The following is a 72,089-nucleotide window of genomic DNA, read 5'->3' on the forward strand; positions in this document are numbered from 1 at the left end:
CAACATTAATTTAGCTCCAGTCCTTCTTTTAATGTCATTTTGTTGTACAAACACTGAGGCAAACAATGTCTTCTTCTTCTCTTTCGTCAGTCCATCAGCAGGCTTTTCTGAAGCACTGAAGAGGCAATTAGCCTCCCATGAGTGTAGAACAACCAGATAATATCAGCTCAGAGCTTATGCAAGACATGGGACCTTTTCACAAATATGAGTTCATATTTCCGTATAATGCTCAGGTTGCATACCTGCTCACTTGAAGGCCTCTTCCTCCGTGACAATATTTAGCATCAGCTAAAGAGGAGCACTTCATTGTTGGCAGTGGCGTTGTCAAGACCTATATAAATTTACACGTTAATGTGGCCCCTGCGTTTCCTAGGCCATACGATGCGGTCATGTTTACCCCCCCTGGTTCTGGTGTGACACCCTCATGTGTCAGGACCTCCTGCAACAGTTGGTCCAGTCATCCATCACTGAGAGTCACATGCATGGCTCAAGATACTCGACCGGTTAGTTGTTCAATTTTTTACAAGCAACAGGGCAAAATCTTAGCACGATCAACGTGATCAAACAGCACAGTTTTGTTGAAGATGCAAAATTTATGGTACAGGGTTTTAACCTTCTGTGCTCAGACATGTTACCTTTGCTATACGGTCCTCTGCTCCCACTGGCTAAAGCATGAAACAGAAATAGCAAGGGCAGGCATGCACAGGTTGCAGGTATTATGCTGAAAATTATTGTATTTAAAAACACAAACCCTCTACTTTTAAACTAACCCTAAAATAATATTGACTCAAAGCAGTCTGGGATACTTTATTGATGTTTGGGGCAGAGAGCAGAAATCCGTTTCTCTTGGGGAATAAATGGATAAGCGGGGTGTAAGAAGTTGATGATAAACTTTTTTATAAATGAAGCCAGTTGGTGCAAAGACAGAGAAGCTCAAAAAAGAAAGAAAAATAAAGGTGGAATATTTTACTGTATGTACACCTTGTTTTACAGTGGTTTGCAAAATTCATGCCCCTTGAACATTTCTACATTTTGCAGAATTACAAACACATTCTTTCATGTTTTGATTTTATTGGGATTTTATCATCTAGATTCTTGCTTTATTTAGCTAAGTTTATTAAATGGGGGTGCCAACGTCTGCTTTTTAGCAAGTCACTGGATGTTAGTGGTCTAATTTACTACCAAATTAAATTAAAAAGAAGTTTTTCATTTGACTGTATTCCTTTTAAGGGGGTCCACATCAGTGAAATTATACCTTAACATTTGCTTTAAATATGTATCTGCATCACCCAACTGAGCTGACAAACCAGATTTATGCCATTCTTGAATTCTGGTCCAGGGCTACAAACAAAATCCTTCCGAGAGCTGCAAATGGCCCCCAGGCCGAACTTTGGACACCCCTGAGCTGAACCATTGTAGCACTGGATTTATGTTCAGGGTAATTTACTTGCTGGAAGGTTCACCTCAGCCAGTCTCAGATCTTCTGTAACCTCTAATGGGTTCCTGTATTTAGCACCAACCATCTTTCAATCAACTCTGACTTGCTTCCCTGTTCCTGGTGAAGACGAGCATCCCCACAGAATGATGACGCCTCCACCACGTTTTACTGTGAGGATGATATATTCAGGAGTAATGCTAACTTTTTTGGTGTTACATTGATCTTGACTGACCAGAACACCTTCTTCCACATGGTTCCTGTGTCCCCCAAGTGTCTTGTGGCAAACTGCAATCACGATTGTCACTGATTTCCTTTAACAGTGCTTTCTTCTTGCCTCTCTTTCATTAAGGGCATATGTGTGGAATGCGCAACTAACAGTTATGCTACTTTATCTGCTAATAGGTACAGCTCCTCAAGAGTTACCATGTGCCTCTTAGCTGCTTCTATGATTAATGCTGTTGTTTCCCAGCCAGTCAGATTAGATAGATGTCCATGTCTTGGTAGGTTTGCGGTTGATTCATCCTTCATTTTCAGATGATGGATTGGACAGAGCTCTAGGAGATGTTAAGTTTGGGACATTGTCTAAATCTCAACCTGCTTCAAACTTCCTCCCTGACCTGTCTGCTGTGTTCCTTGGTCTTCATGATGCTGCTTGTTCTCTAACAAACCTCTGAGGCCAGAAACAAAACAGCTGGATTAAACTGACCTTACATTACCTGCAGGTGGACTTGCCTGTGACTTCTGAAGGTAGCTGGTTGCACTAGATTTTATTTAGGGGTGTCAGAGTAATATAGGATGAACCCAATTTTATGGCACATTTGTCAGATTTTATTTTGGGAAAAAAAGAAAACAATGTATAATTTTATTTCCGCCACGCATTTATGTACTACTTTTACTACTTTGTGTTGATTTATTGACTAAAATCCTTAAAATCTTAATTTTTTTTCAGACCTGAAATTTAAAACTTTAAGACCTGAAGATATATGTCTGGACTGTGATTGTCTTTTTTTGGAGATTAATGGGAGAACATCACGCTGATCCTCATTTAATTAGCCTCCTCTGGGTGAACTCTTGGTCAAATTTATCATAAACCTGAAGCTGGATTAAATTACACTCTAATTATCAGCCTCTAATTACCTCCCCAAAAACCCTGAGGTGCCCTTGGTCGCTGGGCCTATGCAGCTAGCAGAAATCTCCTAATAGCGAGGCACGGGCTAATTGGGGGACAGGTAAGGTTACATGTGACAGCAATTAAGCCGAGCGCAGGGCCAACTTTATGGCCCCCGGGAAGTAGGCAAGTTCGGCACTCCTGAGTGAGATTTGGTGCCTTTAGCGCTACGCGTCTTTACAGAGAGAAGCAAAACTAGATAGATAGATAGATAGATAGATAGATAGATAGATAGATAGATAGATAGATAGATAGATAGATAGATAGATAGATAGATAGATAGATAGATAGATAGATAGATAGATAGATAGATAGATAGATAGATAGATAGATAGATAGATAGATAGATAGATAGATAGATAGATAGATAGATAGATAGATAGATAGATAGATAGGGAGGCTCTGGGATGGGGATAAGGAAGTCCCAACCCCTTCCCCCTTCCTCAAACCTTCCACCGACATCAAGGCTTGTCGGATTTGCCCTCACATGACAAATAAGGAGCATATCTGGAAAAATAATCAGGCTCCCGCTGCTTTCAGTGTTAAACCCTCAGTTAAAACACAACAGTGTCGCTGTTAATTACCGCAGCGGCCCGTTTTCTGTGAAGCCACTAAACTCGTAGAGCATCAGGCCTACAAAGTCCCCGTTTTCACTAGTAAACGCTTTGTGCCGCACTTTTAACTATCCTCTATTCACCTGTTAATTTATTTTTAAAAGCAGGAACACCTTCGTAGTCTTAGTTGTGGTGTAAAGCAGGCAGCAAAAATTTTAAACTGTGTGCTGCTTGGCAAATAAGTCTAGAAAAATACAAGAACGTACACCCTGAAAAGTCTATCAATAAATAAATATAGAAAAAAACTACCAATGAAATACAAATGTAAAAAAAGTTAAATAAAGTACCAAAAAATACTTTCATACCACCGGAAAAATTCGTCAGTTTAAATTTCCACGGTCAGATGTGACTGTGGCGAAAGAAGTTTATGTCTTACAGCAATTCAGTCTAAAACTGTTAGCTTTAAAATGTTATTAAATTTCTAGTTATTTTACCGCATTTAAACACCCAGACCCGCCCGAGGTTTAAATAGAAGATGCTGAAGTCTGTCCGCGGGGTGTTGTGGCATCTTTGTGGCCCTCAGATACTTCCGTTAAAAAAACGCTTTAACACACTAAACTGGACCCATGTTCATATATGGACAGGTATATACATATATAAATACAGCTCTCTTTACTCTGATACCCCTAAATAAAACATACTATCATTCACATTATTAAGGTTGGCTATTTAAACTTTTATTAAGCCTGGATCAACTGAAGACAGGAGCAAGCTGCTCAGGACTGAAACTTAGATCTAGGAGTTTCAACTAAACACTTATTAGAATAAAGCCGCACAAATAATCTGCAGATTTTCGTCTCAATGAGACATTCTCGGGGTATCCCACTGAAACCACTCTTGTCAGTCAAATCTGACCCAATCGCCCATCACCCAATCAGAGTGCACCTTGCCCTTTTTACAAGACTTATCCGGCCAATCGCGGCTGGCGTGTCATGTTCCTCTCCTCACAGAGAGGGGAGGAGAAGCGGCCTTATTTGGCATTTATTCCCTTATATGGAGCACCGGCAGGGGAGGTCTCCTGCCCCTGACACTGTCCCCGAACTGCAGCTTTGACTCTGGAAGACAGGACACCCAGTCTGAGGGCGAACCGTGCTGGTGTTTGGATCTTTTCTTTGATTTAATTCTCCTTCATGGACCAGCATCCTGAATGCACAGAGGAATCTCTGTCTATCTTGAGCTCACTCTGAAATCGTTTTGCAACTCGCTCCGCTGCGCGCAGAAAGAAGAGGGACCAGGAATCCCCGCTCCTCTGGACTTGCATTCTGTGCCGCTGGGACTAATCAAATCCTCACTGAAAATCATGAACACGTGGTCAGAATTTGTTTAAATTTGCGGTTAAAGAATCGATAGAACCCAAACAGAATCGAGGTGAAGGTTGTGCATTTGCCTTGTGTTTGTGCAGTTTTTTCCAGTTCAGGATAATAAAAAATAAAAAAAACTCGGTAGGATTCCTGACAGTATTTCCGTCTGACAGCCAACCTGCTCAATTGTTGGACTGACTTTCCCGAGAGGTTCCACTTTGAAGAACAACGTGTTTATGGATCACTGCGCAGAGAAAAACTCCGGGAGTTGTAGGCTCTGCAGTTCTACATCGACCATGTTGATTCCGCGCTGTTGCTTTGCCCTATAATAGATGTTTACATAAAATATTAAGTCATATTTTAAAATTTACTTGGTTTAGCTCAGTCCAGCTCACACTGACCTCTAAGGAAAGTGGGAAGCGCCTTTTCACCCTTCCTCCTTATTCCTCTAAGACGTCAGGACGGATCTCTGTCGCGCACTCCGACTTTTTTGTGATTTAAAGGCAAAGTGTTTGGAGATAGCATGGCAATGGTAGTAAACCAGTGGCCAGAGAACATTTCTGCAGATCCGGGCTCCCAGCTCCAGATGTGCGGCCAGGAGCCCGGCGGGGGCCCGGGGACCCCCAACGGTTCCACCCCAGGGAACGACGCGCTTTCCGGTGACAAACTTCCCAACGTGGACTGCATGGTGTGCGGGGACAAGTCCAGCGGGAAGCATTACGGCCAGTTCACCTGCGAGGGCTGCAAGAGCTTCTTTAAGCGCTCGGTGAGGCGAAACCTGACCTACACCTGCCGGGGGAACCGAGACTGTCCCATCGACCAGCACCACCGGAACCAGTGCCAGTACTGCCGGCTGAAGAAGTGTCTCAAAGTCGGCATGAGGAGAGAGGGTAAGCAGGGTATTCTCTTTAAATACTTTTTGAGATAATGGATCGTCTTTCTGTGCGTAAAAATTGTGCTTAGGTTTTATCTCAAACAATTCCAGCAACGCTTTAAGACAGAACTGACATATTTTAGGTCTTAAATGCTAAAATAAGACATTTCTAGCGCAGCACTGATACAGCTGCCCGTGTTGGTCCACTTGAGTCCAAGCGCTCTTCCAGTTTTAGGAAGACACAAGTCATATTGAAAAAGTGCCAGTCAGAACTCCAGTGTGCGCCTTCAAGGTTCTGCGCATCCAAAAGCTTTCTTTCTGCAGATACTGTGGTGGGTAAATAACCAGTCGTCACCTGCGGCACCACACTGCTCATTCCTCATACATGCTCCAAATCCGACGAATGCATTGGTGCTCTGCAAAATCCCCCCTTTGTTTCTGCGCTTAATTATGCTGTTTGTTCAGTGACACCAGAAGCCGCTATAAGAGGATGCCGCTACATTTGTTGCATTGTGTTGGATTAACAACGGGTCAGTTCCTGCCAAAGAGGTTCAGTGGAAACGTGTTGGTGAAGAGGAGCGCTTCGCCCTATTAATTATCATCAAGCTGCGACACTCAGTCCACGAGGCGTGCGCTGGCGCGTATTTAACCAAAATGAAAAAAAAAAAACTGATCTCTGCTTATTGCTGTGCGGCGGTTGGATGAATTTTTGGCGCATGTTTTGGACAGAATCTCGAAATTCTACTCTTTAAATTCATATTTTCTACACTAAATAGGAAGGGGAAGTTGTATGTTAAAGTAATATTTGAACTATCCAGTGGCGAACCAATTTGCGCAGAAATATAAGCAAAACATGCAAGCGTTGCGTATTTTTTCTGCACAGCACTGCTTTTAAGACAACATTTCTGAAATATCTCTATATTTAATGAACAATCTCACACTGCAGTCAAATTCATGTCCCTGTCTGGAGACAGAATAAGGTCAACACCAGTCAACCTTGCTGAAGGACAAGTCCAGTGTCCCCGTCGCCCTTTGTTCTTTACGAAAGCAAAAATGTAATTACAGACAGGTTGGGAACACCCGCCCTGCTCAGGTCTGAGCTGATCCCCCAAGGCTCCCTGCGAGTGAACTCCTGCGCCTCTGTGTGAGTGTGTGTGGACTGTAGGCTGCACTCTGGTATGTAAAGAAACCCGCAAGCCACACCGAGCTGGTCATGCTCCTTTCCGACTGGATGAACTCGAGGAAATCTCCTGATGTGCTGCAGCGTGTTTACAGCTGAAATAAATGCCCATCCTCCTGATCTAGTTTCATAGTGAGGCGTAAAATGCAACATTTAGGCTGTAAGAAGGAATTCTGTCAGAAAAGGAGATGTCTGAGCAAATCCTCCTGAAATAAGCTGCTTGATCATCTTTTAAGCTTTTCATTACATTTTCTGGGACTTAATAGGATTTGGTTTCTTAAATTTCTAGTCAGCTGCTTAATCATTAATTAATTATTTATCTGATTTATCTGATTTGGGTCAGGTATGTGTGTCAAGGTATGCACAAAACGCTTTGGTTCAAAATGTTCTGTGATAAGTTCCTATAATTTAAAGTATTTAAGAAAAATGCCAGAGTGTCTGTAGTTTTCTCAAGCTGTATGAAGATTAGAGTAAGCAGGTACAGCCCGTCCCCAACCTGTTGCTGCCAGTTAGCTGGCTGAAAGAAGGCAACTGCATTTTTACCCTTACAAGAAAGACAAAATGTATATTTATTCAATATTTTTGGTTAAGTCTATGTATCAAAATGAAAATAATAAATAAATGTTATAGATAACATCATATCTACCATAATCAACACATAATAGCAGCAATAGGGACAGTTGTTGTTATTCTGTTTTTGAATAAAAGCATTTAGATCATATTTAGACCTGTGCAACATGTTGAATTCGTCGTCATCACAGCATCAACAGGTTTAAAATCTATTGCAAAAGACTGCTTGGATTGAATATTTTGCAAGCTGTTATATTTCATGAATTAGCATTTGCATGTGAACAATATATTTAGTCTGCTGGATGGATTTTTGCTGCCGCGGACGCTCATATATCTGATATTCTGAATGAAATAGAAAGTGGTGGATTGTAATGATAGAAAGGAAAGAGAAGACTGAAGAATATTTGGGTTCATTGTAACTACTATCATCATAATGTTCAAAAACAAAACAATTTTGGATCTTATTCCGTGTGGCCTGAATCATGTTTTACATTTTTGTGTAAATATAAAACTGAGAATCTCATACTTGTCCATGCATAGTCTGATCTGTGGAAGAGATGCGTGCTTTGTCAGTTCCTCATGACTGAAACACTTCTACACATGGAGCTCTCAGCTAGTTGCTTTTTATGATAACCTTTATTATTATAAATTAATTGGTTTTTAGGGGTAAATTAAGAAGGACGTGAATAAATAAATACCACATTTCTGGAAGGCTGATATGAATATTTAATTAGTGTCTGTTTCCTGGGAATTACAGATAAAATGTTTTAACAGATCTCAGAACTGTTTAGTATATAGCCACCACCACCTCCGCCAGGGTCTGCTATAAGTTACCGAGGTCACCTGAACACATCAATGGGACACTCTCAGTTATGATACGGATTAAACATATTCAACATGTTTGAATCTAGTTTTAACATCCTTCCAAAACTTTCACGATCAGCGAGAGTTTGATGTGGTGGTAAAGTTCAGTTTTTTTCCACAGATGAAGCATGTGTGTACACACAAAGATCATATTTTCAAGTGTTCAGTTTAACTCAACATCTCCTGATTTAAAGAGTTTCCCAAGCAGAAAATCAGTAAGTGAAAATTTGCTCGCTGTCTCTCTTCTGCATGACTCTAGTTCAGGGTAGATTAATATTTAGCTGCATGAGAAGACATTTCAAAGGTTTTACGAGTTGAGGATTTAAAAGTCGCTCTCTCCAGAGGGGACATCTGACCTCTTTTCTGTGTTGAACATAATATCATTTGTTGAAGACTTCAGTGACGCCAAATGTTTCAGCTCCGGTTTTAGTTAGAATCAAATGTCTGAGGCGCTGGCAGCGATAGAGTCATGGTTTTGGTAGGCAGCTACATGGATGCTGCAGTTGTTTCTCTGTCGCTGCAGTTAGCAGGCCGACTGGGAAGCAGAGAGGCAAAAAGAATCAACATGACAGTTCATTTGATCTGCAGGGGGGAGATGTTTTAATTCTGAAAGGACGAGTCACTGAAGACAGAACATGGACTGTAGCTCATTGAATGCGTTTATACACCATGATAAGGTCATACTGTTTGCTGTGTGTGTGTGTGTGTGTGTGCTGAATTAGCTGTGAGCACCCACAGTTTGCAGAATTACTGAAGTGTTCTGATGATAAACAGACCTAACATCTGTTTATAGCACAGAACTCTGTAATTCCCGCACTGAACACACTCTCCTGACCCACATTGCACCCTGACAGAACATTACAGCAGCGGTAAATGTAGGTCAACCAAAACTACAACATTAGCAGCAGACGGGCTGCAGTCAAAGTCCAAATGTGTGAACCTTTTGGGGGGGCTCTCGAGGGGTCAAGTCCAACAGTGTGTATTGACTTGTAAATGTGGCAACTTTCAATCAAAGACTCCTGATTGGTCTGCTTTCCTTCAGAAAACCTGTACTGTCCCAGAAATGTCTTATTTGGCAGTTTTTAATGGTTAAGCCTTGTGCACATTGTTGCAGAGTTAATGATTAAATTCCTCCAACCTGAAAATTTTTCTTGTTAAAGAATGAAAGCAACATGCGAGTGAAAATATGTCTTTATAATGGAAGAAGCCTCATGTTGTAAAGTTCTGACCTTTTTATTTGGTCAAAAGCTGCTAATGTGAAAAAGGTAAATGCAACGTGATCTTCGGGAGCCAAACGTCCCTCTGCAACCTTTCTGGACTCTGTGCTCGGCCTGTATTCACGTGTCAGCTCACTCGCCTGTGATACAAGCCAGCAGCACACAATGTGTTTGTCGTATCAATGAGGAGGATGTTACATAAAAAGGCTTGGTGCGAATATGGTGTAAATTAAAAGGTGTCTAGCTGAGAGTGTTTGTGTAGAATTGGAGTTTTTTTGCAGCTCTAATAGGAATCACGTGTCAAGCAGGTGTTAACAAGCTTCAGGGTGAGATTGTTTGCAGGTTGTTTCAGAAATCTCGGCTCCCAAACGTACTGACGTGATGCCCTCCTCTGTCTCTGTCAGTCTGTGTCACTGCGTTTGTTTCTGCACCGCCCCAGGATCGTCTCTGTTCATGCTCTGTCGCGTCTCTGGCGGCCACTGCTCCATATTTTCTGCTCCTTCATGTCTGACAGATAACTCGGGACAGACCCCTTTTATTGAGCAGGTGCTTCTTTTTTAACAATTCGCCTTCAGAAGACAGAAAAGCGGACAGTGAAGCAGGATAGAAAAAACTTTAGTCACACTCTGAAATATTTATTTGATAAGTTTAAAGACTGCTGATCTTCACAGCACCTGATTTATATGCAAACGACCACAATGTTTAACCATCTTTGGACCTCCTGGTATGACTTGGACTATATATTAGCTGCAAACAAAGTAAATTGTTTGATACACACTGAGCAATATTTGCATGTTTGCACACTCCAAATGTCTTTTCTGATTTTTGCTAACCCCTGAGGGATTACTCCAGTTTAGGAATTGGCCACCAGTAGAATTTCATTGTGCGATAAAACAGAAAATATAAAACGGTTTTACAGGAGCATTAAAAGTTTAAAGCAAAATCAAAATAGTTTTTTTTTTGCCTTTGCTTAAAACAAAAAAGCAACAATTAATCCTTTTGCTGCTAAATAGTATATTATTGTTTATATGATTAAGTGTATGATGATGTATGATATGATTATAACAGTTATATAAATGCAAAAATGTATAATAAATACTGCCTAAATTTAGTAGACTTGTTATGCTTATTTTCTGCAACGATATTCTTGTTATGCTTTTTGCAGAGTAACACTGTCTCTGAGTCTAATAAATTGATTTGATCTGGGTAATTAGTCAAGCTATATGCTGAGGTAGGGAGCCTGCTGTCAGCTGCTTATCAGATATATTGCTCACTGCTTTCTACAGTTAAGCCCAAAATGATTCTTGCTTCTGGCAGGGGTGGGCCCTGGTCAAAGCAGAAAGTTTTGTTGTGTTTCTACTGCTCGTGTACACCGCAACAACATGTGTTTTCTCTGACAATGACACGGTTTAAAAACGGGTTCCAGTTTAAATCATCCCAGTCTCTGTTGTTGTGCACATAGGAAAAACATAATCTTCCTGTATGGGGAAGCCCTGCCACATGCACAGTATGCCTGCAATCAGTAGAATATAGTTTAAAAAACCCATTTACTGGATCCTGCTTCAATCAGAATATATCATATAATGTTTTCTTAACATTTGGTGGTTTTATAATTCAAAATCACTGGAACCTCATCATCTATCATTTACACATTTGAGTCCCTCCCATTCTGAAAATGTATTTAGTGGTGGTCTCCTTTGAAGCAGGAAATGTTTGTTCCCATTGTTTTTGAGTTTTAAAGAATATACCACCTACTAGTGATGTGGCAGGGAAATTACAGTTTTTAAAGTTTCTACTGGTGTGTCATGCACGGAGATAACATTTGATGTAGATCTGTAAACAGAAACAGAAAACAATCACATTGTTGTGTGCACAGGGCCTTAGATTTAAAATGATCTTCATTCAATCAAGAAGTTTGAAACAACCATCTTTCAAAAGATAAAACGTAAATGTTGTATCAAAATGGTACTTGATTGAATATGTTGTTTTAATTTACATTTTATTATAAAATGACAAAAATATTTATGTTTTATTTATTTTTATTAAAGTCTTATTGGCATTACAGCAAACAAACTTTTACGAAAATTGCTTCCCAACCTCTTGCATAATTTCACTGGTGTAATGTTGATTTAAGTGGCAATGAGTTCCAAGTCTTTGAGGTTGGAAGGTCTCCCTGCCATCACCCTAATCTTTAGCTCCCTCCACAGATTCTCTATCAGATTTGAATCAGGACACTAGTTTGGCCACTACAAAACGTTTTAATTAAAACAGCTTACAATATTAAGAGCAATGGGTGCTGCTCTTTAGTTTCCTTGCTGGACATATTTCCAAGCTGACTGGCAATGTGCAGCAACTTGTAGCGGAGGGGACTCTATGCCGTATATAACCAGAGCTCCACTCATTCTGGCATTTCTCTAGCATCTAATAAAAAGTACTTTAAATAGTGAAAACAGCTTTAAAGCCACACCTTCAATATTCAGTCACATAGAACTCCCAATGGGACCAGTTTTTCTTAGAATGCAGGTTTGTATTTTATTTTGAAAGAACTGTGCATCAGGTGGAGGGAAATGTTTTTATAACATATACAGAAAACCACACGTTCTTAGATCCACTTGGTTTAATATGAGGGAGTTTGTGCTCTGGCATGCAGTTGAAACCCACAGACCCGCAGTGTTTCTGATGCAATGTCCATCTTTGATAAAATTAGCACAAATCCTAAAGATAAAGTTTCATAGCCCCAAATGACACAAACGTTTGCCTAAAAAATCATTCAACTCACTCTAAAAAATATCCCTAAGAATACCCAAACAAGGATTATTTGTCCAAACCTTTAATGTTACGTCTGTCAGCCCCTTTGACACACAGGCTCCTTTCTGCTGCGCTCTGACTCTGGTTGCCCTGCTGCACTGACCTGCAGGTCAAAGTTCAGGGCCAAAATAAAACTATGAGAACCGTGGGGATATCACCCCGGTGTCACATCACAAGCTGCCCTCTCAGCTGGATCACACATGTGCATTCACACTCACTCCAAGCAGATAGAGTTACAATTCAGTTTTTTCATAGGGAAGCATTACTTGTTTAGGTCAGGGTGTTAGAGGTTTCTGGGATTCTTTCTCTTTAGATTCATCAGTTACTGCATCTGATCATCCAGCTTTAGTTTTGCTCACAAACGGAAGCTTTAGGGCAGGAAAAAATCCACTTTATTAAACCCAACTCTAAGAATAATCCAAATCCTTAATGCGCCTGTTTTCCCCCATCCGCTCTGACCTTTTAGACCAAATGTTGATAGGCCTTTATTGTGTTTAGCTGCTGTAATTCCACTGACTAACTGACCCAGAGGCTAACCCAGAAGCGCTTTGCCAGCTGCCATTTGCTGAAGTGGCATTTTGAAAGTCACAGCTGAAACGTCCCGTGGTATCTCCATTTTCATGCACTTTTTCTCTTCATCCCTCTCTCATTCCACGTCCCAGGAAGACATGTTTCTGGATTAGATCTGATGGACTGTCAGGCTGCTCACTGTGACTTTTCTTACTTTGAAATGCAACTTTTGTCTAATTGCACAGAATTTAGCTGCAGTTCAGTTACATAAAAGCAGAATAATAGTTTCTGGCATCCCGGTTTTACCTTATGGTCCCATTCCACTGCCTCCCTATATTCTTATCCTCAGACATCTGCTTCTAATCTCGTTTCTGTCTCTTTCTGCCCTCTGCCATGTCAGGATACCACATCGTTCTCTCCTTTCTTTCAAACCGGCTCTCCATCACCCATTTTTCCTGCTTTCTTCCCCCCTTCCTGTCTTTTGGTCTGTCTCTGTAGCTGAGGAATAACAGAGAGTGAAGTGTTTCAGTGGGACGTACTTGAGTGCTCTGCCTCTCAGGCACGAGTGACCTCCACAATGAGGCTTTTGACGAGTCAAGTGGCTCGAGCAGATACGCAGCCGTCCGCAGAATTAACCGCTTATTAATACCAAAGCAGATTAATATCTCTGAATGTTTGAATCAGACTCATGAGAAGCAGGAGGGCCTGAATGTGTATTTCCGAGTCAGCTTCAGGGTTAGTGGTTTAGTTGACAGCAGGATCTAACTTCTAGATGAGCGGTCAGGAAAGAGTCCTTTAAGACTATTGACCTGAGGAAGGAGACTGACAAAGTCCTTTCAGAATCAGTTTACGTTCGTTTGACAGTGCCCTCTAGTGACATAAGGACATACGGCGACTTTCCTATACCGACGTGTTGGAGAGACATTCAAGATGTCCTCTAGAATCACGAGTCACAGGTCCTTCATCAGGCTGCAGCAGGGAAGATTACGGATGGTCAGAAAGGACCTTCTTTAGATTAAAGTAAAATTTTGTGGAAGAATTGTGGTTTTTATACACTGAAGTTTAATAAAATCATGTTAAATTTAACAGCTAAATAACCGTTAAATGAATCAAAATAAATACACTCGTACTTACTTAACAAAGTTATTAAGTATTAAGCTAATTTTCTTAAATTTCTTAATTGAATTACCTAAATCAATTAGATAGTTTTATATATTCTGTTTTATGAATTAGCCTTTATGCACAACAAATGGAATATTTGTCCATTTGTGTTTCAGTAATAAAATGGACATACAATGAGTCACCAACTCATAAACAACATGATAATAGCAAGTTTTATCGATGCAGAGATTCACTCTATCTGAAGAGACACCTCTGCTGCTCCTCCTTAGCGGCAGAATCAAGAACAACAGACACCATCACCGCTTCTTTCTTGAAGCCGTCTGGTATCTCCTCCACGTTAAAAAAGACACAAAGAGGAGGAATTATTTTTTGTGAAGGCATTAAATGTTAATATTTTTCCTCTAAACACTGTCCATGACTACCATAGCTGAGATGTACCATTTATCTGCAACGACTGCCTCTGGGTCCAAGTCCTCAGTAAGGAAAGTTACTATTGGCTGTTCTAAAAGTTGCTAACACCATCATTTGTGTAACTGACTGTATGTTGTAGGAGAGATGAGTAAGATTGTGGGAGTGATACAAAGGAAGTAAAAGACACTTTCAATATGTTTGAACAAGAAATTAACCTTCTGATGATTTTTATTTATTTAACTTTACAATTCCAACCTTCCTCCTTAAGCTGGGCTTGGTACCAGCAAAAGTGACCCAAAAGAGACTCTTGGACAAAGTTATTTATAATCTGCAAAATCTCGCCCTTATGTTTTTAGTTTAACTCTTTAAAGCCTGGTTTGGTTCGTAATCTTATATTTAATTTACAAAGCTACAACTCATAGTTATTTGTGACCAAGAGCAATTAGGATTTCAACTCCATTAGCCACTTTGTTGGTGATTCATTCACCATCTGAACATGAAGAGGGCCACCTCTTGGATTCAGTGCTGCTCAGAGGGAATGGTGGGCGAGGATGTGCCCGACTGTGAGTGTTTGGGCAGTGAGAAGGGCATTGTCATCACCAAAAGGCTACAGTATCACCAGAGAGAGCTGCTAGATTTGTGTCTAGATGCTTATTTGCAAGAAAGAATTGTTAGAAGGGTCTGAATACTTGCTAAATATAGTGAGTTGTATTTTATTTTAATCCCTCACCACATCTTTTATGTTTTTCTTTATCTATCCAAGTTTGAGCAGTTTTTAATAGTGCATCTAACAAAAACTTTAAGATAATGGTTAAAAACCCGGAAAGTAATACCTTTAATTAGCTTTACTTCATGAGATTTAAATATTGATATCACTTACAATAAAATAAGATTTTAAAACATGTTTAAGTTTTTTTTTTTTGGGAAACATTTTTGAACTTCTAATTCTCATAAGTTGTAAGAAAACCCCTGCTGGTGCGGACCAGCCAGTCTTGGGCCGGTTCTGTCTACAGATAGATGTACATGTAGGTAGTTAGAAACTGGGCAGTTTTTAGGGACTAAAACTAGATGATTTTCTTTGGCGTTGCATTTTTTTGGTTATTAGGGTGACATATTAAGTCTGATCTACCAAGTTTTGCAAAAATGTGCAATTTATCACTGACAACCAAGTTTTACCATCATCTTATGCAACCTGTATAACAATGGTTCCTTCAAGTTTCTTCGACTTCTTTGTATGTTAACAACGTTTTCTTGCATTAGACATCTTCCAGATTCCACAGACATTAGTTCTGCAAAAACGTTCAGTAAACAACACGTCTTTTAAAGTGTTTGGATATTTGATTTTATGTGTTAAGTTATATTCTGTTTATTTCATAGTGTGCCAATTCACAACAAATGTTATTTTAAGGTGTTTTACAAGACCAACAGACCTAAATTTATATCCAGTTGCGTAGATTCCAAATAAATCTTACATAGTTGTAGCTTTCAGTCAGTCTGAAGTGACTGAAAACATCTTATCAGGGAATCTTTCTAAAATAAATGCCCTATCTTGGATCATTTTAACAGCTGCAGCTCAGAGTCATTTCGTTTTTTTCTAAAAGTCAGAAATCCAGAAGGCTAATCAGATAGCTGTCCTCTGGAGCTGTTGGAGAGAGAGCAAGTGGAAATTGTGCTACATTTCTTTGTGACAAACAGTTTCCTTTAGCTTATCTACTGTATGCAGTTTGCAGAAGGAGAGTGCATTTTCTCTGGGATCCCAGGTTAACCAGCTCACAGAAAAATTAGTACTTTGTGGTCCACACCTTTTGTGCAGAGGTATTTTTCTTCAGTGGACGGACTCAAATTAAAGGCATTTTTAGCGTGCTCCGGAGTGAGTTGACCTCCAGTTTTTCCAGACGTGTCACGGTGCTTTCGATTGCCACAGCAGCTGTGGGTGAGGCTACAGGTGATATTTAAAAAGCATTTTCCAAACCCTGCCTTCTGTCTGTTCTTTCACCCCCACCTTTCGACCTTCTGCCTTCACCTGTCCCTCTATGTCCACTCCTTATTCAGAGCCCCGTCTCAGACATATATCACCTTTTCTCTCCTTTCCTCCAGCCCTCACTGTGCCCTCAATCTCCCTTTCTCGACTTATCACCTTTCCCTCTCACCCTTTCTACCTTATCTCTCTATTTCAGTCTTTTACGTCATTTTTCACCCCACTCACACATGGCCCCTCTTTGCATTTTCATTGCTTTTCTCCCCTCTCACACTTGCTCTGTGTAACAGTAGATGGAGTTATTAGTCAGACAGTGGGGATGGCTGAACAGGTGTTTTCCAAATGGGCCTTTGAGCATTCACCGCATCATCATCACTCCTCACCCACGGGGGGTTGGAACGTGTGTTTGTTGGAGAGTTTGGCCTCTGTGTGCCCTTTTCGCTTCAGGCTCAGCCATTTGCCTATACGGGGACTGTGTGTGTGTGTTACATGTATTCATGTGCGAGTGCATAACATATGTAGGTGCGAAAAAGTGTTATATCTTTACCAGCTGCTGCTTGTCATTACACACTGATGCACACCAGCAGTGGGGAATGCCCTTGGTCTGGCCGCTGAAAAGACAAGCACTGACACATTTAAGAGTTGGAGAAATGTTTTTTGCCCCCTTGACCTCTTTCAGCAACCCAACACATTTTTTATGCCCAATTTGCTTCCTTTTTCCTTCCCTTTACCTTTAGTTAGGCTTTTAGGACTCTCTTCGTTTTCCAGATACACTTCACATGTACTAAAAGTTTGATAAAACCACTAAAACATACTATAAACACTAGGAAATGATTGCAAAACTCATGCTGTGGCATTTGTCTCTGTGTTTTCTGACAGCTGTACAGAGAGGACGGACATCAAACTCCCAGAGCAGCCCTGGACAGTACCTAACCAATGGCACCGACCCGTACAACAGCCAGCCTTACCTGTCGGGCTTCATCTCCCTGCTGCTGCGCGCCGAGCCCTACCCCACATCCCGTTATGGGGCCCAATGCATGCAGGGAAACAACTTGATGGGCATTGAGAACATCTGTGAGCTGGCGGCTCGGCTGCTGTTCAGTGCTGTGGAGTGGGCCAAGAACATCCCCTTCTTCCCTGACCTGCAGCTCATGGATCAGGTGAGTTTAATGACTCACAAGAAGAAAAACGAGCAGACAAAGGCCGTTCTCATTGCTGACCTGCTTCTAGTTTTTATGCTAGTCAAACAGAAAGAATCCAGGAAACAGCACCTGAAATCATTAGATATTTAACATAAGTTACAGATTTTTGGAGCATTTTTCTGTCTTCCCAGTTTATTAGAAATGTCCATCATATTTCCTGGGTAACTGGTTAGGAGCTAGCTTATTTTGTGAATGTTTGCTGACATTTTCATAAACTAAAATGCAGCTGCTCTGTTTCCTTTCTTTCACCACCTCCCATTTAAGTTTTCATCATGTTCAATCCTGGACGAGCTCTTTATCTACTCCTTGCATCTTATGTTCTAGGTAGCGCTGTTGCGCATGTCATGGAGTGAGCTCTTTGTCCTGAACGCTGCCCAGTGCTCCATGCCGCTCCATGTGGCACCTCTGCTGGCAGCAGCCGGCCTGCACGCCTCGCCCATGTCCGCTGAGCGCGTCGTGGCCTTCATGGACCACATCCGAGTCTTCCAGGAGCAGGTGGAGAAGCTGAAGGCCCTGCAGGTCGACACGGCCGAATATTCCTGCCTCAAATCCATTGTGCTCTTCACGTCAGGTGAGTCTTGAAGAGGTTCCCAATTACAAAACTGCTGGTGGCAGATCTTTGATTAGTTGGTTATGAAAAGTTTGAAAATTATTTTTTCCTCTATATTTGGCTGTTGGCTCTGTATGGATTGGTGTTTTCCTCCCTTCTTCAGTAATTTCATGATATTTTACTTTTACAGACTAGTTTTAGATGAAGGTAGTGTTTCTACTTAATGTATGATATATGATGAAAATGATATACTATATTTCTTATTCATTTATATAACATTATTTCATATGAAATGCAAAAAAGATGTCATGGATACACATTTGTAGCCTAGGCTAATTTGCAATTCCAACCCTGGTTAGGCCCTTCTTGTGAAAGCTATTACTATCAATACGCTTATTAAAAATAAATAAAGTACAAAATGTAGAAATGCTAAACATGTAAAAGACAAAAATAAAAACAGAACCAGTAGGGCAGGAAACTAGGATAGTACAGATGTTTTAAAAGTAAATGTTCACATGTTCAGTTTCAGCCATTGTTTGATGTTTAAAAACCTGGAGCTCTGTTCATGTTTTATTTTGTTGTCATTGTTTCTTCTAAGCATCAGGATACATTAAGTTATCCTGGTGTTAAGTAATGTATTACAGTCTGACTAGCAGAGCCAGACCTTAGAAAGGGTTCGCCCAGGGCCAAGAGTTATGGGTGCCCAAAAAGATTTAGTTTTTTTAATTTTTGAAAACATTGTACTTTATATGAAACTCATATCAGGTGAGGTGTTTTAATTGCTTGGGTTTTTCATTGTTATAAGCAAGACTGAAGTATTATAAAATTCTAACTTTGTAGCCGAGCCTTTGACCACACCCCTGGCAGGTCTGATGTAATAACAGCAAGATGTAAATGCTCATTCCCCACCTTTAAGAAAGGGTGCTGGATAGTTTGTTGTCTTCTGGTGAACAGCATGGAGCCGTCTGCCAGGGGACTTTTTAAACTAATCATTCATTGGTTCCTATGAGCTGATTTGTAGGTCTGCCTAACTATCTTCTGTAATTTGTAAATAAATATGTATTGGAAGGACACCAAAACGGTCTCTAGCCCAGGGGCTTACCTCCTCCTATATCTGGCCCTGCAGGCATGTATATTAAAATCCACCTAGTCTATGTGAAATATTAACCATCCTATTCAACACCATTAAGCAACATAAATAAAAATTAGGTCCAGTCTAAATTAATACACTTAGTCCTAATTTGTACAAGATTTGTTAATGTAAGAATTTAATATTATGGCATTGAGTTGATGACTGTAAAAATTTTGTTTTCTGTAATAGAAAAGATTCATCTTCAGGAAATTTATTTTTTTCAGTTTTACCTAAGAAATGAGCTCAGTATGTATATATAAAAATCCCATTGAATAGGTAATTTCATGTAACGTGATTAGATGCTGTTTCTAATGATGAGGTTTTATCTGGTTTTAAGAGAATCATTTGAAATGTAGTAAAATATTGTAAATATTTGAATGTTCTGCTGAGCTGGGAGTTAAAAATTCACATCCATGACATTTGGTTGTGATTAGACGTCCAGATGGTGTCCTCTGAAAATGTGATGATAACCATATTAATAACATCCATCATCTAAATAAAATGCCATGTGTCAGTTTTATAAGTTTAGATTTTTCTTTCATACTAAAAACAGTGCTTGATTTGTAATGTCAAAATGCTTACATTTGTCAATTTAATAAAATGTCTAATTTACACAGATTTTAAGTATTATGTTTGATAAATGCAGCAAACATCCTGACCAAAAAAAAAATTACCCCAGGTCAAAAGGTGATCCCTGCTTTATTTGAATTAAATTACATTTATTTCATGCTCTGTACCATGCAGCTTTCATGGTTATGAACATATGACCCGGATCTGCATCTGGCTTCCAGACTCACTGAGGGTTATAGGTCGATTCTGACGTCAACAAAAACACAGCCTTTCTACAGTGAGTAGGTTTAACGTGGCCCGGTTGGAAAAGAAGGAATTAGCGGGTGGTTAATTGGAATTCTGTGGCAGAGGTTCATTTTGTTGATTTATTTGTTTTGTCTTAATCGCAAAAACGTTGCCTGAGTTTAAGTAACGGCCAGTCTGGAGCATTTATCATGTAGTAAAAATAGCAAAGAGAAAAGTCCTTGTTTATAATAAAAGGACTCATTTGACATTTTGAACCTACAGTGCCTTGTTATAGTATTCTTCATGGCTGAACGTTTCCACATTCTGTCATGTTACTATCACAGACCGCATGGTGTTTTACTGGGATTTTATGGAATAGACTAATAAAAGTGGTGATGTGGGTGGAATACAACCCCCAAAAGATGTTTTACAAATCCAGTAGAAACAATTGCTTTGAAAACTCACATAATCGTTAGTTACAGTTTACTTGTGTATAATTTATAAGCCGCTGTTCTTTTTTTGGCCTCAGAGGTTTGATGTGGAGAGGTTTAAAGCAGGGTTAGGTTCTAGAACAATATCCCAAGCTTTGAACATCTCACAGAGCTCTGTTATATCCACCATCTGAACATGGAGAGTGGATCGACCAACTGAAGATTTACCAAGACATGGACATCCACCTAAAATGACAGGCTGGACAACAAGAGCATTAATCAGGGAAGCACCCAAGAGGTCCATAGTAACTCAATATTTAAGTCCATAGTTATGACAAAGTAGCTGAGAGCTGACCCAAATGACTTGCAGCTGTATCATACAAAACTCCAGTATAATAATACATTGAAGTTTGTAATTCTAAAGTGACAAAACGTGCCAAAGATTAAGTGGTATGAATGCCTTTGCAAGCCTCGTAAAAGTAAGATTAAAACACTTCAAACTGATTATTTATATACCATGATCTTTTGAATATAAAGCACATAATCGAAAAACTTGCTAAAATAGCCTAATTACATGTTTCTCAAGCTAGGGTCTTTGGCATGCTGGAAACCTTACTCATTATTTTTCCAACTAAAACAACTTTGTAAAAATGAAACATAATTAAGCTACAAAGTTCTTTAAATCAAGGAATCTCCAGGGATTAATTATTTGTTTTCTTTGATTGTGTAGTTTTTATTGCCATAGGACAACACGTTGAAAAGGACCACGTTCTATTGTTATATTGATTCAACTTGTCTTTTAGTATTTTTACTTGGAGAACTTACTGAGATGTTACTGGTTATAAAAAGGCTGAGAAACACTGGTTTCATTTTAAAGAGTGTTGAGCAAGAGCACTGGTAGAAAACCAATGCTTAAATTTACCCATCAACTTAAATCTTTCTTTATCATTACATTATTTCCCAGAAATATGGGCACTTAAAAATTGCAACCTGTCAATGTGTTTCAATGTTTTCCTGTTTGTTCAAAAGTTATTTCTTACCTAATGAACAGATGTGCATTTAAGAGCCACAAAAAAAACAAACCATCAAACCTTCTCTTGAACTACATTGAACAGCAGAAACTGCTGTAACAAAGGGAGAGAAATACAATTAGAAAACAGACTTACAATAAAGGCAGCAGTGTTAAAACGGTGGAAAAAAAGCTGCACTTAATCCACAACCTTTTCACCTCCACAGAGGCTGACCGGGAGGTGACCTTGAACGCTGCAGAACATATCGTCTTATTGGCTCCATATGTAAATGCAGCTGGTATAGTCATGGTCTCTGCCCCTATTGAATTTGGCTGTAATTTGATCATGATGTTTAATAGTAAAGCTGTATCTATGGACCATTTTCAGCCCGTATTTCCAACAGTGTTTTACTTTCTTCCCATACAAGATCCTATTTTAAAGAAGTGTAAAATTCTATTTTAATTTGCATAAAATATCTATGATTTTAAAACATTCCCCTTTTCATTGTAAAATTGGAAGCATCCAGTATAATTTTTCCAGATTACACCATTTCTTTGCTGGCTCTTATACTGACTTCCTCACTGAGATACTGACACAAAAATAGCTTTATGTCTTGACAAAGCACTTGAGATGTTCGTTGTTCTGATGGTGCTTATATACAAGCCCTGTTGATGTTTATCCCTACAGTCACAGAGATCCAGTGCTAGCCCAAATACTGTCACATCTGGGATTCTTCACTGGGGGATCACGCTTTGTGACCCAGGAGGAAACGGATGGTGAAAGAGCCAACACGAGATGTTTCTTCTTTCTGGTTTTAATTGCATTTTCTCTCGTTTCTCTCTTGAATGGCTTATAAATCCATCCTTACATTTGTGGAGTCTTCTCCGAACCTGAAACCCACCCCCTCACATACCTCATGTATGTTGGTGGCTACAGATCCACCTCTTCGATATCTTCCCTGCTTTCATCAGTTCTGTATCCTTTACGATCTCATCTATTAATGAAAACAGCCGTACCCCTCCCAGTGCTTCCCAGACTCCAAGCTGAGTCCAAGCCCCAAGACCCCTACCCCCACCGCAGGCCTTGAATTATGCATAGCGCGTTTCAGTTAGAAGGCGGATTCTTTGTGACCTACATAACCCCTATAGCCCTGAGCATCTCGTGTGACTTTCTTGCATTGGCAGATGCAAGTGAACACATTTTTGATAAAAAAAAAACAGTCAAAGGATCCCTTACATTGATCAAATATGTGCAAAACATAAATGGAACTGCTGCATATATTTCCATTTTATGGCTACCTGCTAATAAACCTGATTCCTAGCATAGCCTAACCAGCTCAGACAAAAAAACAATTGCCTGTTTGTGTCCTCTGAAACGACTCCCTCCAGTCCCCCTGTGGTGCCCTGGCCCATCAAGCCACATCAGTGAGCAGACATTTTATTCTTACAACCCTGATCCCTTGCCCCCTCCGATCCACTGCGTGCCCAAGGATGATACAAAAGAACAAGGTGGTGCTTGGCGTGAAAGGGTGCCCACAGAGCTGTCGCTTTGGCACGCGAAGTGGTCTCGGTTGCACAGACAGCTCTGCTAATCATGAACAGGCAGTGACCGTTTGGTCACGCAGGACCCCAAATAAAAAACCTGACTACAACACGTCCAGCAGCCTCCCATGTGGAGGGAAATATAGCCAAAGAGGGAGCAATTATTCTCACAGAATGATAAGAATAGCGTCTGCTGGGGGTAGGGAAGGAATGACACGCTTGATTAAAATGTGGAGTAAATTAAATACTTTCCAGAGTGGAACTGGGGCCCAGCAGGATGGGGTTTACACAGGGGACAGATCAAAGACTGTGATGACGAAGCGGACCTGTGATACAAGGTGATGGGTTAAAGCTTACAGGCCAATGCTTTCACATAGAAAGCTTGAGAATAAATTGTCCTCATCAAGTACCTGTCTACTGAATGTGGGTTCACTCAGGGGCCAGAGCTCACCAAATGTACAGTATGCAGCAGAGTACAGTAAAATGTGTCTTTGTGTAGACTTCACACTTTTCTGACCTTCTTTGCTTTAATCCCTTTGCTCTCCGCTCCACACTGAGGGAGCAAAAAATATCACACGGTGTTACTCATTCTCAGTTTGTGTGAGATTCTGGTGAAGGCGGGGGGGAATAAGAGGGAAGGTATAATGATATTGAGAGCAGAACATGTCCCCAATCAGAGAAGAAAGTGAATTCAGACCAGAAGGCTGAGGGAGATGGGAATCTCTGAGATAAAAACTTGATTTCTGTAGTTTGAGGGACTGACAAAGGGATTTTAAGGATAACTTTGATGATTAATTTATATTTACGTCAATCAGATTAGCTCTTATAGCTGAATTTAAATAGCATGCAAAAAATTTAAAAATATATATGAGCGCAATTTAATTTTATTAAACATTCTAAGATCCCATACACCAAAGGCAAAACATGTCTTTTACAGTTTTACATCCAAACAGACCATTCAATTTAAATAAAAAGCCTTGGAAAGCCACGTATGAGTGGAAAGCCGCAAGTCAGAACTCAATGAGAGAAACCTGCAAGCCATGTTTACTTGTGTATGGGAACAAAACAGAAACACTTCATTTTGGTCAAACCACTTAAGCCACTATAATGGACTTTTGTTAGATAATTTAGGAAATGGTACTGAGTAACTTCTTAATTAACCTGCGTATCACTATCATCTGTCTCACTCCCATGATAAGTCTCTCTCTAACCAAAACACTTTATTCCTGTAGATGCCATGGGGTTGTCAGATGTGGCCCATGTCGAGAGCATCCAGGAGAAGTCCCAGTGCGCCCTGGAGGAATATGTGAGGAACCAGTATCCCAGCCAGCCGAACAGATTCGGACGCCTCCTCCTCCGCCTGCCTTCGCTGCGTATCGTCTCCTCGCCGGTCATTGAGCAGCTGTTTTTCGTACGCCTGGTTGGCAAGACGCCCATCGAGACATTGCTTCGTGACATGCTGCTCTCGGGCTCCAGCTACAACTGGCCGTACATGCCCGCCGTGCAGCGGGACCGGCCCCTCTCGCTTCACTACAACGAGAATGGACCCTAAGGCTGTGCAACAAGAGTAAAGCTCCAAGAGGAACATCTTTCTCTTCTTCCCTTCATTGTCTGCAGTCCACTTTTCAGCTTTCCCTGGGGAAGCATCTTCCTCACCATTCCACCCTTGAGCCTCTTGAAATGTTACCATCCCAGCTACACAAGCCAGACAGTTTTTCTTCAGTGCCCATACAGAGACTCGATGGCCTCTCAAAGTCCCCGAACTGATAGTGTGCAGTCTTCTTTTGAGATGTGGCATAAGCTGGACAAGTTGCTGCATGGTTCACCAGCAGGTCTGTTGGACTCACTTCAGATGTCACTCTCTTAACTGTGCAAACACTTATCTAATTCTTGGTGCTATGCCAGCACTTACAGAGCATAGCTGAATCTGAGCAGGGACTTTGCCATTTGAACTCTGCAGCCAAGATCATGAGGCCAGAGTATATATTTACAAAAGTTTGAAAAGCAAACCAGAAGCCATTAAAAGAAGACACATGCCAAAATGTCTTGAACTTTTGCAGAGGACATGTTTTATTGTGTGTTGTTTTAGCACTGTTTATATGGAGAGATAACTCATGATTGTGTCCATATGTATAGTATATCATTGATTCTTTGGCATCTAAGGCATCTTTGGGTTCACTGAATTAAAAAGCTCAGGTTTTTGTGGGGTAAAGGGGGTGGGTGGGGGGGCAGACTAACAGACATGTCAGTATTGGGTGTTGGTTAAGCTGCTCCTTTGTCACTTTGATAATTTGCAGTTTTGGTCACCCAGATTTTCATGGAGAAGAAAGGAAACCATCTGCCATAGGCCTCTTCATACATGCCTTTAGGTCTTTTTGTGCACGCTTTGACAGTCACTGATTCAAAGTAATCTTTTATATATTTTACCCATAGTCTTTATGATATTTATTGGCGTTATGTGACGCCTATAAATATTTTCCATTAAAAGGTGTTTTTTTTTTGTTTGGTTAGTTTATAGTTTATTTGGTTTGGTTGGACGTCATATCCTTTCATATGTTTTTCACAAAGGAAATTTTCAAAAAATGATTAAATTCTCAAAACATTTAGGGGTATTATGAGATCTTGTAACAAGAGATCTCATAATATTAAAACAGGACTATAATGTTTTTCATATTTCCATCATGACATCCAATCAACTTGCAGTCAGGATGAGCTTATTTGGTCAAATAAGCTTTGAAGAAGCTCTGACCACTTATTAGTTATATGTGTGATAGGATTCCTGGTACCTGGTTAAAAACTATAAATGGAGACAGATGAAACACGACTGATCTGTAAGTGCTGTAATGAAATATTGAGAAACTATTGTTGACATTGGATTCCGCAGCTTGCAGTATATTCACTTTTTCTTAAGTACTAAAGACTGCATTTAAACATCTCTAGATCAAAATCTCAAATACTTAGACTGGTCAAACGTGACCCGGATGATTCTATATATGTATAGTATAGTTTGAGGTTTGTAAAGCCTTTATTCGGTTTGTGTTGGCAAAACAGAACAGGATTAAATAGTTTTTTGGCTTCAAACCAACTTAGTCACTGAATTATTTGACACTAAACTTTGACTATATTCTTAACACTCAAAAAAGAGCAATTTCACTGCTATTTATGCTTGACCACCTTCAGTAGGTTCCTGCTTGAAAACTGCAATTACATAGAGATGATAGCATATTCAGTTTGATCTCCGCCTGTCCTAGACTGCCATGGATTTTTGGGACATGACAAAAAAATGATACACCATGAGGATCGCATTTCTGAGGCAGCCACATGTATTGCACATATGCACAACTGGTACAGACTTTACTAATCTAATTTTGCAGCAATCAATAGATTCTCAATCAATGGATGAATTATTTCAAAAACTTTAATCTCATTTTACTCTATGCAGATTCTGTCTGCACCGATGATTCTTTCATCTGGCATGGTGAATGCTTGGAGGGACTCTAACTGATTTCAGCTTGACCTATTTTTTGATTAATTCACCTGATAAATATTTTCACACAAACTTCAAAGAAATATATTTTTGCTAATTTAAACTCATGTTTAATATACGTTGATACATATATAGTAAGATAGAAATGAGCACGACAGGAGCTTTAAATTTACGTATTCTAATTCTAAACTACCACCAGCAACAGGAAGATATGCAAAAGTTGCATGAGTAAGAAGTGGCCGTGGATAAAAAAGAGAGGACTTGGCAGCAGGAAGTGGCAAAGGAGCAAACCAGAGCCCCCAACAATAGCACAGGAACAAAAATACAAACCCAACAAATTTTACACTTATGTGCAACCCATGCCAAAGCTCACATTTATATAGTTTTTAATATTTTCATGGCAGTGTTGAAAATAAAAAATTACTTTTTAGTTTGTTTTTGATTTGACTGCATTTGTTTGGAGTCTCAGGTTAAGCAAATTCATTTGTAAAATAATAAAATAAAGAACACAAATGAAAGCTTTGGCACTTGCATTGTGATCTCGTCAGACCTGACACTTATTCACACTTGTCAAATGTCAGCACTGGTGGAATATTTCTACCCTTACCCCATTTGATGAAAATACATATTTACTTATTCGAAAGGCTCACTAGAATTCCCTTAATGATGCTGTCAAAGAAGGCAGCCACACCACTGATCATCTTGTTGTGTTTTTTTGTAATGATTGTCAGTATTGGACCTTTTAGACTTTAGGCAGGAAGGAAATATCTGGATGGCAATTTACAGAATTAGCTGTACTTGCCTTAGAATAAAGATTTGTCACTGAGCTTTTATCTTATGACTGTGCCATAATCTCTCGTTACCTGTTATAACAGGCATTATGTTCTGTCAGGAGTGGAAAGAAGCTCACATGATGCTGAAATGGAACGTGCATATTCAAAAGACATGTAAATGTGGATTATCTTAATGCAATAATTAGACATTAAAAAAAAACAGCTCAGAATAGGAATTGTGTGCTTTAACATCAACAGCACTTTTAGTTTTTAGACATCATGCAAGTTATTTTTCCACTTCTGGGTGATGTTGTTGTGTAGGGAAAAAACCCTAAACTCATGTCATTTGAGCTTATCATGTGGAGTAATGTATCACTAACCCCTGAAACCTCAGTCTGTGTTGCAACAATATTCCTGTTGGACTTAGGACTGTGTTTTAATGTAGAAATATTTTACTTTTTTTTTTCCTTTGTCCTCTTGTTGGAAAAACTTTGTTTATGTCACATTTCCAGCACGGCACCGTAGTATTGAAGTCAAGTATCAGTATTGAAAACCCATCTGGGACCTGAGAAAGTTGTGTGTTGGTAAATAAATTCACACAAAGTTTCTAAGAGTTTGTTTTTAGCCCTTTTGCTTTTGTTTATAAATATTGATTATCCATTAATTAAAATAAAGTTTTGTTCACACTAAGTGTTCTGTGCTCTCTTTTTGTCACTTTTGTCATTTCAAGTCTAAAAAAGAAAGTACACCCCATTTCAGTTCTAAGGTTTTTATCTATCAGAACATAATAAAATGAACAGAAAACTGAGAAAACCCACAACAGATTCCACACTGTCCCAGGAAAAGCAAGGTGAAACAAATATGCTGCTTCCATGTGATTTATTGTTCAGCAGCAATCAGACCTATGAAGTCAGGAGTTTTGTAGGTTTGCTGCTCTTGGGTGTAAAGGTCTGTGTTAGCATAATGTCAAGACAGAAAGACAGCAGCAATGACTTTAGCAAAGCTACTGTTGCGACCCATTAACTGGGAAGGATTATTGGGCCATTTCTAAACAATTTAAAGACCATCATTCTACTGAGAGAAAGATTATTCATAAGTGAACTTTTAAAATACCTGCCAATCCTCTCAGGGGGCTCATGCCTATCTTTAGCAGTCATTGGGTGAGAGGCGAGGTACACCATGGACAGTTTGCCAGTCCATCACAGGATTGCACAAAGACACATGGGACAAACAACCATGCACGCACACACTCACACATCAGGTCATTTTAGGGAGACAAATTAACCTAACATACATGCTTTTTGACTATGGGTGGAAGCTGAAATACCTGGAGAGAACACATGTATGACCCCCTAGGGAACATGCAAACTCCATGCAGAAAGACCCCAGGTCAGGATTTGAAGCCATGGCCTTGTTGCTGCCTGCAACAAAACATAACTAACAATTGCACAACTATGCAGGCAGGATCTGACAATGAAAAATGAAAATGAAGGAGTTTAAAGTGCCTTGCAAAGCATTTATAACCCTTCTTTTAATATTTTTCCATGTAACAAATATAAAGATCAATTCATTTCACAATTGTTTTGGTGTTTGTTTGACTAAAACAAAGAAGTGCTTGACTGTGAAGTGTAACTGTTGGTCTCTGCAGCTCTTCCAGAGTTATCAGATGCCTGAAATAGTACCCAGAAACAAACAATTAAATATTAAATCTTCAGTGTTTTCTACTTGCCCAGAACACAGCATCTGCTTCTCTGCATTTACATTTGGTTCTTCTGCCGTGGACACATCTGACCAATAAACAGACTGAACGTTTTCACAAGGTTTGTAGTGATAAGTTTTGTTTTAGTTTTCTCTGTGTTGAAAGAAACCAAACCAGTGGAAACGTTTACAAGTAACAAACTCATTAACTGATTCAGAACAAACTAAATGAACTATAGGCCCTAAAAGGCCCAAACAAACCTCTGAGGCCTTCACAGAACATGTGAGTTTAAAGTTCCACACATGTAGACTCTACTTACAAATAAGGAAGCCAACTGACTGCACTGTATTTTATTTAGGAGTATAGGATAAACGGGGTCTGAATGAGTGTCAGAGGTGCTAATGATTGGGCATGAAGCAGATAACCTGGATAACTAAGAACATTTACTTAGAGTAAATGAGGTAAAAGAACAAGTTGACAATTTGTAACTTATAACAACAGAGCGTTTTATCACCATTTGTTGACCAAAGATGACTACTTGTCCAGGGTGAATGTTTCATTTCAACTCTGTGTAAAACATTATCTGGTCTGCTAGTACATCTCATAAAAAAACAAATTAAGAAGAATAATCAAGTGAATCAAAAGATACAAACTGGCTGACTGATGTCTTAGAATCTGCTGAAGATGTGCAACAGTATATTTCTGCTGATATACAGTCCTTTGCTGCAGCCGTTACATTTCTGTATATAAACCTGAAAAAGAAAATGTTGAAGATATGTGTGCCTCTGTTTTTTTGCAAATATATGCAAGGTGTGTCTGTAATTTATTGTTCTTATAACATAACTGCTGTTAAAAACCTGGTAAATAATGTTTATATCCTTGGTTAACTGTTAACTTATGTTACTGGGTGCTCTCTGCCCGCAGCTGCTTCTCTTGAAGTGCAAAGGAGCTTACAGATTCTAACCACTTTGTATACCTTTCAGAATAAATAATTTAATGGCACCTTAGAGACTGAAAAACGCATTAATCAAAAAGGGAAAGAAAAATAATCAATACCACTGATCAATCAATTCTATTAAATCAAAAATAGGGTTTTCCCCGCTCTTGTTGGGATGCCACCCAAATGTTGATTCAGCCTCTACAGAAAGTAAAGTATGACATGTCATTGTTTTAAAGGGGAGACATGAGAGAGGAACAACACACATGATCTTTAACCTCTGGGTCCAAGGGGGGTCAGTACATGTGAGAGTTGCGACTCCAGCCAGACCCCGGGATACAACATGTATGACCATGAACTCTGAACTGTACACACAAAGGTCGGTATGAACTTTTCTACACTTTCAGTGTCACACTAACTTATGCCAAATCCAGCCTAGGAAGAGAAGGAGTCATAGCTGACTCCCCGTGGCGTCATCGTTGGAACAAAAACGCCGTGTTCCAACATGGCGGCCTCTACCACACAGGTCTCCAGCAGAACCAGACGGAGAGACACAATGTGTGTGAGTTGTCTCTTGCTGGCAAGAAGGCACTCTTCACCTTGGATCCAAAAGTGACTATGATCACATGGCTCATGCGCAACAAAGCTAAGTAATGATTTGCTGTACCCAGCATTCATTCAAGCTTGGCTCACCCTTTCACTATTGTCTGAATACCACTGCCTTATTGGGCTGGTATTCACTGGAAAACAGACGGGAAAACAGGCCCAGTTATTCTTTAACAAAATATTGTAAATATTGATACTAAATAATATAATCCTAATAATAATCACAACATGAGCAAGTTTGGGTAAATGTAGCTGCTGATAGCTGATGCTGTTGATAGTCAGAGAAAAACTCAAGATGACAGAAAAAGCAGAGATAAGTTACAGTACCTCACACACGTAGAGTCCACAGAGACATCACATTTGACCATAAACCTTATTTAACTGTTTTTCCCGGGGTCACTTAGAAGTGTCTTTGTCAGATCTTTTAGATCTAGTCACAGTTTTGCATCTGGTGCTCCCAAATCTTAAAATTAGTTTGTCTGGATTTCTGTCGGTACAGGTTAAAGCATAATCTACACTTTATGAACCTTAAATTTGATTAATATGTTAAACTCTGAAGGCTGTTTTTATGCAATTGAGTTGGCATGTCTTAGGTACCTTGAATGTAAAACTAGTCCCGGTCAAGATATGGGTATGTGACATTTCTTGTCTTACCCTAGTCTAATGAACATGTTTGAGAATAAAATAATAGAATCCAGTTTTGCTCAGCTGTTGCATGTGAAATAGGCTTTAGATTATCCAAAGTCTGACTGGCTGGTCCCTCCTGAAGCTCCAGTGATTGAGAAGGTATACAGAGAAGCACAGAACCAGACAACCCATTGAGAAGTCTTGCCCAACTGCGATTCGATTGCCATAAATGTTTTTGTTTGCATCGTAAGCTTGGATGGCTTAGAGGTGCATCCTTGTCACTTAATATCTTTCTCAGAGTAGTTGATCCAGTTCCAGTGTGGAACCATCAAGACATTCAAAGTTCTGATCCAGAAATGGAAAATTTTCCATTCTGACTAAACTTCCAGTTGGAAACCACAGCTAGATGTGTCAAGATTTTCCCTTGAATCAAGGTGAAAGATGGGACTGTGGGAACAACACCTAGAGGGATTGAAATTGGTTCCATCGCAAACAGCCCAATCTGCGACCATAGTTAACATTTCTTTATTGTTCTAGCGGATGGATCAAAGGTGGTTCCAAGATTTTTAATTCTTACCGCTTTTCCCCTTCTTTTTAAAAATTATTTCTGTTGTAATTGAAATGTAGCCATTTTAGCATTCATCCTAAATAAATCTTAACACTGAGAAATATTCAAAGCTCTCCTAATTCCTCCTTAAATCTGTGGTAGATTGTGAGACTAATTTATTTCTGAACATTAATACAGTTTAATGTTGCGTACCCACGCTGCACACTCATGCAAGAACAAACAAAAGCCACTTTCCCCCTCCTGGTAACCTTGCACCCTTTCAACTCAGTCTCCACCCCCCACCATCTATCCTAGCCACCCACTGCCGTCTCGCCCCCTCCACTACACACCACACGTGTGCGTATGAAGAGTAGCCGACTGACTTACACCTTCATTTCAGAGCTGTCACTCCTGGCCAAACACCATGACCCCTCAACCTCCATTTTGGAGGCGCACATTTTTTTTTCTTTCCCTCACCATATGAATATAAAAAACACATGTGGCCCAAAGGGGCTTATGTGTGTGTGCCTGTGTGTGTGTGTGAATGTTTATGTGCGCAGGTAAATCAAACTGACACAGCTCCTTTGAATGGCAGCAGCTGAATTACTTTTGCACTTCAATTTTGCACACCTGCCATTTACGGCTAACGCTGGGCTCAGCATAAACTATAAAAGCAAAATACGCGGCGTCAAGATACAAATCAGCACCTGTAAATATCCTAACCTACAAAGCCACATGAAGCAATGGCAAGTTTTCCCTTTGAAGGTAAATTACTTGCCTTCTTAATGATAGACAGTCCACATTTTAACTAATATGGTAGATATTACTTTGCTTTGTTTTGCAGCTTTATCAGATAGACATCATCTCCTTCAATGGAAACCCAGTAATTACACATGAAGGAGTAATTTCATTATTTTATCTAAATGGACACATATCTGTGTTCACACTTAAAATTCCAAAACAATGCATCTGAACCATTTTGCAGGTAGGCAGTCATGCCAATCAGGTCCCAGCCAAAGGTCGAAATGACAAACACAATAAGGCTGCAGATTCATCAACCCAAGAGCTCTGACAGTAATTGTCCTGGGTCCATGTCACAGCCGCCGCCTGCACTGTTAAAAATACAAGGGATGCTCCTTTGACAGACATGACATGGGCGTTAGTCACATGCATTTAAGCCAGACACCTGCACTATTTGTTATGACACACTTTCAATTTACTGTAGAAGAGAGCAGTGATGAACAGTGCCCTACGTTAGAGGAGAAGGGCTTATAAAAGTGGAGCACAGTGTTTGTAATTTGGCCTTGGGCAGAGAAGGTAGCACATGAGAGGGATTTTTGTTTAATAAAAGGGTGCTTTTTATCTTGTTGGTAAATGTGAGCGGTGGCAGCACAAGGGCAAGCCATGGACGTCCATCTCATGGGGGAAGCGAGATCGATAGGTGGGATGTTAGACTGAATTGAGGTCACTCTTTGTCTCCCCAAAGAGGTCCCACTTACGAGTCGCCATCAAAATAAAGAGCAGTATTAAGTGAAGGGTTGGGGGGTGGGTAGCTGACTTGTATCCGTGACCCTCCTCTTGTCAGAGCAGCGAGTCTGGTTGCTTTGCAATGTGTTCATTCTCAGTGACAGTGACAGAGTAGTTCAGATAAAAAATGTTTCAAATAAAGGTGTTTACAATAAAGCTGGATAAATCAATTTTGTTTTCTACAGTCCTCCATACAGTTTAGTATGGAATACAGTAGTCCCACATTAAGAAGACAGCTTTAAGACCCATACCACTGCATGCCACTTTTAATACTCGTACTCGTCGTCTTCCGCTTATCCGGGACCGGGTCGCGGGGGCAGCAAACTCAGCAGAGACGCCCAGACACCTCTTCCAGCTCCTCCGGGGGGAGCCCAAGGTGTTCCCATGCCAGCCGAGACATAGTCCCTCCAGAGTGTCCTTGGTCGTCCCCGGGGCCTCCTCCCGGTGGGACGTGCCTGGAACACCTCCCGAGGAAGGCGTCCAGGAGGCATCCGGTATTGATGCCCAAGCCACCTCAACTGGCTCCTCTCGATGTGGAGGAGCAGCGGTTCTACTCCGAGCCCCTCCCGGATGGCCGAGCTCCTCACCCTATCTCTAAGGGAGTGCCCGGCCACCCTACGGAGGAAGCTCATTTCAGCCGCTTGTATCCGAGATCTTGTTCTTTCGGTCATGACCCAAAGTTCATGGCCATAGGTGAGGGTAGGAACGTAGACTGACTGGTAAATCGAGAGCTTCGCTTTTGGGCTCAGCTCTCACTTCACCACAATGGACCGGCACAGCGCCCCCATTACTGTGGCAGCCGCACCGATCCGTCTGTCGATCTCCTGCTCCATTCTTCCCTCACTCGTGAACAAGACCCCGAGATGCTTAAACTCCTCCACTTGAGGCAGGAACTCCCCTCCAACCTGAAGAGGACAAGCCACCCTTTTCCGGTCGAGAACCATGGCCTCGGACTTGGAGGAGCTGATCTTCATCCCAGCCTCTTCACACTCGGCTGCGAACCGCCCCAGTGCATGCTGTAGGTCTTGGCTAGAGGGGGCCAGCAGGACCACGTCATCTGCAAAAAGAAGAGATGAAATCCTCTGGTCCCCAAACCAGCCCTTGGCTGCGCCTAGAAATCCTGTCCATAAAAATTATGAACAAGACCGGTGACAAAGGGCAGCCCTGCCGGAGTCCAACATGCACCGGGAACAGGTCCGACTTAGTGCCGGCAATGCGAACCAAACTCCTGCTCCGCTTGTACAGAGACCGGATGGCCCCTAGTAAAGAGCCACCTATTCCATACTCCTGGAGCAATTTCTAGTCGATATCTCTCGACCTCCCGCACCAGCTCAAGGTCCTTCCCCCCCAGCGAGGTGACATTCCACATCCCTAGAGCCAGCCTAAGCATCCGGGGATCGGGCCGCCGAGGTCTCCACCTTCGTCCACCGCCCAATCCTCTTTGCACCGGTCCCTCACGGTTCCCCCTGCAGGTGGTGGGCACACTGGGGGATGGTCTCGCGTCTCTCGTTCGGGCTTGGCCCGGCCGGGTCCCGCGAGGAGCAACTTGGCCACCAGGTGCTCTCTGACGAGTCCCGACCCCAGGCCTGGCTCCAGGGTGGGACCCCGGCTCCGCCGTACCGGGCGACGTCACGTGCCTCGATACTGTAGGCGTCATGAGGGATCCTCGAACCGCTCTTTGTCTGACCCGTCACCTAGAGCCTGTTTGCCATGGGAGACCCTATCAGGGGCATTTAAGCCCCAGATAACATAGCCTCTAGGATCATTCGAGCACTCAAACCCCTCCACCACGTTAAGTTGGCGGTAAATACTTCCTATGAAATAAAATAAACTGAAGCATTTTTAAATTCAAAATTAACTTTTTTTTAGTTGATGAGTTTCTAGGATTTTTAATTTCTATGATTTTTAAAATATTAGCAGCTGGGGCGCCAAAGGGGAGACATTAATTACTTCCTGTTTCTGTGGGATATACATATAAATGTGGCGAAGAGGCCCTTTTCTCTCAGATACTCTAAAAATGGGGAAAAACATGTGAACACACCTAGGATCATGGAGGACCTGTGATATTGGGGACCTGGTTCTCTTTCAAAGGCCACAGGGACCTTGTGGGAGTACATGGTCTGAAGAACGTTTTGAAATATCAGGATACTTTAAATAACAATCTGGTTAACTGGAACTAGGTCCTTACTGGGTTGATAAGTGCAATAATGACGCCAACATATAGGCAAATCACAGAAAGAAATCCTTCTTCTATAGGCATCCTGGTCCAGCACCTACAGGGGTTGGACAATGAAACTGAAACACCTGTCATTTTAGTGTGGGAGGTTTTATGGCTAAATTGGACCAGCCTGGTAGTCAGTCTTCATTGATTGTACATTGCACCAGTAAGAGCAGAGTGTGAAGGTTCAATTAGGAGGGTAAGAGCACAGTTTTGCTCAAAATATTGAAATGCACACAACATTATGAGTGACATACCAGAGTTCAAAAGAGGACAAATTGTTAGTGCACGTCTTGCTGGCGCATCTGTGACCAAGACAGCAAGTCTTTGTGATGTATCAAGAGCCACGGTATCCAGGGTAATGTTAGCATACCACCAAGAAGGACGAACCACATCCAACAGGATTTACTGTGGACGCAAGAGGAAGCTGTCTGAAAGGGATGTTCGGGTGCTAACCCGGATTGTATCCAAAAAACGTAAAACCACGGCTGCCCAAATCCTGTCAGAATTAAATGTGCACCTCAACTCTCCTGTTTTCACCAGAACTGTCCGTCAGGAGCTTCACAGGGTCAATATACACGGCCGGGCTGCTATAGCCAAACCTTTGGTCACTCATGCCAATGCCAAATGTCGGTTTCAATGGTGCAAGGAGCGCAAATCTTGGACTGTGGACAATGTGAAACATGTATTGTTCTCTGATGAGTCCACCTTTACTGTTTTCCCCACATCCGGGAGAGTTGCGGTGTGGAGAAGCCCCAAAGAATCGTACCACCCAGACTGTTGCATGCCCAGAGTGAAGCATGGGGGTGGATCAGTGATGGTTTGGGCTGCCATAATGAGCGCGTCACTGCCAAGGACTACTGAACCATTCTTGAGGACCATGTGCATCCAATGGTTCAAACATTGTATCCTGAAGGCAGTGCCATGTATCAGGATGACAATGCACCAATACACACAGCAAGACTGGTGAAAGATTGGTTTGATGAACATGAAAGTGAAGTTGAACATCTCCCATGGCCTGCACAGTCACCAGATCTAAATATTATTGAGCCACTTTGGGGTGTTTTGGAGGAGCAAGTCAGGAAACGTTTTCCTCCACCAGTATCACGTAGTGACCTGGCCACTATCCTGCAAGAAGAATGGCTTAAAATCCCTCTGACCACTGTGCAGGACTTGTATATGTCATTCCCAAGACGAATTGATGCTGTATTGGCCGCAAAAGGAGGCCCTACACCATACTAATAAATTATTGTGGTCTAAAACCAGGTGTTTCAGTTTCATTGTCCAACCCCTGTATATCCTATCTGAAATCTAATATGTGAGGTAACTGTAAGAGGAGATCCTGGGGTCTTTACAATCTGGACAGATTGTGCAAGGAGGGTGAACAAAGTATTAGTACCCAGGGTGCCAAAAGGGGCAACATAAACATATGCTGCGCCTTCATTTCAAAAGCAGTCAGCTGACATGGTTCAGGGATCTAATCAGGACACCTCCCCTTGGACGTTTTCTGGGTACTTTCAACTGGGAGCAGACCCAGTTCTTCCTGGGGGGACCATATATTCCTTCTGTTCTGGGAACGCTCTGGGATCCCCCAAAATGAGCTGGAAAGTGTAGCCAGGGAGAGGGATGTCTGAGATTTGAATTCCTACTCCCATGACTCAACCATGGATAAGCAGAAAACGGATGAATAAAAAACATGTAACTTCATGCCATGTGAAGTATGTTTAGTACAAATTAAACTACAAAGAACCTGAAACATTGTAATTTCCACCCTAAACTGGCTGTGGGACATCAAGCAAAGCTTGATCAATCTCAGGTTTCGGGATAATGACTGAAACATCTCCCTTTATCCTAGGGTTTACTGCTGATGATATATATTAAAGCTTTCCAACTAAAATGAATTAGAAAGTTTACAGTGAACCATTCCTTCCATTAACATAATCTGCACTGGGACTGCAGTAGCTAGATGAGGCAGCATATGGTTCAATTAAATGGTTCGATGGTTATTTGGCCACTTTTTGATTTTTGTTGGCTAGTCACCATTCATCTGTATCCTCAGATGAATGGTGACTATCATCAGACTGCTCTGTGGTTTTTTTTAAACCAGACTCTTTAATATAGCTTGACAAAAGGAGCAGAGAAATCTCCATCACCAGAGGTGGTTGTGCAAATGGTTTATGAGAAGCAGACAAAGTCAAAGTTGATTCTAAGATTCATTTATTTCCCTTTGCTTTTCTTTTCCTTTCTATGATTTATGTTTAATTGAACCGGACCTAAAACTTCAGAAAGCACACCCGCTTGACACTTGATATCTGTAGTAATTAATCTCCAAAACTAATATAATGAATTGGATCTGTCTGGTCTGTGTGTGTGGTCCTGCAGTAGACTATTTGTGGAGATGTCTTAAAAGCAATACCCCCATCGTCACTATCAACAGGCTCCCATTTAACATTCCCAGATCCCCTGAAATGAAACATTCTTTTTCTCCCCCTCAGAACTATCATCTTTGGCAAAGCATTTCAGGGGAATTGGATATGTCTCTGATCTCATCAAGCGTGGGTAGGAGTCACCCCTTTCCAACGGAAATTGGTCTGGACAGCAGCAAAATGTACATCATTGAGGCACCAACCAAAAATGGCTTTGGCCCCTTCGTATAAAGACACCACCCCCCACCAGCGTTCCTCTTATAAATCCTTAAAAAGGGCTCCCAACCACAATGTATGGCAACACCATCAATATTGATGTGGGAGAAAGTTCTTTCAAAGCCTCCTCAGTCACAGAACATTAATATTGATAGTGTTGTGCAGCAGCCGGGACGCTTGGTGTGTCTCTAAAATGGTAATTGCATCTGGACTGAGGGTTAGAGGGCAATATCATTGCTGAATATGGACACAGCTGTTTAGCTGCAATAAAGACTCAGGACCAATTCATTTATCTGGGCCTCTTTGCCAATTTGACCAACTGAAGAAGGGCATGTCTGGAGTTGTTGAGGAACTTTAATGTTTGTTCATTTGGTTTCATTCTTCCAGTCAACTTTTACTAGAATAAAGCAGCTGTTAGCTGTATTATAGCTGAATTAATGGACCATAGAGTTATCACCTAAAACATTAAATCCTATTTGCAAACAAGTTTTCTCCTGATTTCTCTTAGGTTGAATCCCATTTCCTAGGACAACGGGATGAACCTGCCTCTTTGTCCTCTCTCTTAGCACTTAATTCGAGTAGCCGGTAAAACATTCCACTGTAAAAGTCAGTCATTTGATGGAATCTGCAACTTTTTAACCAATTAGAAAAATAAACTCAGCAAGTGAGACAACATTGGAAGTAACTGTAGAACCTGATCTGTGTTTGGACTGTTTTGATCCTGTGGAGCTTCCTGAGTTATCAGAAATATTAGCTTCATCTAAACCTTCAACTTGTATGTTAAACCCAATTCGAACCAAATTATTTAAGGAAGTGTTCCCTCTGATTACCAGCCTCATTTTAGATATGATTAATCTATCTTTAGTTAATGGATATGTACTACAAGCTTTTAAGGTGGCTGTAATTAAACCTTTGCTTAAGAAACCTTTGCTTGATCGAGATGACTTAATAAATTAGAGACCTATATCCAATTTACCATTCTTATCTAAAATTCTTGAGAAAATAGTTGCTAATCAATTGTGTGAGCATTTATACAGCATTTGAAGAGTTTCAGTCAGGTTTCAGAGCTCATCATAGCACTGAAACAGCTCTGCTGAAAGTCACTAATGATATTCTTATGGCCTCAGATAATGGACTTGTGTCTGTTCTGGTTCTGTTAGATCTCAGTGCTGCATTTGATACAGTCGATCACAAAATTCTCTTAGAAAGGCTGGAATATGCTGTAGGGATCAGAGGAACAGCGCTAGGCTGGTTTAAATCTTATTTGTCTGAAAGATTCCAGTTTGTTCATGTAATACATTTTCACTGTTAATACTCAGCTTTACTTATCCATAAATCCTGATGAACCCAACCAGTTAGATAGACTACAAGCATGTCTTGAAGACATAAAAACTTGGATGACTTTAAATTTTCTGCTTCTAAATTCAGACAAGACAGAAGTTGTCGTCTTTGGACCGAAGTCTTTAAAAAAGAAACTGCTTAGTCAATCACTTAACTTGGATGGCATTAAATTGACCTCCGATAATAAAGTAAAAAACCTTGGTGTTACTTTTGACCAGGACATGTCATTTAAATCCCATATTAAACAGGTTTCTAGGATTTCCTTCTTTCACCTCCGGAACATTGCCAAAATTAGAAATATCCTGTCCAGGAGTGACACTGAAAAACTAGTCCATGCATTGGTTACTTCAAAGCTGGACTATTGTAATTCTTTACTATCAGGATGTCCACAAATTGCAGTTAAAAGCCTTCAGCTGATTCAAAATGCTGCAGCAAGAGTTCTGATGAAAATTATAAAGAGAGATCATATTTCTCCTATTTTAGCTTCCCTTCATTGGCTCCCTGTTAAATCCAGAATAGAATTTAAGATTCTCCTCCTCACATATAAAGCCCTTAACGATCTAGCTCCATCATACATCAGAGATCTGATTGGTCCATATGTTCCTAACAGAGCACTTCGTTCTCAGACTGCAGGTTTACTGGTGGTTCCTAGAGTCTCTAGAAGTAGAATGGGAGGCAGATCCTTTAGTTATCAGGCACCTCTCCTGTGGAACCAGCTCCCAGTTTTAGTCCGTGAGGCAGACACCCTGTCTACTTTTAAGGCTAGGCTTAAAACTTTACTTTTTGATAAAGCTTATAGTTAGAGTGGCTTAGGTTATCCTGAGCTATCTTCCTTATTTTTTACCTCCGTCTTCTTCCCTCCCTGTTGGTTGGAGTAAGGGGGAGTCAGGTTTAGCCTAAACCGGCTCAGTTATGGTTGAGGTGCAAACACACCCTCCATTTCTGTTACCTGTATGACCCCCTCTCTTTTCCCATGGTTATGGTCAATCTGACAGAGAGAGGTATCCCAATCGTTGTGGTTTTTAGTATAACAATGGCCATCAGTGGGCTCTAGATGGACAAACTGTCTACTTTTAAGGCTAGGCTTAAAACGTTCCTTTTTGATAAAGCTTATAGTTAGAGTGGCTTAGGTTATCCTGATCTCTGTAGTTATGCTGCTATAGGCTTAGGCTGCTGTAGGACATAATGACCACTTTCACTCTCTTCGCTACATTCTCATACTACTCTCCAATTTTGCATTATTTGCTGTTATTTCAGCTTTTAACTTTGTTCTCTCTCTTTTCTCTTCCTAGAAGCTACAACTGGCCTGACTCTGTGTCTACCTGTGACACCTTTCTGGAGAGGGGCATCGTCCGAGCTTCTGCTGGCAACAACTTAATGCTCACCCTCTACCGATGATCCACGTGGCCCTGTCTTTCAGTGTTTAACCCTTTCTCTCTCCTAGACATGGCTACTGAGTAAAAATACTGTTGTCTGGGCACATGGGCAGCCGCAGCTGGGTATGTACGCGACACAAAGCTAGGAAGATTTAGCTGACCGAGCAGCTGACCTGCATACTGGTTTTTTGTGTCATTAGTTATTTTGGTTGTTAGCACAGATATACATTTTCTGTGGTATCTCTAGGTTTTGGGAGTTGTTATTATTGTAATTAATACATTTCATCGACACATTCTAATGTTAGCAAACAGAATGTTGTCTCACAGAGCAGTGGTCATTGTTACTGCAAGCTCCTAGACTCTGTCCTCTTTGACAACAAATCTAACAAAAATCGGTTGAGAATGGTTTTTGTACTTTGTCGTTTATTATAATAATGAATGGAGTGATGATAATAATAATCATAAAACTACCAGTCAAATGTCTGGACACTTTCTCATTTAAATACGAAAAGAGCGATCTTACTCAAAACATGATCAGAAATGTGTTTTTGACAAATTTGGTGAGTTTAGTGCTGCCAACCCGACCCCCTCCTCTGCAAATAAAATTATTTTTAAATGTATAGGAACTGAGTTAAAATGACTCTTGCTTACACGAGCAGTGGAACGTATACAGGTCCTTCTCAAAAAATTGGCATATAGTGATAAAGTTCATTATTTTCCATAATGTCATGATGAAAATTTAACATTCATATATTTTAGATTCATTGCACACTAACTGAAATATTTCAGGTCTTTCATTGTCTTAATATGGATGATTTTGGCATACAGCTCATGAAAACCCAAAATTCCTATCTCACAAAATTAGCATATCATTAAAAGGCTCTCTAAACGAGCTATGAACCTAATCATCTGAATCAACGAGTTAACTCTAAACACCTGCAAAAGATTCCTGAGGCCTTTAAAACTCCCAGCCTGGTTCATCACTCCAAACCCCAATCATGGGTAAGACTGCCGACCTGACTGCTGTCCAGAAGGCCACTATTGACACCTTCAAGCAAGAGGGTAAGACACAGAAAGACATTTCTGAACAAATAGGCTGTTCCCAGAGTGCTGTATCAAGGCACCTCAGTGGGAAGTCTGTGGGAAGGAAAAAGTGTGGCAGAAAACGCTGCACAATGAGAAGAGGTGACCGGACCCTGAGGAAGATTGTGGAGAAGGGCCGATTCTAGACCTTGGGGGACCTGCAGAAGCAGTGGACTGAGTCTGGAGTAGAAACATCCAAAGTCACCGTGCACAGGCGTGAGCAGGAAATGGGCTACAGGTACCGCATTCCCCAGGTCAAGCCACTTTTGAACCAGAAACAGCGGCAGAAGCGCCTGACCCGGGCTACAGAGAAGCAGCACTGGACTGTTGCTCAGTGGTCCAAAGTACTGTTTTCGGATGAAAGCAAATTCTGCATGTCATTCAGAAATCAAGGTGCCAGAGTCTGGAGGAAGACTGGGGAGAAGGAAATGCCAAAATGCCAGAAGTCCAGTGTCAAGTACCCACAGTCAGTGATGGTCTGGGGTGCCGTGTCAGCTGCTGGTGTTGGTCCACTGTGTTTTATCAAGGGCAGGGTCAATGCAGCTAGCTATCAGGAGATTTTGGAGCACTTCATGCTTCCATCTGCTGAAAAGCTTTATGGAGATGAAGATTTCATTTTTCAGCACGACCTGGCACCTGCTCACAGTGCCAAAACCACTGGTAAATGGTTTACTGACCATGGTATCACTGTGCTCAATTGGCCTGCCAACTCTCCTGACCTGAACCCCATAGAGAATCTGTGGGATATTGTGAAGAGAACGTTGAGAGACTCAAGACCCAACACTCTGGATGAGCTAAAGGCCGCTATCGAAGCATCCTGGGTCTCCATAAGACCTCAGCAGTGTCACAGGCTGATTGCCTCCATGCCACGCCGCATTGAAGCAGTCATTTCTGCAAAAGGATTCCCGACCAAGTATTGAGTGCATAACTGTACATGATTATTTGAAGGTTGACGTTTTTTTTGTATTAAAAACACTTTTATTTTATTGGTCGGATGAAATATGCTAATTTTGTGAGATAGGAATTTTGGGTTTTCATGAGCTGTATGCCAAAATCATCCGTATTAAGACAATAAAAGACCTGAAATATTTCAGTTAGTGTGCAATGAATCTAAAATATATGAATGTTAAATTTTTATCATTACATTATAGAAAATAATGAACTTTATTACAATATGCTAATTTTTTGAGAAGGACCTGTAGTTCCTGCAGGTTCTTAGGTGTTTCATGAGTAGTTCTAGCTTTCCAGTACATTTTACTCAAACCTTTTGAGGTCTTACTCCAAGAGTCATTTCAAATAAATGTATTGAGGTAAGTAGCCACTGCAGGAGGCTGCTTACAAGCTAAGGCTGCTGGATGGAGATAGTGCTTTGTAACCCGCTTTAGGTGGATCATACATTTCAAAGTAATATCATGATTAATGGCAACAAGAATGCATTGCATTCAACAAGATGATGAATGCAACAATTTTTTTTTGGGATTTGTTCAATTAAGCTTTTAATGAGCTACATTAGTCCAAACTACTATAACCTAAATGATTGCTTCCAGATCAACATGTTCAGTCTTTCCTTACTCTAGCACAACTGAATGAAAAACATGAACCACTTTCAGACATAAGCAGAACATAATGAAGAGTTGATGACTCATTTTTTGTATGATAGGAGAAAATTACACGTTTCGGACCTATGCATTCTGCTAACATTGATTAATGTGACCTTTAATATAAAAATGCTACTCTTTAGTTTTCTATCGTTTTATGACAGGACACAGAATCAAATGTATTGTGTTTTATACCAAGCAGAAAAGGGATATCCAGAGAAACAGGTTTTCCAGGGTAAACACCACATCGAGTAAAGGAGCAGAGTAAAATAATACAAAATCCCTTCAGTGTCCTTTCGAGAATGACCTGCTTTAATTTGCATCATATTTTCCATACTACATAACAACAATAAACATGCACTCTGTTTCCCTATAAGCGCTACGCATGCATCAACCTGTGACACTACACAGAATGCTTCTTATTAACTGTAACAGCCCATTGACTGGAATGACATTATTGCTTCATCGCAATGGTGTCCTCAGCTTGTTCAAACATTAGATGATGCCGAGGTTGTTTTCTGGGTCAGTTGGTTAAATATTTCAGATGGTTTTTATTTTTAGCTCCGTCTGTTTCCACTGTGTGGATGCTCTGCATGTGTGTGTGGGGAGTGTGTCCACATTAGTGGATCTCATTCCCTGTCTGGAGGCAGCATTTGACCCACTAAGTCATCATTATGTGCCCCATGGGATTATCAAATTGAATGTAGCTTGCAGAAGGGACCATAACAAATGGTTGCCAAATAATGTCCACAAAAAACATACAGGACTGTGGTCTATGATCTAAACATAGTTTTTATAATAGATATGAAGTTAAGTAAAATCCTTTTTACCTTGCTTTAGTATGCAGCCTTTGAAGCCCCCTAAACACCATGTAAATTCCTTGAAAACTAATCAAAATTTCAGTTGCCTTTTGCACTTCTCAGTTAACATTAGTTTACCTAATAATACAACAAAAACAGAATATCCATAGGGCTTAAAGCACTGTGTAATTCAAATAGCATTAGATCAGTTGTCCACATTATCGAACTGTCACAGAGAAAAGAGGACATTCTAATCACTGCAGAGATGAGTGGTCAGTGAGCTGGAAAAAGCAGACAAGTTTTCCACAGATTATGAGAAACAAAACAATTGGAAACTGCCCGGGGCCAAAGCTCCCATGATAGTTTCTGACCTTGTAACGTATGTGGAATCAATGCAGGGTTCTGTTTTTGACCTTAGCTGTTCTCTCCAACATATACAACTGTGCTCTGCACATCTCTTGGTTTGCTGCTCTTTAATCGTTCCCACATTTTCTCCTTCCAAGTTTTAGCAACATTTTAGCTGATCTGAAGAGAAGCCTTGAGGAAAACTTTCCAGGGCATAAAAATGATGTCTATTTTATCTGTTTTAAGTCTCTCATTTTTTTATTTATTTACAGTTGTGTACTATTTTATTTATTTCATAAGGAAAAGTGTATAGTTTTCACACTATAGATTTTTGTAGTTTTATTGTCATTGTAATCCAATCTGTAATGATTTAAATATAGCATAACTGTGCAAGGAATTTCACTGTATGTTGAATATGAGAGATGGATGCAATAATTCACTGTCAAAATAGGAAGTCAAATGTGCTTTTTTCTCCTGCCACCTCTCTGTCGCTGAATGCCACTACAATGCTGGTGACAGAGAGCTCCTCGCCATCAAACTGGCCTTCGAAGACATTGGTTGGAGGGCTATGAATTTCCGGTGCTGGTTTGGACTGATAAAAAAAAATTAAACTTATTCCCAAACCACCAAAAGACTTATTCTCCAACAGTCCCGGCAGTCCCAGTATACTCTTACTTCTATTTCTCCATCACATACCATCCCTGCTCAAAAAACACTAAGCCAGATGGCTAATCCAGCCAAATCTCCCCTGATGAGGAAGCATCCCGAGAATCAGTCCTTACCCTCAGCTGCATTATCGGAAGCCTCACTTGGGAGATTGGAAACATAATTTATCAAGCCCTGCAGAATGATCCTGACCCAGGAAGACGGTTCACCTAATCGTACTTATTGTCCCTCTTCGGCCAGGTCTAAACTTATTCATTGGATCCATACTGCTAAATTCACCCCGGAATCAGCAGAACCTTTTGCCTCATTAACTGTAAGCTTTGGTGGTCCTCAATTCATAAAGATTCCAAGAGTATGTCCTTGCTCTTCCTGTCCGTGCTCGTAGGCTACCACTCAACCCCCTGCTGGTCTGCTCCAAACTCTCTAAACCTTATCTAAACGTCCCTGGTCCCACATCGCTGGACTCCACCCTTCTAAAAGAATGACCACCATCCTAACCATCATGGACCGGTTTTCCATGGCCTGTTATCTAATTCCTTGCAGAAGGCTCCCTACCTCAGCTATGGGGAATTCTGAAGAGACAAGTTGAGCATCACTCTCCATCCAGCATCCAGGCTCTAAAAGAGGTTGTTTTTGAAGAACGGAAAAAGATAGACGTTGCAGTATGTTGCCAACTGGTTCATTCCATGCCTAGAAGACTTGGTGCTGTCCTTACAAATCACAGTGGTCATATAAAACACTAGATGTAGTAGTTTCTTGTTTTTTTTTTTGTACAGGGTGCATTAATTTTTGCTTCAACTAATTTAAGTAAAACTGCAGATTTTGTGATCCAAGTTATATCATTAACATTGATTTTAATGTAGAAATATATAGTTGTATATATGGAATTAAATAAGTGTTCTATGAAACTCAGCATTGTGAAAATTTTGAAAATTGTTCTTGTGTTTATTGAGACATATATATATATATATATATATATATATATATATATATATATATATATATTTATATATATATATATGTAGTAAAGAGAATTGGTCTAAGCACCAAATCCTGTGGTTCTCTTGGTCTGTCATTGAATAAACTGGAATCTGTCAGACATATGTGATTTAAACCAGCCTAGTGCTGCTCCCTTGATTCCTACAGCACATTACACCCTTTATAAGATAATATTGTGGTTGACTGTATAAGGTAGCAACACTGAGAACACCACAAGTATAGACACAAGTCCATTGTCTGAGACCGTGACAAAATCATTGGTGACTTTCACCATTGCTTTTTACTGCCAGAATGAGTTCTGAAACCTGACTGCAACTCTTGAAGCTGTTCAAATACCCACCTGTCACTAAGTAACATATTGCTTGTGCACTCTTCAGTCCTCCTTAATAGATGGAACACTCACCCACTTTAATATTTATATATCTTTCTGTCTCTTTGGATGGAGGAAAAGTCTTTGAAACTATCTAAAAATCTAAATCCACTGATGTTTTGCTCTTGTTCCAGCTAAATCTGCACGAAATAGTTCACCGAGTGTTATGATTTGGGGTTGTTTGGTTTTTGGTTTCAGGTTTTTTCTTTATATGTTTTTCACAGTTAAGGTTTTGAATTGTTCTTCTGTTTATTATTATTATTATTATTATTATATTTTGAAACATGCTTCTGGTCATGCTTTAGTTTTGTCATCTTGTTCATGTTTTGTCAAGTTTGGTTTTTGGATCTGGTTATGCTTTAGTTTAATGTTTTTCTAGTTATGTTTCTATTAGTTTGTTTCCTTGGATTTTCATTCTGCTCAAGCCATGTTTTGTCCTGTCAATTAACTTTATCCGGTTCACCTGCTCCAAGCTAATCTGTCTCCTTGGTTCACCTGGTTTAGACTCCATGTATACACACCTGTTCAGTTGTTCGTCGCGGAATCATTTTCTAATCATGCTCAAGTCTTGTTTACTGGATCATGCTCATGTCTAGTTCTTTTTGGATCATGCCATGCCTGTCTTGCCTGCCTGTTTATTGTTTTGTTCCTGCCTCTTCTATGAGTGAGTTTTTTGTTAATTAAATCCTTTTGCACTTACCGTCATGCTGCCTGCTAGTCTGCATTTTGGGTTCCTCCGTTGCTCAAGTCCTGACACTGAGAGATCGACACTTTTTCCTACAGAAAAAGTAATCCTCTTTATGTTGTGGGACCAGGGTTTAACAGGAGATTTTAAACAGGCTCAGACCCATGTTGGGGCTAATTGATACTGAGCAGTCAACAAATGTTCAGACCAGCATAAATGTCCCAGGCAGACAAGTCTGATCTGGAAATGGAAGTTAAACAATCACCAGGTGGTTAAAAACATCATGACATATATAGAGTATGTATTTAGAAGGAGAGGCTATACAATACCATGTTCACAAAAAAGTTACCTTTGTTCCAGAGATTTTTTTATATATTAGTGGAAAATAGAAACATCAGATTTTTGCACAAAGTGAATATTGCCACTGTGATACAATCCTGTAATCATATGATGGTTGTCTGCTTGGAAGCAAACTTGGAATTTGGCCTTTGCTGTTTTTTTGAGCTTGGACAAGAATGTCTGACTTAAAATGTCACATGGCAAAACTACCTCACTTCAATTAGATTAATTAAGGACTTTGTTACATAGCAACTCATAGCTTTGAATAAAGACTTGCAAGCATGAAGCATAAACCAGTTTACAATAAAACATTCTGTTTTTTTATCTTTTATGCACAATAGTCCCACCTACTGAGATACATACACGTAAATTATATTTTCATTTTAAAGCACAGATCCCAACATCAAACACATCAAAGATTGACAGGAAAAAACTACGGTAAGCTAAAAGCCTCCATTAAGCAATTCGAGCCCAACTAAACATAATTCAAAGTTGTGGCCATGTAACAAAAACACGAAGACAGCAAACATTCACTTTTCTGCTTCCTAACATCAACACTTCAAGCAAAACCCTCAAGCATGATATCAGTTGAAAGCAGAGAGACTGCTCTTTAAAAAGATGTCTTCATCTATCCCTCAGCTAGATAGCAACATGTGAAAAGGTATCTTCCTGCCAAAACAACACAGCTTATGTGCTGACTTTGCATTGGGTTGGAATCAGGAAGGTCTTGGTTGCTTACAAAGTGACAAAGGAGGTTATAAAAGGAGGGGTATGCTTCTTGATAGTCTTCTTGCTTCTGGATAATAATTTATTTTTTTCTCTCACTGGTTGATAGAGGTGACCAGTGGGGGGCTGATATTTACACATGCAGTGCTGTCCTTCATTTTGTTTTATGGTCCTATTTGAATAAAAAAAATGGTTGTAGGTCTAGGTGAATTATGAAAATGAACCAACATTAATTTTATTTAAATGTAATGAACAACCCTAGTCATATAAAAATTTAATAAAATTCATTTCTCCTTTAGTGGTGGGTGAGAAAGGTGAGTTGATACATTTGATGCCAAAATTTGTCCAAATGGCAGATTTGTATGGAGGTAAATCTTGGTCAAATTTATTTATGCATTGTAGCTGTGTATCTGAAGAGAGAGAATCACAGAGAGAAATGCTATAGGAGTTTTGAAATTGTAGAATATTTTCTTTCTCTCACAATTACAAATCAACAGTTACACCTCTTCAGATGTACAAGTACACAAATTGCATTTTGTCACATCAAGAAAACTTCTTATGTTCATGGTTTTGCTCAAATTGACCCAAAACAAATGCTGCAAATCAAATCCACACACCTATATTAACATCTTCCCACAAACAAATTTTACTATCATGTTTTTTTCCTTGACACAAACACAAATCAGTGAATACAACTGCGCAAATCTGCTGCTGTGAGTCACAAATGCCGTTTTACAAGTCACACATTCTTTCTGCTGCACTTTCACTTTTGACCAAAACATATCACAGATAGTGAAGCAAAACCATCTGTGACATGAAGGTCATTCGTATGGTTACACAGCATAGGGAGTCTGCAGCTAAACGTCAGCCATTCAGCGCTTCATATTAATAGAGGAAGATTAGAGGTGTAGAAATTCTCACATAGGTCTCAAAATGTGTAAAAGTGTCAAATAGGACATTTGTTCTTTTTAATGATAGGGCTTCTTGTAAATAACCCTGAAATTATTTGCTTGTTTCCTGTGTTGCTGGGTATGCTGACTTCAATTGCAGACACCAGTAACAGACCCACTGAAATAAAAATATAATGTACAATTAAAAGTTATTATTTTTCCTTGTGTTAAGGTTCGCTGGCTGAGGAGAAACACACAATACAGCAGGTAGAGGAAATTGTGGGAATTTGTAATTACTTCTGCCTCAGCTTCGGATACTTTCCTATTCACTACATTGTTGGATTTTTAGAGGTGAGTATGTTCCATTGCATTTTAGGAAATCAAGAGCAAGTTGTCATGAATAACTGTTCACCTGTTATGTAAAGGTCACGGTTTGCTATAGGTATCTAATGAAAAAAAAACAAAACAACTCTTATCCTAAGTCTTATTCAAAGTCTGTGTTGTGGAATTTTCTTATCAAAGTGGGTAGAAGTTGACTCATAACAAGAGAAAATCCGGACTTTGTCTTATAAGTTTTATTCAAAGGCATTCAGCGTTTGAAGACCCTGACACTGAGGTTAGTCAGTGAAACAGAGCCCCGATCAACATTTACACACAGTATTTATACCAGAACATGACAGTGTTATCTCAACTTCAAAGAGTCTGTGTTTTACGACCCCAGACCCTTCCCGGGTTCAGAGGTGACTAGGTTACCTAGGAACAACCATCTACTCTCCAAGAGGCATCACCCTAACAAATGCCCTTAACCATTAAACTTCTGATAATGGCTTTTACAGCTTCCTCCTCTAACACAGATGTTCACTGGAGTGAGGTAAACCAAAGGTCATACACTGTGGAATGCTTACTGCAAGAATTTCCATCACATTCCTTTCTTCTGATTACAAGATAATCACAACTAAAGGAAAATTCTTCAAAACCATCACCCCTCTCAGCTAACAGATAATCCAAAGCCATTCTAGTTTGCAAACTCATCGTTCTAATAGCTTAGGCTGATTGAAGTATAAGTTGTGACCGTATGTAGTAAGTGAGCTAGATAACATACTCCAGACCAAGTAGCAGGCAGATACAGATATGATCTATTTCCACACATCCAAACCATGTTCTTAGGACACGAGAACCCATCTCTACTAGGAAAAGTAACAAGAACCCTGGTTAATTTACCTGCCATGCCATACAATTGACTTCCATTCGGTAAGGCTGTAAGATTAAGAGTTAACACAAAAGGATCTGGAGCCAAAGATTCTGAAATAGTATACGGATCAGACCTGACAGGACAAGGTCCAGATGTATTACTGTGGATCAAGGCACATGAAACTGGTATAATAGTTTTACAACCCACCGTCTTTCCAAGGAAATAAGGTGTGCTTTCCTCCTGAGCAATACAAATATCTGGATCTTTAATTGGATTTCTATTACCCCGAAATCTATAAAGAGTTCCTGTAGACGCACACGTTAAATTAGTCTCACTAGAAAATTTACTAACATTTCTGCTTGTCTGTACAGCATAATTCCTCACCCAAGGAAAAATGACCTCCACCAACCGGTTATCTGGAAAGAAAGTAGCTAGAGTATAAGCAGTATCAATAGGAACTGGTACCAAAAATGGTCGATCATTAATAGCATGTGGAATCAAACAACAAACATAGCAACTGTCCTTTCTTATCTTCCTCACGGTTTGATGCATCAGTTGCCACCAGACATTATCAGTATGATCATAGTAGTCAGAAAAGTGATGGATCTCTCTTCAAATCAGCTGATGAGCATTATTAACACAATTCCTCAAATTAGCCTTACATTGTCTTTGCTGCACCTTTTCCCAAATGAACACAAGAGTTATAAAAATACTTGAAATACCAATCATTAGCATCAGAACAGACCATCTTCCATTTAACTGCATCGTGACCTTGAAGTGGAATGTCCTTTCTTCTGGTACTGAAAGCAAACAGTTTCTTTTTTTAAAGAAAACAAATTATAAACACAACTTAAAAAACAAAAAATCCTGCCGACTCTCCTGAGTGGCTTCAAGCTGCCCTGTTACCAGTCTGGTACAGGTGGGCGGTCGTAGGAAGCTCCTCTAGAAATATATTTAGAAACAGGAACTCTAACCTGCTTAAGAAATTAAGGAGAATAAGCATCGTGGCGCATATTTGACTGTCTCTCTGTTGCAGGCGTCACCAGTTCATCCAGAGAAAGGTTATGTGCAAATGTGTAGAGGTCTTCCCTGTATGTTTCCTATGTGTCTCTCACTGTGGTGTGTGTGCAGTGAGGCAAATGACCTTATGACTTCTAACTTTCAGGCAATGCGATGGCCTTAAGTAGATTCTGAAATAACGTTGCACTGCCCAAGGGATTATTGTGCCCTTGTAAGAACAGTGTTCTTCAACCACCTGTTCAATCACTCGCCAGTGATCAGCTTACAGTTCTTTATCTTGTGGTGGTCCGCTGTCCTCACACCTTTCAGGCCGTGGATGATCCAGTTGGAAGATGACTTGCGTCCTGGAAGCCAGATGAAACTGGAGGAGCTGGAGCTTTCCTGCAGCTTTCCTGCAGCTTTTCTGGCTGTCTAGTAGGATCTGATATGGGCCATTCCAGCACCTGGACTTCCAGTGTTTTCTCCTAAATTCTCTGACCAGAATCCAGTCGCCAGGAATAAAGGACTGGAGGGTGGAAGTGGCTGTTTCTGGTAATGCAGCCTTCACTGTCTGTGAAACTTGAGAAAACACAGTGGACAGGTTTTGACAGTAAAACAACATCCTATCTCCACACAAAGATGTGGAAGAAAATTATCTTGGCAATATCCCCATGTCCAAATTAGGAGACCTGCCACACAGCACTTCAAAAGGACTGAGATTTGCCTGTGTCCTTTGTCTCAATCTCATATAAGTGAGAACAGGGCCTTCACAACACTTGGCTAATTTTCAATTCAAAGTCCCCTTCTCAAACATAAGTGCTTAACTACATGAACTTCATCAAAACATCCAACAAAATCCAAATAATTGATCTTCTGACTTCACCTGATATACTAGCAATGACCATCAGCTAAATATTCTGAATATCAAAAATGTGACATGATGTTTGTGGAAGGTCTGATTACAGGTCAACATTTCATAGTTTCAGAATACCCACAAAGAATTTCAAAAATGGTCTAATCTGTGGAGATATAAAATTTCACAAAAAATCAACACCATAATTTCAGAGAGGTTTTCAGAATGTGGTCTTAGGGAGCTATGCACCATTTATATAAACAAAGTACAACGTCTCTCTCGCATTGTCACTAAGTCCTCACTGGAGGTATGAGCTACCCTTTTTCCCATGAGTGCTAAAACTTTTGGAACCCCATGTTACTTTATTCTGACATTCCCCTCTTCTGGCGCAGGGTCCAACCCATGCGACAATCCAGCAAAAAGTTTGTACAAAAATGTTTTAGTAACCAAGATCACATAACCTAGAACCAAAGAAATGAATTCTGACATAACTATGTGTCACTATGAATTTAACGAAAGCAACATAAAGAAAATCCAGATGTTTTTAACTGCAATTCAGTTCCATTAACAACTAAACACAAACTTTAGTTATTCAGTTCATCAATGTTTCACTTAGAAATTAGTCACATATCATCCTAATTTGTCTTGTACAAAGATGAGTATTAGATTAATGGACATCCAATGTAATTTGGATGAATAAACCCTACAAATTGAATCTAATAAATAATTCCCACCAAGTATAAAGGCATGACTCTGATTCTTTATCAAAAATATATTCCTTACTTTTGGCATATCTTGAATTGTCAGCTAGCTTAATGGTACCAGGGAAACTTTCAATCTAATAAATCACCAATGATTCTGCATGCAAAACTAATTCTTCAAACTAGTTTAAACTATTTCATTAACCTTTTAATAATAAAACACATAAATCTAAAAGTCATGCTACATCCTTAATCATTATACAAAAAAAAACATGTTTTTAAGGCAACAATCACTACAAGCATTTTGACTCTATTGTCTCTTAAACAGTGTTAAAACTCAGGAAGGGAGGTGCTGAGCGTTACCATGACAGCAAAGGCATGAACCAATCTAGTAGGTGGGCGGAGTCAGGCAGAACTAACCTTTGATTGACAGCCTATGGGCGGACCCACAGTTTCTTCATCCCATCCCACATTAGTGTAACTTAAACTGCAAAACTGTTAACATGCACCTACCTCAGAAACAAGCTGCTTCTTAACTCTCCTGAAAACTCAAAGTTTAATCAATCTGGGATTTAGAAACATTATTCTAAACATGGATTATTGTCATGCAACATATAAACAAACATTCATTCCAACAAAACAAAGACAAAACATCAAAGACAGACAAATGGCCAAATTTGAAGCTTCAAGAATTCAAAGAAATTTTTAACAATCTCTTTTCAGAATATGTTTTCTCAACCATATCTTTTAATGCTATAATTGATCAATGTTGTTATGACAATCTTCAGGATTGTTTTTTTTAAAAATGAGTGCACATAGTCCAAAGAGATCTCAAAGTATTTAGAAGCACAGCAACAGTTTTCTCTTATATGAATCCAAATTTACTGATGCTGAAACCTTTTGCTAATTCTTTGTACTGTAACTCTGTAATAATAACTACAATCCTGAGAGTTATTGTTATAATTCTCTTTTTGTTTGGCTTAATTTGATCGCAGCTGTATTGCAGAATTTCAAGTTAAATGCAAAGAAGTATTTTTAATTTAATTCAATTCAAATTCAAAGATACTTTATTGATCCCCGAGGGGAAATTAGAAAAGTCAGCGTTGACATTTTCATGTTATACCCAAACTAAACAAAACTGCAGTGTTTGACTTAATCATAAATTAAGATAAGAAGCTTGTCTCCAAACTGGACTTTTCCCCACATAATGTTTCAAAAAAGAACAAACATCATTTTCTTTAATTTGGCTATTTAAATTTTGAGAGTTGGGGAGAACTTATCACTAGAACCCCTCTTTAATAATCCAATGGTGATAAATGTTCCAATATTTTATCTCTTAGTAATCTGAAATCACCTTGTGTACCTTTGTACTCCTATGTATTCCTGTAATCTTTAAACCCTAAGAAATCAAACAAGGAGACTTGAGTTTGAGCCGACCATCCTCTTACTGTTAAGAGAGCCTTTATTTCTTTTCTTTTCCTAAAATAAAGGATTTTACTTGTCTTTATTCCGTTATACAAGTCCTAACCTTGGTTCCAAAACTAAACTCTTCAACCCCAATCTGTGTTCCCCAGAGTAGAAATTTTGAGTATTATTGCATTTCAAAGTCACCAAAATGACTGGAACTCATCATTGGCTTAGATCTATTTTAATAAGTAATCAGCCTACCTTTAATTAAGTATTATAATTTCATGGACCCAAAATCTATGGCTTACAGGCTTCAGGAGTCCAGGAACCACAAGTTGAATACTACTGCATTGAACAATGGTGTTAACTTTCTGCAGAGATTGAAGGATTGGCTAAATATATTATTTCTGCTTGGACAATAATCAGATTTAAAATTATTAGTTCACAGCTCCTAATTTACCTCAGATCATATTTGCTCCTATCCCAGTTCATAAGAAGCTTCAGACAACATTATGCTAAAAAGCCAAAAACAAAACAAAAACCAGATCTGTTTTAAAATAAAGAAAAAGCATGCTTAAAAACTTGGTACTGTGGTGGAAAATAACTCCACGGTTCTGAAGGCCTTTTCATGCAGAGTCTTTTAGGAAGCAGTTTAATTTTTGTGTGGTACCACTGTCCAATCAGATTCTTTCTAAATAACCCAATTTTTTCATACTCATTTTAAAGGTTTGTTTTACCAAGGGAAATATGTTTAACAAAACCAATTACTCTCAAAAGTTTTAAAAGTTTTTAGCTGGTGATATCTTAGAAAACAACAAGTGTTTTAATATTTCTATGCAACACAGAACTGATCAGGTGTCCTTTCCTTCTCCAAAGGGAGAAAAAAGAACCTGCAGAACCAAATCTTTCATAGTTTTTTGTCAGGACCTGATATAAGGTACAGTGTAAATCAACACGCTGCATGAATCAGAAGAGGGAAGAAAAACCTAATATAACCTCTTCCCAGCAGCTGCTGTGAAAAACAATGAATTTGTACTTTCCATAAGCGTCAGTTAACACTTGCGGACAAAAACTGCACCAAACTGTAAATACTGTGTCAGAAACTGTATGAAGACCATCTGCAGTAGAACTAAGCCTGTTTTAATGAGGTCTCTACCCATTAGATTTATGGGATACAAACTCTGACAACAGAAAATTATACCTGAAGGAGAAACCCATCAGGTGTTACGCATGCGCTGGGTTTTAAAAATACTCCTTCATGAGATCTGTCCTGAGAATAACATAGAAACACTTGGTTACTGCTGAGTTTTGGAGATGTTGTAACTTCCTCTGCTTTTTAATAACTTTTAATAACTAGAATAATTGACCCTGAATATTCCACGACGAAAGAGAACTTGCTTCTCTGAAAGAATTAACCAGAAAGTATCAAATGAGTTAAGTTATCACCCTTTTAAAGATTCTTTTCTAACCCTAAAATAATATTTTAACCCGCTATATCTGTCCACGTCAAGCAAGCGTAACATGAGCAGCGGTTAATAAGCGTTCTTCATTGCAGAAAATAGGAAAAGATTTATGCAAATGTGTGTGTTTGTACGTTACCCCCATCAGTTTCTTAATCGCTCCAGAGTCAGACTATCAGGCACACGGTCCTCTATCAGTCCAAAAAACAACCAGGCCCTTCCCTGGTCTGTTGGTGAGACATTCAATCATTCTTTGTCCACTTTAACTTCTCCAGGAGGGAGAAAGAAGAAACTTTGCTCCGGTTTCTCTTCTGCCCGCATAAGATGCTTTCAATATAAATCCAGTGTATCGCTCTTCTGGCTCTTGCAAACAGCATGGATCTTTGTCCATCTCAGAGAATCCGGATTTTCTTCTGAGTTTCGTTTTTTTTTTTCTTGTAGAAAGTCACACTGCGATTTTCAACATGCAGGAAGGCAGATCTCTCTCTTTCAGGCCGTGCTGGAGAAGCGTCTCTGGCGGAGTAGCCATGGAGAAGGGCAGGTTTCTAAAATCCAGACTCAAAAACGCAGATGTTGAACTTAAATCCCATATATGTGTGTATTTGTGTGTGAGAGAGGCAGAAGAAAAGTTTAGTATAGGTTCAAATTTTTGTACAAATACATATTATCAGTCAGTCAGTCAGTTGTCCCCCTGCCTGTCACTTCCTTCCACAACATGAACTATACTCCTTTCTAAAACAACTTTCTTTTCGCATCTCTAATGTCCTTTTTCAATTTTACCTTCTTTACCGACTGATCGCAATATTTAAGACAAACGAAACTTCCTTCAGGAAAGTTTTAACTCTTTAACCCCTTAATTGATGCACTCTGTGCTTTTTAATCTTTTCTTGTTTTTTTTTATTTTTCCATCAACTGTTTTACTTGAAACTTTTTAAACTATTTAACTTATTTACACTCAAACTTCCACGCTGTGAAAAACCAAACTTATCTTCCAAATTAAAGCACATTTAACACAATCATCCCCACTTTTTCCTTTCATTATTTTATAAATCAGAGTCTGAAGAAGGAGACACCCCTGATGCCTCAAGGTTCCGGAACCATTTTTTTTTTTTTACCCGTTCAGCGGCACGTCTGCCCACTGGCTTTTCTCCTTTATGAGGTGTAGAAAATTGCCAAAAACCACCCGCAAAACCCTGTGTTTTGCTTTATCTTATTGTTACCAATAAGAACCTCCCTGCAATTCCTTTTGCAGGGTAACCGGGCCCTCAGCTGATGTCCTCCCTCTCGCAACTCTGGAACCTAATTAATTAGTTAGGAGATGATGGTTAATGTGTAATAAAAATAATAATATACATTATATCATACAGAGCAACTTCTCACCCAGATATATTTGAAGACAAATTGTTCGGATCTAATCAGCCAGACGCCGCAGGCGGGCATGAGGACTCCACTACCGTAATATGGAGGTGGACTGAGGACAACTCTCAGGCTGGCCAGGCGTCCGTGTCCCATCCTGCGGTCTCCTCTGGCACGTTAGATCCTGTTCGTGACGCTAAAATTGTTGTGGAATTTTCTTATCAAAGTGGGTAGAAGTTGACTCATAACAAGAGAAAATCCGGACTTTGTCTTATAAGTTTTATTCAAAGGCATTCAGCGTTTGAAGACCCTGACACTGAGGTTAGTCAGTGAAACAGAGCCCCGATCAACATTTACACACAGTATTTATACCAGAACATGACAGTGTTATCTCAACTTCAAAGAGTCTGTGTTTTACGACCCCAGACCCTTCCCGGGTTCAGAGGTGACTAGGTTACCTAGGAACAACCATCTACTCTCCAAGAGGCATCACCCTAACAAATGCCCTTAACCATTAAACTTCTGATAATGGCTTTTACAGCTTCCTCCTCTAACACAGATGTTCACTGGAGTGAGGTAAACCAAAGGTCATACACTGTGGAATGCTTACTGCAAGAATTTCCATCACATCTGTTTCAGAATCAGTTCAACAGTACAACTAACAGTTTTTGTGTCTGTTCTGGTAAGGACTGATTACAACTACTGTATGATGAAAACAGGAGTTTATTGTGCAGCTCTCATTCCTCCGCCAAACAGCTCTCAGTATGTAAGTCTTTCTTCATTTTATCAATCAGCTATGCTTTTTCTAGAATTATGTATCCTCTCTGTGACCCTTTACCACCATAAATAAAATATAAAAGTATTTTAGGGGCAGCTAAATCTTAAATTTTGTAAAGAGGTGTCCAGAGGTCATTGGCCAACCGCACCCTGGTAGCTTTCATTGACCTCTGGATGAAAACCAATGCATTTCCACACTAATTGTAGCACAGGTTTGCTATTCAACCTGTCACTCAATGTCCCTTTGTCCATCCTTCTAGTTTTTTTTAGACATGTTTAACAAGAGATACAACAATCTAATTTTAGGTCATTTATTATATTTCTCTTATGTTGTTGATGTACAGTTAAAACTATTGGTGTTTGTGTTTATGTTTGCATTTTGCAAGAGAAAAAGTTTCAGACCTCAGTCAGAGTTGGCAAAATAATTTTCTTCCAGATCCTGTTCTCCAAAAGGAGAAGTCACTGACAAATTTGATGGTGCAAGTTTCCGCCTTCTTTCGCCAAATGTAATGGTAATAATGATTTGTCTTATTTTTTGTTCTTTTTTTCACTTATTACACATCTTACAGAAGTTCTTCATCACTTCAAACCCTCATTAGAGTTAAATAATTTCTTTCTTAAGTGTCTTTGCATCACACATAAGACAGTAATGATCAACCGACCCTATATTTGTTGTTTGTTGTTTTTTTCCTTTGCTTCCTTCAGGCCCACTACTATTCCAACTAGACTGGCACCTAGAGTGGAGGATCTGTGTGGATGATTACAACACCAAGAGAACAACAACACCTCAGCACTAAAACCACTTCTGTTTGTTGTTTTGTACCATCCACCAGGTCCTTTCTCTCAATTTTTAGATCAGTTTTCAGACCTTTTATCTGATTTAGTGTTAAATACAGATAAAGTTATTATAGTGGGGGATTTTAACATTCATGTTGACACTGAAATTGATAGCCTAAATATAGCGTTAAATGCTATCTTAGACTCAATTGGCTTTGCTCAAAATATTAACAAACCTACCCACCTTTGTCTTCATTCTCTTGACCTTATGCTGACATATGGCATTGAGTGTAAAGACATAACAATATTTTCTCATAACCCTGTCCTGTCTGACCATTTTTTAATAACCTTTGAGTTTAATTTAACCGAGTACTCCACACCTGAAAGAAAATTTCATTATAGTAGATCATTATCAGACAATGCTGTAACAACCTTTAAAGAATCTGTTCCACTTTTAATTTCCTCATTATCACAGAAAAGCACAGTGGAGGGCAATAATTTAGTTCCTGCCCCTTCACAAATTGATTCTCTTGTTCATAGTGTTACTTCATCATTGCGTGGTGCATTAGACAATGCAGCCCCTTTGAAAAAGAAGGTAATGATTCACAGGAGGCAGGATCCTTGGTTTAATTTAGAGCTGCGTACTTTAAAGCACAATGTTAGAAAATTGGAGAGAAAATGGAGCTCTACACACTTTCTTTGCTTCTAAATTCAGACAAGACAGAAGTAGTTGTCTTTGGACCGGAGTCTTTAAAAAAGAAACTGCTTAGTCAATCACTTAACCTGGATGGCATTAAATTGACCTCCGGTAATAAAGTAAAAAACCTTGGTGTCATTTTTAACCAGGACATGTCATTTAAATCCCATATTAAACAAGTTTCTAGGATTTCCTTCTAGCTCCATCATACATCAGAGATCTGATTGTTCCATACGTTCCTAACAAAGCACTTCGCTCTCAGACTGCAGGTTTACTGGTGGTTCCTAGAGTCTCTAGAAGTAGAATGGGAGGCAGATCCTTTAGTTTATCAGGCTCCTCTCCTGTGGAACCAGCTCCCAGTTTTAGTCCATGAGGCAGACACCCTGTCTACTTTTAAGGCTAGGCATAAAACTTTCCTTTTTGATAAAGCTTATAGTTAGAGTGGCTTAGGTTATCATGAGCTATCTCTGTAGTTATGCTGCTATAGGCTTAGGCTGCTGGAGGACATAATGACCACTTTCACTCTCTTCGCTACATTCTCACACTCTCCAATTTTGCATTATTTGCTGTTATTTCAGTTTTTAACTTTGTTCTCTCTCTTTTCTCTTCCTAGAAGCTACACCTGGCCTGACTCTGTGTCTACCTGTGACACCTTTCTGGAGAGGGGCATCGTCCAAGCTTCTGCTGGCAACAACTTAATGCTCACCCTCTACCGATGATCCACATAGCCCTGTCTTTCATTGTTTAACCCTTTCTCTCTCCTAGACATAGCTACTGACTGAACTTCTACTGTGACTAACTCTATGTGCTCTCTTTCAGACTCTAACCTTGAAAACTGGCTCAGAGTTTATCTGTTCTTTCTTTCTAGGTGCAACGACTAAAGGAGCTACATCCATTAACATTTACTTTTTCTTCCCATAGAAAGTACTCCTGGATCAGTGCTTCTTTGTTCTCTTTGTGTCTCTGCTCTGTTCTCTCAAACCCCCAGTCGGTCGTGGCAGATGGCCGCTCACACTGAGCCTGGTTCTGGTTCTGCTGGAGGTTTGTTCCTGTTAAAAGGGAGTTTTTCCTCTCCACTGTCACTACATGCATGCTCAGTATGAGGGATTGCTGCAAAGTCAACCCCAGTAACTGTCCACTGTCTCTACATGCTCATCCGTGTTGGGATTATGAATCTGAGAATATTATTTAATAATAATATTTTAATATTTTATCAAATAATATTTCGGTCTGTTAAGGATTGTCCTGTGAATACCAGCCCATTAAGACGATGGTATTAGGACAAAATAGAAAGGTGTGAGACGAGCTCTGACATTATTGAACAGCAAAACTCTGCATATATGTGGAATGAATTCACACAATTTCTTAAAGTACAAGAATTTATTAACAAAAATAAGTCAACTCAAAGTCAAACATATTTCAATCAACAAACTATTTACTATGCTAAAACAATCCAACTAAACTACCAAGCAGAAATAAAGAATAACGAAGACTAATGGGCTATGTACAAGATAAACAAGTTGATCAAAGAGGATTGAGAAGCATGACCAAAAGAGTGATGCAACATTACCATGCCATGTTATTTATGTTTGAGAACCAAGGATTATCTTGAAGAATCTGGAAATAAAGTTAACTTAGTCTTGGAACCAACTTAGACAATAATCATCATACCTTTAGACAGCCATTCACAATGCAAGATTATGGAGTTAAATTTGTCTCAATATTATTCAATCAAACAAAAAACTAATCTCAATCAAAAAAAACTAATCTCAATCAAAAAAAACTAATCTCAATCAAAAAATATTAAGTTGTGATCAAAACTTTCAGAGGTTTTTCTCACAAAGAGAAAAAAGTTATTTGCAAAACATAAACTTTTTTTTGCGCATGTCAAAAATCTTTGGTTACGAGTCTCGCTTTTTCGGTTTTGACACTCTGTTTTTGGTTGAACTCAACGAATTTTGAGTTCTGGAAACATGAACATCCTGGGCGGGGTCTAAAGACGAACGCTGTAAGACGTTTCCCTATTGGTTAGTGCTGACTAAAGCAGCAGACTCTGATCCCCCGCATCTCTGAACTTCTGCTCGAACTGCAGGGCTTGCAGCGTCGCTTCAGAGAGGAGACATCAACTCTACAGAAGAAAACTGCGGTCAAGTGAGCCGACAGTCAGAAATACGCGGTCACGCCAGCCGACACCAGCTCTCTCTTAAAGATTAGCGTCGCGCATACAAGGCGCATTACGGTAATGGAGCAGAAAGGACCCGATCCAGGCAACGGTTGAGAAAATAAGAAGAAAACAGAAAAGTAACCTACAGAACATTTATATTAATTACATTTTTACAACTTTCACATTCATGTTTTATGTAAAAGAATAAATATTTTATATTTTATTGTACAGTTTTGGAGAAATATCTTGTCAAAATACCTCAAAATGCTCAACCATTATATGCATTTGTCACACTTTCAGGAATTTATTTCTCCAAAACCATGAGAGGTGACAACACAATCTCTTCAGATTTTATCAGAGGGTCATCTACGCTATAACCAGAATTAGTATTTCATAATTTTACTGTAAAGGTTTGGAGAAATACACAACTACCACAAGTGTAGTATAAAACAGAATCTATGTCGGGCAAACGGCATCCCATAATCCTGTGTGTTGTCCTCACAACCCGTGATACTTCCTCTCCTGTGCAGTTCCCTCACCACACTGTCATGCTGAGACACAGAGTGCTTTCCACCGTGGCCCTGCAGACATCTGTCAGCAGCTGAGGAGATGAAGAAGAGCTGTTGTTGTACCTTCTTCAACAGGCGAGGGGCGTTTCCGGTCCAGGAGAGGTCAGAGGAGATCTGGATGCTCTTGCACTTTAAGCTGTCCAGACCACTTCCCACAGGACCTCATCAACCTCACCAAAAAAAAGCGTTTGTGGTACTTTGTTGGGGTAGTTGTGTATTTCTCCAGAAACCTACAGTGAAATTATGAAATACTAATTCTGGTTATAATATAGATGACCCTCTAATATAATCTGAAGAGATTGTGTTGTCACCTCTCATGGTTTTGGAGAAATAAATTCCTGAAAGTGTGACAAATGCATATAATGGTTGAGCATTTTGAGGTATTTTGACAAGATATTTCTCCAAAACTGTACAGTAAAATATAAAATATTTATTCTTTTACATAAAACATGAATGTGAAAGTTGTAAAAATGTAATTAATATAAATGTTCTGTAGGTTACTTTTCTGCTTTCCTCTTATTTTCTCAACCGTTGCCAGGATCGGCGTCCTTTCTGCTCCATTACCGTAATGCGCCTTGTATGCGCAACGCTAATCTTTAAGAGAGAGCTGGTGTTGGCTGACGTCACCGCGTATTTCTGACTGTCGGCTCACTTGACCGCAGTTTTCTTCTGTAGAGTTGATGTCTCCTCACTGAAGCGACGCTGCAAGCCCTACAGTTCGAGCAGAAGTTCAGAGATGCGGGGGATCAGAGTCTGCTGCTTTAGTCAGCGCTAACCAATAGGGAAACGTCTTACATCGTTCGTCTTTAGGCCCCGCCCAGGATGTTCATGTTTCCAGAACTCAAAATTCGTTGAGTTCAACCAAAAACAGAGTGTCAAAACCGAAAAAGCGAGACTCGTAACCAAAGATTTTTGACATGCGCAAATAAAAGTTTATGTTTTGCAAATAACTTTTTTCTCTTTGTGAGAAAAAACTCTGAAAGTTTTGATCACAACTTAATATTTTTTGATTGAGATTAGTTTCTTGTTTGATTGAATAATATTGAGACAAATTTAACTCCATACAAGATCAGATAAAATATTATTTTAATAAAATAATCTTTTAAAAAATGATCTGCTGAATAAAACCAATCTTCTGGATGACTAATTCTCAATGGTGTCTCATTAGCTGCCTTTACTTATTAAAATAATATTCAAAGAAATATTAAGGAAGTGGTAAAAAAATGTAAAGGAAATATTTTGGAAAAGAGCCAAATCTTTCTGGAGAAATGGGGCTTAATGGTGTTTACTTAGTTATCAAGTCTAGCAAAATAATGTTTAGGAAAATATTATTTACTGGATTGAAAACTAAACCTTTCTGGGTAAATATTATTTAGCAGCAAGCACATGTCCTTAGCTGTTAGCAGTTAAGCTGTCAAAGAAGCCGATAGCTTAGCACCAGATTCAAACACACACCTTTAAAAATACCGTTAATAAAAGGGTTAAAATGCATAAGCACGGACAGCGCGTTATGATCAATCTTCTGTTTAAAATCACCCTTTAATAAAGTTTGTCTTAACTTTAAAAACACACAAAGAACACAACCTGAGCACGTGTGCTGCAGATATTCTGCTAGCACCAAGATAGCTGAGTTCAACACAAACAAAACTTCATAAAATGAAAATCCTTTAGATCATTTCAACCTAAATCACTTCTATGTTTTTCTGCCCAAACACTTAACCTCATGAACTGTGGTGAGGAACGTTGTCCAAGCGACGATGAAGTTTGAAGAGAGCTCTGTGAACAAACGATTAGCTTCCAGCTAACCTCCGTGGCTGTGGATGAAAGACGGCCCGTTCTGTCCGCTAACCACGCTGCACGTTACCGTTAGCACAGTGATGGGGTCTCTGCTGTCTTCCTCCCAGACTGGGAGACCGCTCCGCTCGGCTTCGTAGAGACCGCTTCTCTGTAGGGAACATCTCTGGGACAGTTTGCTTCTGCAGGCCTCAGAGAGAAAGTAAGCAATTCTTACACCTTAATTTCACCGTTCATGAATGAAAATATCGGATACACAGACAGTGACATGTGTTGTGAATTGGCGCTATGGAAATAAACTGAATTGAATTGAAACTGAATTAATGATTCGCCGTTTGAGTACCCAGCACTTATTCATAAAAAGGGTAAGTTGAGACAAGCTTGATATTCTACCCTGAGGCCTACAGGAGCAATTTGTGCCCCAGGGAAGTCCCCATAAGAGCTCTAATTCAAGCCCCTTGACCTGAAGGAGAGGTATCTGCCCATTCTTGCCCAAGTTACAAAAGGAAAAAAACAACCAGAGCAAAAACATAAAATAAGGTAAATAATACAGCAGTCACATTTAGGGGGTAACACATGGTGATAAATGCTGTTGGCCAATAACAGTTCTCAGGATAATATCTGCAAAAGTTTTAAATCTGGGTGACTAAAGGAAAATATTTAGACAAACAAGCCGGAAACATTCTGGTTGCAATGTATTCTATTGTACCATTTGTTTTATGTCCCATCTTCAATAACATTTTCTCTTTATGGATGAGAGACCCAGCATCAGTCTATCAACGACACAGGGTCTCCCAGCCACTCCTGCAGGGATAGCTCTGTGACCTTTTCACTTACAATGTGCGTAGTACTGTAGCACAAGTAACACAACTTGTTCTGGCAGAACTCTGTAATGCCCTGTGGGCTGGACACCAGTATGTGGTCCTTGTGTGACACACACACACACACACACACGCGCGCGCACACACACACGCGCGCGCACACACACACACACACACACACATGTTGTCACCATCATCTGTGCATGTCTGGCTGACACAAACTGTGACCTTAGAGGAGAGCAGAGTAAACACAGCGTTACGAAACAACAAGGGATCAATAGGAAATCCTCTTTTCACTTCACAACTGTTTCAGTAACCAGCAGCAAAGATCCGTCTGTTTGGTATTACCAGTAATGGATTTAACACTGTGTCTCAAACCGGACCACGGAATGACCTTTCATTAACCTTTCTCATCATCTTGGATATACACATTAAACAAATTAATAAATAAATTAAGTTTGTCCTCGCGTTATGAAAATTCATAGTAAAAGATTTTAAAGTCATACAAGTGTCTGAATATGTAAATAATTCAGTCCAGGACTGACCATACCATGCTGGGTGAACTACAAGAAGTCTTAAAGAAAGGATCAATGAGAATAAAAATATAGAAATGACTGAGACTGTCTTCCTATGATGCCTATCATGTTCTTCTTCAGGGTTTTATGATTTTGAACTGCTTATTCTGCCACCTAGGGGCGACCTTGATAAGTTAATCAAACAACACAAAGCTTATTAGATTTTATTCTTCAAGCTCTTGTGCCAAAATGAATAAATGATTTATTACTTCTAAGGTCTTTCAAGCCAAGTCTCAAGTCTTAGTTAAAAGTCCCAAACTTTGAACTTCAATTCTTAAACAAGTTATCTGACCAAATATTATTATTATTACCATTAAAGCTTTATTGATACAGGTAGTTTCATTATGATGCGAGCACTCATTTACAAGAGAGACCTGTAAAAACATATGTATAAATTCATACAGAACAACAATACAAAATATACTAAAATAAAGTGTTACAATGTTTAAAATAATAAATAACGAAATAAATAAATAAAAATGTAAGAACAAGAACTTTCTGACATTGTTAAAACTGTTTTTTTAATGAACAATAAAATATGTAATATGTGATTTAATCAGAGTTATGATCATTTTGAGATTTTAAAAGTTTTTTTTGTTTTTGTTTTGTTTGCCGGAGCAATGAGCAAGAGGAAGTGAGCTTCAAAACATTTCTGGAAATCAGTGCTGATGTTGCTTTTTAACATAAATAACTGATCCATAATTAAAATAATAAATTGATTTTCTCAAAATAAAACAGTTTTCCATGTTGACCAATTGCAACAGTACAAACCTGCTTTTACAATAGTATATGAGTAAAATCAAATAATTTTTTTTATAAAAGTGTATAAACATGAATTTTGTGACCAAGCTGATTCTGGTTCTGCCAGCTTTTGTGCACTTTGTTTGTGGCCCAGACTCAAAGTATAGAGACTTGCCGTCTACACATTAGAACCTGTGACTTTCCAGGCTCCATGATTAAATGAGACACCACAAAATAACTCAGTTGTTCACCTAACATTAAACACACATTAGTCACCTTCTTAGCTGTGATTCATTATTCCTTGTGTAAGTTTAAATGTCGAAAGTAGCTTAATGTTGTTGCCTCCCTACTGTAGATTTCAGCCCACATGTTTTCCTAATTGGAATTTATTTATTATGATCACCTGGTAGTCTGAGCAAGCACATGAAATGATATAGCTGTTCTCTGTTGTGTAAAATGTGGATATTATGAGAATTTACTAAAAACAGGCTGGAAATTAATACAACTTTAACTGATTTTCAGAAATGTGTAAGTGACATGTATTAATAAATACACATGATTTAATACAATCAATACAATACAATACAATACAATACAATCCCATATATTGGCCTGGTGACAAAATCAAGGCTTTTTAAAAAAGATTAATCTTGGAGTTCCTAATAAAAATCAACTCCTGATGTCTGTTGCTTGTGTACTATAATTGAATTTGAAACCACACCCACAGATTTTTTATTTAATCTGTGATTCATGAACAATCTAAGCCTTTTTTACCCTTTGCAATGGTGCTCACAGTAAAAGAGAGAATGCACTGGCTGCTGCACCTGCTCTGCAGACTGTCCTCAGGATTGAGCTCAAAATGGAAAAGAGGAAAGAGTTGTGCAGTGAGCAGCTAAAAGACTTGTTGAAATTTTATTCAAAGCAAAGTGCAACATTTTCAAGCATTAGAACAACTCAATCATTAGACAGAAATTATAAAGCCAGGCCTCTTATCTGAGTGAACCTGCGTTGTGGAGCCTACCTGTTAGAACCCCAGTTGGGACAAAACAAATATCCGTGTCAAGAAATACCACGAAGAAACTGCAGCACCTTTAACATCACTGGTGGGTGAGCAAGTGTAATACTGATGAGCTGTGAAAGCTACAGAGTTTTCAAGCATATACATGGGATTGCTTTGATTATCTTTAACCAATCAGACTGGGACATGGTACTGGCAAATGTCTCCTTATATGGCATGGGGGAGAATTGGGCAAAAGAACCTGGTTGGGAAATACTTATTTTGTAGTTGTTTTCAGTATTTTGCTTCATAGATACTTGATAAATCAAAATTGAATCAGAATAGACACATTTATAAGTTTTTTGGTTTACAGGTCATTTTTATGAGGAGTCTGATTTGACTGGCTTTATTGGTTTAATCCCCCTCCGGTTTCTCAGGTCTTTCTTTAGGCCTTTTCATGCCTGTCTGTGCCTTAAATGTTGCTTAAAACTTTTCAAATTTAGAGTGTGGAAGTGTCACCTGTTCTTCTCTGGGAATATTGTTAATCTGCTATATCCTGGCATCTAATGTTAGAACACTGAAATTGGTAAACTACCTCACAGATATCTTCATAACAGTCAATATTTAATCTGGTGAAGTAAATAAGGCTTGTGTTGTGGAGATTTATTGGATCAAAACGTTGCAAAACAAAATGAACAAGAAGGTCACAAATATGGAGAAGTATAAAACTGACAGGAAAAACTTATGGAATTTATTTTCACCCAGTAACAGGTTTATCCACAGTTTATTGCTTTTTAACACAAAAACAATGTCTGTAGACTGGATAGGAGATATTTGCAGCTTTTACAAAACATAACATAAATCGACAAAATAAACCAGTGAAATGTCTGAAATCTAAAAAAAACCAAAAGTAAAATATTTTAAAATCATTTAAAGTTCAGACTTAAAGTTCAGAAAATGTGGTTGAGATTATAGATGGCTGCACTATATCTGGATTTTCTGTCTGAGAATAAAAAAAAACATTATAAGCTGCTTTTTTCTGCCAGTTTATCAAATAAATAGCACAAACACACACAAACCAAACTTCCCAGTGAAACGTTTCACTGCCAGAGTCACTCTGTGTCACACGGAAATATAAATAAAGAATTTTTGGTTAAAATAGCAAAACTTCAAAGATGCTTATGTGATTGCAAATAATGTATTTTGATGGCCACTGACCTCTTCATGCTGAGATTTTCCTAAAGGCTGAATTATTTAATAATATGTATATTTTTGTACTTTCCAAATTCTTATATTATGAGGAACACTTTTTCTGACTCAAGTAAAGGAGTTCGTTTCATTTGTAAAAGACACACTTTTCATTTATTTAATTAATAAATACTGTTGTGTGTGTATGTACATATGCATGCATGTTAGTGTTTGGTCGATACTTTTTTTGCCTTTCACAAAGTTTTTAAAATAATTACTGGGATTTAATTTTTGATAAACACAAAAGCACATAAAACATTTAAATAGTACAAAAACGAAATAATTAAATGTATTATAGATCCGACTGAAATAAATTAAAGTAGCTTCAAATGAATTGTTCAGCAAAAGTCTTTACTATTAGCCAGAAATGTATAGAAACAAAGATTTAATTGTCCTACATTCACACCAACATGTATTTATTAATTTGGTTACATGGAAATGTCATTTTAAGCTGATATCCATTTCTTTCTTTCTTTATTTTTAGTTTTAGAGTCTAGCCAATATTAGTATATTTATGCCTGTAGTCAGGGGCAATAAGCTAGCTGAAAAATAACATGCTCATGTCGCTGAGTCCAGAACCTTTCCTGGGTCTCTGGGTTTGTTCCACCTGCTTGAATAAACTGGACCTTGAGGCTCTGATGCTTTTGAGCATTTTAACAGTCAGGACATTCAAAGCAGTGGTTGATTCCTCCAATGACAAAACTCAAGTAATAATTTCCCACAGAGAATGGCATTTATTTATTTATTTGTTTATTTCTGTTATTATTTAATTAATATTTCTTAATTAATTAACTAATTAATTTTTTGTACATGCATCTCTTGTAAAAACAGCCAGGTAAATGTATCACTGATACATTATAAGACACATTTTAACAAATATAATATACTAGGGCTACAATTAACATATAGAGAAAATCTCTATACACAAAAGATTAGATTTTTTTTATCCAAAAATAGCTACTTATGTTCTTCATCACAGTCTTTATGATACACTGGAATTCATAGCTAGCCAGAAGTTTGTAACTTTAAGTTTTTCTTCAGGTTATTTATTATTATTAAAAAGTGCAGATTTTGGAAACTATGTTAAATCAAATTAAATGTAGATCACAAGTTAATAAACCTAAAAAATAACTTAACAAAAATGTACCCTAAACTTCAACTAATAAAAAAACATGTGACTTTGGTTAAATCATGTTTTTGTTTATTTCTCAAATCTCTGTAATTGTTCTGGTCTTTATGCTTTTTTGTCTCTAAATCTGTTGAATGTCCATGTTGTTGAAAGTCACTGAACAAATGTATTTGCCCTGTGTCTGTACTCTAAGGTTTAACTAAACCAAGCACATTATTTCCGCCTCCAGAGCCACTCTGCCCCTGTAAAGTGTTTATGTAACTAAGATGCCGAACTGCGCCTCAGCAGCCTGTGCAGAGACGCCCTTGACCCTCGGCCGCTGCCTGCCCCGGCAGTCGGTGGTTGTACAAAACAGCTCCCCAAAGTGATTGTGTGTAAATGTCCAAGAGTCATGTTGGTGGAGCTGGAAACGAGCGTGCATGTTTGAGAAAAGCTGATCCCAGGTTAACGTTTGAAAAAATATCTTTTTATTTATATATTTTCCTGTAGTCTTGTAGCCAGCTTACCTTTTCCTTTTAGGGTCCATTTGTGTAAGTACAAGACTCCACTCTGTTGCCAAGTTGACCATGTGGGATATAAATAAATCAGCCTGCAGCTGAAAATAAAAACTGGTTTCTTCTGAATCCCAAGGGAAGTTGGGTGTTTATTTTGTTATCTTTTAATTTAAATTTAATTATGAATATATCCTTAAGGTTTTGCAATTTTAATGTATGGACTAAGATAGTTGATGTCATTAAGGTGCAAAAGAGATCTTTATCTTCTGATAGCTGCAAACTCTGAGCTGTGACTCATTGCTTTTCCTCTGGCATTCCTGCATTTTTAATGATGTGCCTCATCAGCAGATTTAATCCAACGGAAAAATCTCACAGTATTTCTTTGTAACAGGTGATAAAAATAACAGAAATGTAAGTCCTGGAAGAATAGAGTGTATCTTATGCGTCATTGTTGTTGTAGCATTTTGTCAGCTTATCCGGTCCTAAATAGAACCTCACATTGAGGGATTGGCCGTTAAACCAGCTTTGAAATAAGCAAGATCCATTTAAATGCGACCAACAGGTTTTAAAGCTTTAACCTCAGCCATCATCACCCCCACAGCTGTCTGTCTGTCTGTCTGTCTGTCTGCTGAGCACAAGACAGAACCAGGACATTAGATGTTGTGGTGAACTGTCCATGACCCCAGAGTGCCCTAGCGGGTGTGCCACAGGGGGGGGTGTTTAAAGAGCTATCGCAACCTCTAACATGTCGAGTGGAGTGTTGTGCTGTATTCACAGAAGTGTGTGTGCGTTTTTTATGCGTGCACAGCTTCAGGTTGTTACTTTTCTACATGATTTCAAAGCTCGGTGGATTAGCATGTGTCTGCTAAAAACAAAGGGTGAGTGGGAAGGTTTAGCATCCTTGTTCAAAGGATCGATGTGTGTGTGCGAGCGGGTGAGTGTTTTGGTTTATGTGTGTGAATTTCACACCAGTGGAATTGTTTTAAGTGGATTTGTTTACGCTACAGTGATGATGATGGAATTATCTTTGTGTAACGCTGGCAAAGTGTGTGTGCAGATTGCTAGCTTGGATTGTCTGTGTGTGGGTGTGGGTTTGTGTGTGTGTGTGTGTGTGTGTGTGTGTGTGTGTGTGTGTGTGTGTGAGCATCATTCTGTGGCTAGCTGCCACAGTTTGTAGCTCCCAGGGAGATCCGTGACCGTGATCCTCAAGTTTAGGGTTCATCCTCAGTTCAGCGAGAGGTTCAACTGCCGGTCAGCGGGCCACTGTTAGAGCAGCTTCATTCTCTCCCACTCTCGTCTGATTCTGTAATACCCCCCCGCCTCCCCCACACAAACGCACACACTCTATTTCACCCTTCCTGCCTTTACATACAGCTCTCTATTTTATTCAGATTCTTCCCTGCTCTCTCCCTCAGCTGATCTTTTGCCCTCAGTTTGACCCAGGTTATGGAACAATCAGCTGGCAAACTCAGACCAACAAAATAAGATGCTCTCCTCTGTCCTACAGTCTTACCCCGGCTTTATTACCACACCTGGTAAAAATGTCCAAAGATTATTTGGTGCAGTAGCATAATCTAACATAGAAACATTTTGAACAAATTCAATATTTAATTTGAGAAAATTTATTTGGGAAACAATCCCATGTTAAGAAATAAATAGTTTTTTACGTTTAGAAAATCATATAGTATGCATGTTTATTGGAAACCCTGCTGTTAACACTTTGTTCAACCCCTTTCTTCAAGTAATGCAGCACTAAGTTCCCTAAAACATTTCACAAGGTTGGAGAGAACAGAGAGAGGGAGGTTTCATGCCACCCCACAGGTTTTCTGTGGGATTTAGTTCTGTGGGTTGAGTTGGCTATAGAAGATGGTCAAGTTTCTGTCTGGAGAACCATTTCTGGGTTGAGTTGGTCATGTGTGATGGAGAATTATCCTGTTGAAAGAACCAGTGACGACCCATTTTAAGTTTCCTGGCAGAGGCCAACACATCAAAGAGTTCACAATGCCATGTGCTCCAACTGGGTTTGTAAAATAAACAGCCCCACAGCCTCACAGATCCTCCTCCGTATTTAACACCGGGGTGTATTCTCAAGTCCCATTTGAGTTTAGTAAACTCACATGGGACATAGTTTACTTTTAGTAAAAGTAAACCATGTTTGCGTTTGTGATGGTAGGACAGAAAAGGCTTTTACCGCCATTACTCCCAAGCGACTGATTGGCATGTAGAAAGCATCTAATAGTTGTTTCATAAACTTGGTGACCCCAGTCTTTGCTTTAATTCTCTCACATTAAGCTTTGGAGATGTTTTTACCCCCATTACTATCCAGGCACGTGACGTCGCC

General features: G+C 39.4%; 1 protein-coding gene across 1 annotated transcript; it reads left to right on the top strand.

Annotated features, from left to right (window-relative positions):
* Positions 1–4,227: 4,227 nt before the first annotated feature.
* nr2f5 (nuclear receptor subfamily 2, group F, member 5) lies at positions 4,228–27,666 on the top strand. The gene is made up of 4 exons (XM_047361916.1): positions 4,228–5,411; positions 16,935–17,215; positions 17,582–17,828; positions 23,949–27,666. The coding sequence occupies exons 1-4, from the start codon at positions 5,045–5,047 to the stop codon at positions 24,266–24,268; spliced, it is 1,215 nt and encodes a 404-aa protein (XP_047217872.1). The 5' UTR covers positions 4,228–5,044; the 3' UTR covers positions 24,269–27,666.
* The last annotated feature ends 44,423 nt before the right edge of the window (positions 27,667–72,089 follow it).

The sequence above is a fragment of the Girardinichthys multiradiatus genome, chromosome 3 (assembly GCF_021462225.1).
Source record: "Girardinichthys multiradiatus isolate DD_20200921_A chromosome 3, DD_fGirMul_XY1, whole genome shotgun sequence".
In the NCBI taxonomy this organism is placed as follows: Eukaryota; Metazoa; Chordata; class Actinopteri; order Cyprinodontiformes; family Goodeidae; genus Girardinichthys; species Girardinichthys multiradiatus.

Excerpts from the sequence above, each read along its gene's own strand:
- nr2f5 (XM_047361916.1), top strand. The coding sequence starts at position 5,045 with ATGGCAATGGTAGTAAACCAGTGGCCAGAGAACATTTCTGCAGATCCG. Across the intron at positions 5,412-16,934 it reads AGTCGGCATGAGGAGAGAGG|CTGTACAGAGAGGACGGACA; the intron begins GTAAGCAGGGTA and ends GTTTTCTGACAG. Across the intron at positions 17,216-17,581 it reads ACCTGCAGCTCATGGATCAG|GTAGCGCTGTTGCGCATGTC; the intron begins GTGAGTTTAATG and ends CTTATGTTCTAG.